The sequence below is a fragment of the Arachis hypogaea genome, chromosome 17 (assembly GCF_003086295.3).
Source record: "Arachis hypogaea cultivar Tifrunner chromosome 17, arahy.Tifrunner.gnm2.J5K5, whole genome shotgun sequence".
NCBI lineage: Eukaryota > Viridiplantae > Streptophyta > Magnoliopsida > Fabales > Fabaceae > Arachis > Arachis hypogaea.
The window spans coordinates 73,165,590-73,228,184 of record NC_092052.1 but is presented as its reverse complement, the minus strand read 5'-3'; the positions used below and the strand labels follow the sequence as shown (position 1 = coordinate 73,228,184).

Here is a 62,595-nt window from a genome sequence, read left to right as displayed (position 1 = left end):
CCAAGTTTTTCTCTTCCTTCCTTCCTTCCTCTCACACTCCTATGCTCCTCCTTGCTACCCAAATCCACTGCCTCTCCTCCTCCTCCCTCCTCCATCTCTTCACAGATTTGCATCGTGTCCCCTCTCCTTCCTCCTCAACCATCCTCCTCGTCACCTTCTTCTTCGTGCTCCTCTGCGTTCTTAGCCTGCCATCATTGCCCCTGCCACCTCTTCCCCCTGCTCATCGTGTCTGGATCTGCTCGTTTCTGGATCTTCTCTGTCTTTGTCGCACTGCATATCTGCATCTGAGTCTGCTTTGTTTTAGTCGTCTCCACTATCCGCCACTGCTTGATCTCCTCCAGCTTCCCTCTGCCTCTTTTACTGCTGCATTACTTCCCCTATCTTTCTCTCGACTTCTTGTTTCTGTTTTTATTTATTGTTTAATTAAACAAATTGCATTTTATTTTGATAATCATCGTTAGTTTGGTTTAATTGAATTTGTTTGAATAGGAGTGGTTGAAAATGGTGATTTAAGATGAGATCGGAAGGAGATGAAAAATCAGGGATGGCAGTTTTGGTGGTAGTTGAATCAAGGTAATATAGTCTTTTGGAATATGTGTGCCTTGTTCATTAGTTTAACCAAACCACTAAGTAGACACAAATATTTTGTTTCTATGTCCTGTGTCTCTATGACAATGTCTATGTCCAAGGTATACATTAACCAAACGGAGCCCTAAGGCAGCAAATTGCACGAACAACGCTTAAGAAAATTAGAGAACAAGTGAATAAATAATTGAGAATGTGAAATATATTTTGAGTACCTTGAGTGAGGTAGTTATGCGCACAATTTGAGATGTCAAATAATCTGCAAAGACACAGGGAAACACGATCAGAAAGAGGATTCACTAGCTGCGAAATGTTAGATCTTTACATAGCATCGTGGTTTTCATGTTGACCGGTATGAGATTAAAGTCAAACGATAAATAAAAGCAGAGCGACATTTATAGATGAGTAGAACAGGAAAAACGCAATAGTGTAGATGGAGGAAATGAAACAACAATCGGAATCATGAAATGGAAATAGAAACCCTAAAAAGGGGAAGGGAGAGAGAAAGACTTACGCGACGGTCAACCTTGGCGAGGATTAGATCGGAGAAGACCGGGGAGGAGGATAGAACGCCGAATGCAAGCGTAAACAAAAGAAGAGTCAAAGCGAACCTCAGCATTTTCTTCAGCTCATACACCTAAACCAAATTTACGTTTGCTCACTTTAAGAAAAACCACCAACCGGACACCACTCTACTCACTGCTCATTGATACTACTAACTGCTCAGCCGACCATCCTCCTAAAATATAATATGAGAAATAAGAGAGTACGAGACCAGCAAATTTATTGATTTATAGTATACTGATCATTTTTTTTTTTTTTACCAAAAAACTTGAATTCACAACTTCTTAATTTAGTATGAGAGATTATACCATTTTAAATTATAATTTATTGACATTTATAATGATCAATTAATTATTATTAATATTTTTAATAGTATAAAAATTTTTTATTTTTTTACTAATTAAGTGTCATTTTAATAAAAGTACGGACTCTAAATTTTATCGTATAATATCCATTTGCTCGTTTCTAAAGAAAAAAGTGTCTATATTTTCCTAATAATACAATAATACCGAATGATTTACTTATTTTTTGTTAATTTTGTAAAGAAAACATGTTTTAATCTTTATTATTAGATGAAAATTTAATAATATTTAGGATTTAGCAATTTTTTAAAGAAAACATGTTTTAATCTTTATTATTAGATGAAAATTTAATAATTTTAAGATTTAGCTATGTGATAGGACACAGGTTAAATATTAAGGTTATTATTAATAAATTTTTTAAATATTTTATTTTAATAAATATATTAAAAAATTAACTTTATTTTTTTATTAAAAAAATTTTAATCGATAATTTTAACTTGTGTATTGTACGAGATGTCTCTGGTACGGGTTGAAGGGTGGATCGGGAACCTGCGGGTCGAGGCGAAGACGGATCGCTTGACTGGAGGCAATGGGGGGAGGTACCTGCAAAGACACTCCGACGCTTAAGTCAAAATGGATCTGAGAGGTGTTAGGCGTGTGGAATGAATCATACCTGGAGGGACTGGGTCTCTATTTATAGGTGATGGGAGTCGTTTTATCTTATCTTGTTTGGCTAAGATAAGGGAGGTGTTTGAATTCGAAAGTCGGTTAGGAGCTCTAGAGGGCTGGTTTCGGGCTTCCGGAAGAGGAGATGGGTCGGACCCGAGGAACCGGGTTCGGGTTAGCCTTGGGTCCGGGATCCGTGGGCCGGATCCGTAACAGTTGCCCCCGCAGCGGGAGAACGAGCAAGGTCGGTCTGTCGCTGGGAGGTGTGGTGTTTGACCGCGAGCTGGGTCTTTAGTTTTTCTCGGTGTTCGTTTGGTTCTTTGACGTGAGATCGGTGTCTCGGCCTCGGCTTTTGCTGAAAGGTTCGTCTGATCGTTTTGGTTTGACGTGACTCTTCCGAGCCTACTGCGTCTGTTGCATTCTTCGAGGCGTGCTTTATTAGCTTCTATTTTCGAGGGGGGCATTTAATGCGAGGGGGCATTTCCTCTTTTGCCCCTACGAGCCTTACTTGTCTAGGGTTATTTGTGTATTTTCGCCCCCTCCCTTTTGTAACCGTTTTGCCTTTTGCTTTAATTCCCTCGTTCGTTTTATTTTCCTTTTTCGTTCTTTCTTGAAAATCTTCTCTTCTCTCTGTGTTACTGCTCTCTGGTGCTTGTTTTGCCGCTTCTGTTTCTCAAGCTTTCCAGGATCATTTTCTGCGTTTCCAGGTAAGGTATGCTTCGCTTTTTTCTTCTTTTTTTGTTTTGTGCTATGCCTGTCATTTTGTATTTGCCATGCGTTGCTTTGTCATTTCCTTGCTGCATTTGTGTTTTGGGCGGTGGTATTTGAGTTTTGAGGGGGCTGAGTGTGGTTGTGTTTGGTTAGTAGTGGCGGTGCATCACGTGTTGGTTTGGCAGTAGCGGTAGTTTCTGTTCTTGCTTCTGCGTAGGGTTGGTAGGCTGATGGTGGTGCTCCTCCCTGTTTTAGGTATGCATCGCGGAGAAATGAGGGTGTTGGTGCTCCCGTAGCTCCCTCCAGGGGCCGTCCCCGCTCGCTACACTTGGGGACTAGCGACGTGTGGGGCGTTCCGTCACGGATGACGGAGGCCGATCTTCAACGCCTCCGTGATAGGGGGGATTGTGGTGTGGTGAGTGGAGCCAGTATGAGCTTGCCCTTTCAGATGCCGACGAGGTGTTTGTTATTTAAATCTTCATTCGCCCACTGTTCCGGATTGGATGTGGGTCTACGAGTCGATGTTTCACTCGACTGGCGGTTTCCCCTTTCTCGCGTTTGTTCAGATTTACTGAGTCGGTGTTCCGTGGCGCCGTCTCAGCTTCATCCGAATAGTTGGGCTGCCGTGCGGTTTTGAATTGGTGTGCGGTTCTGGACCTTCCGGCTTCTGTCCGTTTTTCTTTTCTCTTCTTGTGCACCTTCCCGACAAGGAGGGAAGCATAAGAAGGTATGTCTTTTGCTCAGCCTCATCGCCGTTTGGGTATTGAGGATTCCTTTCATGGTTTAAAGGGAGTATTTTAAGGTGCGCCCCGTCCAGGGGCATCATCCGTTTTGGCTGTCGACGGAGGGCGTACGCCGGTTTCCACTACTGGAATTTTCCGGCTGGCCGTCGGTTTTCTGACTAAGTTCACCTATGATGGTTTGTCCCAGGAGGATAAGGATGTGCCAACGTTTTGTGGCATTTGTTTGGCGAGCGTCCGTTGAATCCTCGGGATGTGATGGGGATCTGGTTGCTTGTCGGGCGTATATTGGTGTGTGTTGTCTCTTTCTGATTTTTTATGTTTTGTTTTCCCGTTTGTAACTTGATTTTTTTTTTTCTTTCAGTTGAGATGGCTGGTGAGCTGACTTCTTGGCCGGCTGAAGGCGGCGATGGGTCGGGAGAGGGATCTTCGTCTCCTTCTACCCCTGTCTCCAATCCGCCGTGGTCTCAGCGGCTTCTCAAGAGGTAGTTTCTCGGGTGCGCAGCCGACGCTCAAGTTTCTCCTGGTCCTGCGAACTCTCCTGAGTCGTCGTGGTGACGGCTGCTGAGGCTTCTCGGAAGAGAAAAAGGCCTGGGACCGAGCAGCGAGACTTTTGAGGAGAGGGTTTGTGCCTAGTGTGATGGATCGACGTTTCGATGCCCCGGGTTTATTGATCAACACTTGATGCCTGGTACGGAGTTTTTTTATGGTTGCGATGTTTCGTTCCAGGCCAAGTCGGTGTATCGTGCTTCGGTCTTGTCGTTGTTCGGAAAGCTGAGCCCGTGATGGCTCAGGTTCAGTTTGTTGATAAAACTCCGTCACTCTCAAGCTGAGGTTAAGCTGAAGGAGAAGCTTGAGGCTGCCGAAGTTGCGAGGGAGAGGCGGTGAAGTCCTTCTGAGGAAGCGGGGCGGAGATTCTCCGACTTTCGAGGTGAGACTTCTTCTTTTCTCAACTGGGTGAGGAGCGGCAAAAGGCTTCTGATGCGGGTTCCAGGCTGCCGTGCTTCTCAGTGAGAGGCTTTGAAGGCCGAGGTTGCTGCCTTGAAGGGAGAAAACGGAGTTACTGGCTGATGCAAGGATGCGATTGCTGCTACTGAGGAGACTATGAGGCTCAGGCTAGTGTTGGCTCCGGGGATGTGGATGTGTCCGTGATGGGAGCAAGACGTTCGTGATGGCCTGATTGTCGATCTCGAGTAGCTTTATCTCTTGTTTTTGTATTTTTTTTGATTGTTGTTTTTTTGGGTATTTTGGTTTTGGCCGTGGGCCGTGTAACGGACTTCGTGATTTCGGTTTTCGTTTAAGTATTTTGGCCGTTCGGGCCTTTGGTATGTTCGTTTAAAGCTATTTTGGTTTTTTATTCCCTGTTTGGATGAGCGCCGTCGTTGGTCGGTTTTTCTTGGATATCCGTGTTTGGGCTGGGGGGTGATCAGTCCCCGGTTATGGCCGTGACTTTGTTCCGTATTTGGGACACTTTAGAAAGTAGATAGCTTTTAATGGAATTTTATTGATGGTTGGGCCTCGTTAAAACCTCCGTTTGGGGAAAGAGTACCCGGGATTGATACTTAAGCGAAAATTAAAATTCAGAGTCGTAAAAATGGGAAGAAAAAATAAAAAAGGAAGGGGGTGACCTAGCGAGGTCGGCCTAAGTGTAGTATCGCCGTAAATTGGCGGCATTCCAAGTCCTTGGGACTTCATCGCCGTTAAGTCGTTCGAGTTTATATGCTCCCTTTCCGATTACCGCCTTGATTCTGTATGGTCCTTCCCAGTTGGGAGTGAGTTTCCCTTCTCCTGGGGTCGGGGGACCGATATCGTTTCGTCGTAGGACGAGGTCGTTAGTTGCGAATTCTCGTCGGACAACGCCATGGTTGTATCTTAAGCTGATTTTCTGTTTTAGGCTAGCTCATTGATATAAGCTATGCTTCTTTCTTCGTCGATGAGATCTCGTTCTGCTTCCTCGTCGTAACCGCCGACCGTTTTTCTGGGGCTTGGGTCTCCGATTCTACCGGGATGATCGCCTCCACCCGTATGTTAATCGGAAAGGTATTTCTCCCGTGGTCGTTTGAGGTGTGGTTCGGTATGACCATAGGACCGATCCGAGTTCATCGGCCCATAGTCCTTTGGCTTCGTCGAGCCGCTTTTTGAGTCCTTTGACGATTATTTTGTTGCGGATTCCACCTGTCCGTTTGTTTGGGGGTGTTCTACGAGCTGAAACGGTGAGTACACGTAGCCCTTCAAAAATTTTTGAAACTTTTTGTCACAATTGGTTCGTTGTCGAGATAATGATCTCGGGATCCCGAATCGGGTGATGACTGTGCAGAGGAATTTGGCATTGGGTTGCCTTATGGAGGCCAGGGTTCGGCTTCGATCCATTTTGGTTATAGTCTATGGCGACATGAGGTACCAGATGACGGTGTGTAGAAGGGTCCGACGAGTCGATCCCCAGGTGCCGATGCCTTCTGCCGATATGATGCTGAGCTGGTGGGGCGGCTGTGATATTGGGTGCCTTTGCATTTTTCGCAGCTTTTACTATTGTATGGAATCCCGGATACCATGGGCAGAAGTAGCCTGCCTGATGACTTTTTTGGGCTAATGTTTTGCCTCCGACGTAGTGGCCCAGCAGCCTTCGTGGATTTTCACGGAGTATGTACTCCGTGTTCTCAGGTTCGACACATTTGAGCAGGGTTGCGAGAGTCCACGTTTGTTATAGCTGTCCTGTGACAACGGATATAGTTGGCGTTCCCTTTTTTTCGTTTTCCCTCTTGGACCGCGGCAGTGTTCGTCAAGAGTACTTGATAGGGTAGGTCAAAATTCCTGTTCGAGATGTCAGATGAGCGTTTGGTCGTCGTGACACGGGGTGATTACAACTTCCTGAATTAGCTTTGTTACTGTTCTGGTTTGGTACGCATTTGGAAAGTACTTGCCTGGGTTTCGTTCCCCAGGAACTGCTTTAGGTAATGTCCGAATCCTTCTTTTAGTTGTTACCTTGCGAGGATTGTTGGAGTAGGGATCTCGTTGGTATCTCCGTAAATTGGGAGTACTACCTGGAATCGGATTCTTCTAAGACCTTCCCAACTTTCCCGGCTTAGGGCGAGCTCCAAGAGGCCTCGTATTCTGCCTGGTTGTTTGAGACTGGGAATTCGTATCGTACTGACTGTTCGATCACGACTCCGTTTTGGCTTTCGAGAATGACTCTGGCGCCTCCGGAAGTGATGTTCGAGGAGTCGTCAACGTGTAGCTTCCATGATTCGGGGATGGAGTCTCCTGGTGTCATTTTGGTGATAAAGTCGGCCATAGCTTGTGCTTTAATTGCGTATCGGGGTTCGAACTTGATATCGAACTGGGATAGTTCTATGGACCATGCTAGCATTCTGCCCGCTAGGTCGGGTTTTTGTAGTACCTGTTTGACCGCTTGGTCGGTTCGGACCGTCACAGAATGAGCCTGGAAGTATTGTCGTAGGCGCCGGGAGGCTGTGAGGAGTGCGAAAGCTAGTTTTTCTAAGCATGAGTAGCGAGCTTCCGCATCCTGTAAGACTCTGCTTATGAAGTGTACGGGTTTTTGTTCTTTTTCTCGTTTTCACGGATGAGCGCTGCTGCGAGTGCCTCCTCCGTTATGGAGAGGTACAGGTAGAGTGTTTTCCCAGTCTGGGGTTTGGCGAGGATTGGTGGTTCCGCTAAGATTCTCTTGAAATGTTGGAACGCTTCTTCGCATTCCGTCTCCCACTTGAAAGGGGCCCCTTTTTTCATTAGTTTGAAGAAAGGGATCGCTTTTTGAGCCGATGCCCCGAGAAAGCATGATAACGCCGTCAATCGGCCGGTGAGCTTTTGGATGTCTTTAAGGTTTTTTGGGCTCGTCATTTCGAGGACGGCGCGACATTTCTCTGGGTTTGCGTCAACTCCGCGTTGCGTGATCATAAAGCCGAGGAACTTCCCTGCCTCCATCCCGAAGGCACATTTTGCCGGGTTGAGTCGCATTTGGTGTTTTCATAGAGTGTTCATTATGACCTTGAGGTCGTTGGTGAGTTGCTCGCCGGATTCGGTCTTGATGAGCATGTCGTCTATGTAGACTTCTAGTTTGCTTCCGGATAGGTTTTGAAATATCTTGTTGACAAGTCTTTGATAGGTGGCTCCAGCGTTTTTCAGGCCGAAGGGCATCACTGTGTAGCAGTATGTCCCGTCTGGGGTGATGAACGCTGTTTTTTTCTTCGTCTGGTCGGTGCATCGGGATCTAGTTGTAGCCGGAATATGCGTCCATAAAGCTGAGGTATCGGTGGCCGGATGCGGCATCTACTAATCCGTCGATGTTTGGTAAGGGAAAGGCGTCCTTCGGGCAGGCTTTGTTGAGGTCCATGTAGTCGACGCACATTCGTCATTTCCCATTAGATTTTTTCACTAGTACGACGTTGGCTAGCCATGTCGTGTAGGGGAGTTCCCTGATGAAGTTGGCTTCGAGTAGGGCTTTAACTTGCTTTTTGACCTTGGCGGCTCGGTCTGATGACATTTTTTCGTCTCCTTTGTGCCACTGGTTTAGCTTTGGGGTCCACGGCTAGCCGGTGGGACATAAGGTCATGGTTTATTCCCGGCATGTCGGCTGGTGTAAATGCGAACAAGTCTCTATTTTCTTCAGGAGTTGGGAGAGTTCTTCTTTAAGATCGTATGGGAGGTTCCTATTAATGAAGGTGTATTCCTCCTTGGTTGGCCCTATCTATAGCTTTTCCATGTCTCCTTCTGGTTCTGGCCTGGGTTGGTCGTCTTGGCGGGCATCTAGGTTGGCCAGGAATACCCCGGCCGCATCTCGGGATTTCTTCCTTAGAGCTAGGCTGGTGTTATCGCATTCGGCTGCGACTTCTCGGTCCCGTGGATGGTACCGACGGAGCCGTTGTCGGTTCTAAACTTCATGAGGAGGTATTTGGTAAAGATGACTGCGGAGAAGTCGTTGATTGTTTTTCTTCCGAGAATCACGTTATAGGCTGTGGAGTCTTTTAGGACTACAAATTCAGATAGGACTGTCTTCTTTTGGTTGCTTGTTCCTATGGTGATGGGAAGGGTGATTGAGCCATCTGGTTTGAGAAAGTTGTCTCCGAGTCCCGTGACGCCGTTGCGGTTGTTGGGAGGTTGTCGTTTGTGAGCCCGAGCTTGTCGAAGGCTCCTCGGAAGAGATGTTCGAGTCCACCCCGGTGTCCACCAGTATCCTTCGTACTAGTCCTGTTCCGATTCTAGCCGAGATGACGAAGGGGCATCTTCGGCGAGGTGCCGTGCTGAAAATCTCTCTGGTAAGAAGGTTATCGTGTTGTCGGCTTTGCAATGGTTGGAGTCTTGGTTTCTGACCGCCATTACTTTGAGATCTTTTTCATCGTTAGTTTGATTTTTTCTTCCGTTAGTTTCGATGTTGTCTGATATTGTCCTTGCCCGTGATGCACGGGTTACTATGATTACGGCGTCTTCTTGGGGCTTCCCTGGGGGTTGCTCTGGGTTCTTGGTCGCGCCTCTTTTTTTTCGCGCGACACCTGTCCTCTTTCCGCACGTCTTGGTTCTCTGGATGATTTTGGGCAAATTCTGGGAGTTTGCCGTCTCGTATGGCTTGTCTGAGGGCGTCTTTAAGGTCGAAACAACTCTTGTGTTCTTTGACCTAACCTCTGGGGTAGTCGCAGTAGAGGGTTTTGTTGCCTCCCGTCCTTTCTTTGAGTTGTCGGGCTTTCGGAATGATGCCTCGATCTGCATTTGGTGGTATATTTCTGGTAATGGTGCTGTCAGGAGCGTGTAATTAGAGAATTTGCCGATTCTCGGTGGTCGGTTTGTATTAGTCAGTTTGGGGTGGTCCCTTTGATTCTCTCTGGGTGGTGATATTTTGGCGAGAAGCCCAAGTTGCCGTGTTTGGTGTTGCCGTGCTGCTGTTTGTTGGGCGGCGACAACTTGGCTGACTTCTTCATCATGATGTAATCTTTGGCAACATATGGATCTTGTGCATGGCCCATACTGGTTTGGTGGTGAGGTGTTTGCGAAATCTTCTGTTCATGAGTCCGTTTGTTAAGCAAGGCTTGCGACGGAATCTGTGAGTCCGTCGACCATTAGCATTCGTCGTTGAAGCGGTCGACGGTGATTTCCTTGTGGATCTTCTTGTTTTTGCGTACCCCTAGCAACTGATGGGGTGCTTGGCTTGGTGATTCTAGTTGAATTGGCCATGAACTTTCGTGTTATATCGTGGAAACTGGCTAGGATGTTTGGAGGGCATTGAACCATTTGATGCCGGTCCTGCAAGGGTTACCGGGAAGCTATGCATCGGACCGCGTCGCCGCTTCTTCTGGTTATCCTGGCCTCGAAGGCGTTAATGTTCTGGGGTCCTTGTCCATCGACTTCATGTCGGTAGGTTTGTCGAACCTTTGGGAGTTTCGCTCTTAGGATTCTTTCTGTGAAGGGTGTAGTCCCATTTGTGTGGTCGTTCTTGTCGCTTGGTTTCTACCTCCGATCTTCGTCTGAGTCACGTTGACGACTTAGATCTCGGAAGCGTTGCGGTTGTGTTTCTTGTTGTACCGCCGTTCCGGCGATTTCTCGTGACCGTGTCGCGTGAGGCGCTGCGACCGTCTCTCCTATCGGGGCCGTCGGTTGGGACCTGCCGCGCGAAACTCGATCTGGAAGTTGCCTGGCTTCCGTGTTCGTGTTGTGTTTCTCTATGTCATTGCCTTCGAGCTCCTGGACCCGAGGCAGAGGTCCTGGAGATCTGCGCCGCTTGTCCCTAGCTTTCTCAGATTCGTTGGTCCGTGACGACGTGGTCGTCGTGTGGGGACAGTACTTCTATTCTGCTTGGTTCGTGACCTCCGGTGTTCTGGGGTTGGGTGAAGCGGTTGGAGTCATCCTGGCTTGAAGGGTTTCCTCCAGGGCGTCCCCCATCTGGCTCGGCTGGCGCAAGTCCCCACAGACGGCGCCAATGTACGTGATGTCTCTGGTACGGGTTTGAAAGGTAGATCGGGAACCTGCGGTCAAGGCTGAGCCGGGGTCGCTTGACTGGAGCAATGGGGGGAGGTACCTGCGAAGACACTCCGACGCTCAAGTCAGAATGGATCTGAGAGGTATAAGGTGTGTGGAATTTGATTACCTGGAGGGGCTTGGTCCCCTATTTATAGTGGTGATGAGTATCTATCTTATCTTATCTGGTTAAGATAAGATGGACGAGTGAATTCAAAAGTTGGTTAGGACTCTTTGGAAGGCCGGTTTTTGGCCTTTTGAGCGAGGTGGGGTCGGACCCGGTAGCCGGGGTCGGGTGCAGTCCCGAGTCCGGGATCTGTGGTTCAGATCCATAACATATTTTAAACATGTAAGCTGCACATGTTGACAATAAAGACCAATTTGTAATTTTAGTGAAAGTATGGAGACTAAATCGTGTAGTTAACAATTCAAAAATGAACAAAAACTCCCTAAACTATCTGAACCCACCCCGCTCCTCCCCATCTCTCTCGCTCTCACTTTCTTACTTTCTCACTTTTCAAAACGACACCCTAATCCCAGCACTCACTGTCTTTCACCTCGATTCACCGTCGCCCGCGCTGGATCCACCGCATTTGTGCTCACGAGGGATGGTGAGCCGAGGTGAGAGACAGAGAGCCCTGGAGTTGGAGTGCCATTTTAAAAAGTGAGAAAGTGAGAGTGAAAGAGCTGCGAAAGGGCGGGATGTGTTCAGATAGCGTAGGAAGTTTTTGGTCATTTTCAATGTTTAATTACACGGTTAGTCCTTATACTTTCACTAAATTATAAATTGGTCCCTATTGTCAAACATGTACAACTCACATGTTTAAAATAGAGAATATACTAAGAATATACTGTTAAATCAAACACTTTTGAATGGCGGTGGCTAAATTACAAATTTTTAATTCTCTTTAGAGTCCCAATTATAAACTTTAAAGTGTAGAGACCAATTTATAATTTTACTAAAGTATAGGAATCAACTGTATAATTTAATCTTAATTTATTTTTAATATATATTTTATATTTCAATTCAAATATGTATTTTATATTAACAAATTGATTTTGATAGCTGATTTTGATGTATAAATATATTAGTTTCTATTAATTTCTAATTAGCTTCTTAAAGTTGAATTAGATTACTAATTTCATAAGCTTTCTAATGATGAGACCAAAAAGGTCAAGTTATTCAATCAACAATATTAGTCCTAATATAAAAGGTTTTGATTTTCATGACAAAACTCAGGACAATTGGGTAATTATGCGCTAACTGTTTTAATTAAAATTGATATGGCACTAAAGTACCATCAATTAGAGGAGACATTTGAGTTAGATTGCGTAACACGTGTTAACAAACGCTCCTTTAATTGAGGAACACTACCATATCATGCACGCAAAGAAGACGCTATGCCACTCTCTTTTGTCATGTTTTGCATGGCATCAAATTATTCACGTCTTCAGTTCTTGGATTTTTTTGTATGCTCGTATATCATTGAATATGAAATTTAATATACATCAGAAATAATTCATTGCATCTTAAATTATGGTTATATTTCGAATACACACTCTCACGCAACAGTCTCTTTTAAAGTTACATAAAATTCTTGTATTTTTTTCTCGTTTTATTATCTTAAACCGTTTTTTTTTCTTCTTTTAAAAGAATAATATACATGAGTTGAATTTGATCTAAATCTTTTAATCACAAAGAATCTAATACTATATTATAATATCACTTCTCTTAAAAAAAATACAAAATAATTATATCTCAAACAATCAAAACTAAAGAAACTCGAAACGATCAGAGTGCGGAGCAGTAAAGAATCATTGCAAAAGGCATAGAAAATGATAAAGAAAATTTTTTACCATGTTAACAAATAACCTTTAACAAATAACCTTTAACAAATTTCCTAATACCCCTCTCTCTCTCTGTGCAAAACCCTCCTCCCTATGTATCGGTGGAGGGTTGGTGCCACCGCCATCCATTAAGGCAATTGTGACTCTCCCTTCTCCTTTCTTCCCTTTTTTCTATTCTCTAGTTACTATTTCTATATTTCTATTTTTATTTTCTGTTCTTGGTTTTCTATTTTGTTTTTGTTTTTATTTTATTTTTATTTTTTTTTTGAAATCTCAATCTCAAATAATTCTTTTGTGATTCTCTTTTTGTGATGTATTGATTCTGTTATAGGTGTTTTAATTTTGATATTACAGATTTAGGAAGAAAATACGATAAAGAGAGTTTCTTATTTATAGAAATATTTTTTTATTTGGAAGGCTTTTAAACCTACTCTAAAAGGGAGAAACGGTATCTTTTCATATTGCAGTATTTTTTATGTAGACATAGAAACTAAAGAGATTCAGATTTATTTTGTTTCTGCTATTTAAGATTTTCTATCATCAAATAAATATTGTATCTTCTCTTAGTTTATAGTTTAATACAACGAATAATTTTTTTTAATTAACTTGAGTTAGTCAAGTAATTAGCTCATTTATCTATTTAAGTAAGATACACTACAAGATTTATATTTAATTATGGGAGTTTTTTAGTAGAGATTTTAAAAACCTCCAAAATACACTTTATTTATGACAATTTATAAAACTCCCCCCAATAGTTAATTTATAACATTTAAACTCTCACCCCAAAAAACCCCTCTTCTACTATTGAGTTTCCAAAACTCACCTAGGCAGAGAGAAGAGAAGAGAATGGCGATTGAGAAAACCCTAAGCTATCTACCGTTGGTGTAGCTGTCATTGCAGTCGCTGGTTCTACCGTTGTTGCCGTCGCCGTTACAATCGCCAGTTCCACCGCCGTTGCCGCTACAGTTGTCACAGGAAGCTTCTCAATTGAGCCACTTCCGCATCAACACAATGGTTTCAGATGTTTGCTCTGTAGCTATGCTTGTCGCTGAAGTTTCTGTCACCGTTGCCGCTGTAATTTCTGCCATCGTTGCCGCTGTAGTTTCCGTGGTCGAAGGCTTCTGAATCGAGCCACTATTTCAGATCTGTTTTCTCCTTCGAGCTACCGCTGGTATTCTTCTGTTTCTCCATATTTCATTTGTCTTTGTTTCTCTGCTTCTTTGAAGTTCCACTTGATCAACCAGCGCGGCGACTTTTCCTTCGTGCTATTTTACCGTACTGATCAACTAGCTTAGGGTAATCATTTTAATGTGTTAAATCGGTACCTAATATGTACTTGTTTCGACAATGAAGCAATTGCCATTTGGTTATTATGTTAACTAGACTCATGATTATGGAATTTTACCATTGTGCGGCGTCCTGCAAATTGAAATGGAATTTGAAATGGAAATGACTTGTCTGAATATGCTTGCATGCTTTTACTTGTTCATTCTTGCCACAATTTCATGTTTCACTGGGATATTCTGCATTTCTATGTTGTTCAATTGCTTTGTGATTTATGTGATAATATTTTGTTTTCTCGCTCTTTAATTTTTTTTTTTTGAGATATTATGATTGCAACATATTATAAATTGATGGCAGTGTAGTTTTCCAAGTTCAACTTGGACTAAGATCTTGAGAATAGTAAAGGTTTCACATAATATAAGAGTGGTGCATTGTCTTTATTGTTGTTTTGGTTCCCAATTTTGTTCTTTATTACTTCTCTTGCAATTATTCTTAGCTGCTCAAGAATGCTTAGCCAATTTTTCAATTAACAATTTATTTTGATGTTACTGTTTGAAGCATCTTTTAGAAATGGAGAGCTTGTGATCCATACAAATCACAAACTGAACTTTTTGTCATTTCTTCTACCACCTTAGTTAGATCCTCATTTCTCATTACTTATTACAGATGATGCTGATGTTTCATTTTAAAAGGAACATTCTTAATTTTTTTTTCAGGGAGTTTTCCCCTTTTGATAAAATATTTGATAGCTACTGATTAGTATATGTAGTGATTTATCCAATGGATAGTCATTTCCTTTTTCAGCATTAGTTTATAGAAATTGGTTTCAGCATTATCATTATGCATTTGAGTCATTTATGCTGATATTTGTGTAATTTTTAGGTTTTGTAATTAGCAACTCTCTCTGCTTTCAGTTTCAACATCCGCTTCCTCTACGCCAATTACAAAATGAGTGAGTACTTTAAGCAAGCCTTTATCTTTTTTATTGGTCAAAATTAATTTCTTTGCTTTAATTTTTTTTTCAGTTGCATAATCCAGTTTGGTCTTGGTCAATCAAAAATGGCTCCCGCGTCTGCATAGTCTATAAAGGCCAGAGGTCAGCCTCTATTTAACTTATATATTGATTGATTGATAAAGGTTCCTATCATCAAAGCAGCTAATGGTGACGCCAAGGGTTTGTAGGATGGAATCAGAGAGTGCTCTCAAAAGATGAACAAGATTGGCTCCAAGGATCCCGATCTTGAATTCCTTTCCTCGTTGGCGCTCCCAAAATGGTACAATTCAATTTCTTTTACCTGAAGTCTATAGATTTTGCTATGAACACAAGGGGGATTAAAATCTAGTTCTGTGTATTGGTTCAAGTTGAATGCCTTGTTTGCGATCATTTAGTGTGCCCAGGGGAGGAGCTATCTTGTTCTGTTCGTGGCTGTGGAGGAATCTACCATATTAATTATGCAAAGAAGCTATGGAACTCTCAAATCTAAAAAAATCAAGTGCTCATGACATGTAAGTATTTGGCGAATCGCAGCTTACAATTAGCGTTCATATCTGCTTTTGTATGTGGAATTTTTATGTGGAATTGTTAATGTGTATTCTTAATATTAGATTGTCTGTTACTTTCAAGGGAATGAAATGTTAGGGGCTGCTGAAGGGAGATTTTCTTTAGCCAGGTGAATGAGGGGTAAAAACTTTGCAACTCTGCTGAAATGGGAGTTACGTCTCTCACTAAATGATGTTGGGTCACTGCTGCTTCGACATTATTAATCAGGTTAATGATAGTCCAATTTCATGTTATGCTTTGTGAATTATGGATGTTGCAAATCTATACGTTTTGTAGTTAAAAATTTCATTAAGTGCCTATGCACAACCGAATTTTCTAGATAGTCTGTACTCTTATTACTGTCTTTGTCGTGATGAATTCTATATCATACATTTCCCAAGCATTGGTTCGAGACTTTAGTATTCATTTACTAGAAACGAATGAACTCTGAATTATTGATGTCTTTCTTGTGCGCTGTTTATTTTTCTATAAATATCTCACTGGTGTTTATCAAGTATTTTGACCTTGCATTCCTTGTGTTTCTGTGTTTTCTTGTGGGCCTTTCTCTTATTACTGCTGTAAACACTGCCCTTTTTCCATCTACCAATTTGATTATTTGCTATGATCATGATTCTCTATCTCTCTTTCTAATTGTGAATTATAATTACTTGATTAATTAACTGTTTCCTTTGCTACCTGCTCTTATCAGCTGTCTCTTAACTAGAGTTTTGAGTTACTTCTATTTACTTATGGTTATTTGTTGTTAAGGCTGAGATTTACTCTAGATTGGAAGCATTTGTATTGGTGCACCCACATTTTTTAGCTAATACTCACCTTGAGAGATATTATGCCAAAGCAAAAACTGAGGTACAAAGAGCTTGAGATAGTGTAGATATACTGTTTGATCATGATCTTTTTCTTTTTGTTTGTGTAGATATACTGAGGTACAAAAAACTGGAGCATGACTATCATGATCAGCCACCGTGCCCAAAACTGTTTGTGTAGATATACTGGTGCTACTTCTATGCTACTGTTTTTATTTTGAGATTTTTATGTAATTAGATGATATTAAATATTGAAGTTGTTGTTTATTTTACTTTTTAAAGAAAAACAGTAATAGTTATATAGAGCAATACCATATGGAATTATGTTTGGAACTATTGACGTTGAGAATTTTTATATATATATAGTTATGTCTTATATTATTGAGGAATTGTGTTATAAAAGATTTAGTTTTTAAATTTTGATATTAAAAAATAAATTATTAATTTGAGAATATGTAAATGAGATGAGATTAATGAATGATTTGAAATTAAAAATAAATAAATAATTATAGGATTTGTGGAGGTTTGAAAATCTCACAAAATAGTTAATTTTTGTTAAATTAAAAATTTAATTTGTGGGGGTTTTAAACCATCACAAAAGTGATTTAAAATTGCCACAAAAGTATAATATAAAACCCCCACTAAACACACACAAAACCCCCACTGAATAGATTGTGGAGGTTTTTAAAAACCCCCACAAAAGACCTCGTGGCACCTCAAATTTTGGGGGTTTTGGAAACCTCCACAAACCATTTGGTGGGGTTATAAACCTCCACAAATAGGAGAAAAACCTCCACAAATAAATAAAAATCTTGTAGTGGTATAAGTGAAAAAACTAAAATATTTCCTATTATATATATACTATATATGAGATTGTTTGAAAATTATAGCCGTCACTCTCAAAATTCAAAATTCAAAATTCAGTCACTCAAACCCTTTCTTCTTGGTCTCTCACAAACGCACAGCCCAACCCCTCACCATTCACCACCACCGACCGCCACTACCACCTCCCACCCCCTTAGTCCCTTACTGCTACTTCCCACCCGGCCCCCTCAGTCCCTCATTGCCACCTTTCACGGACTCTCACTACAAGAAAACAGCTCTATTGCCACGCTTTTAAAGCGTGGCGAAAAGCTGAAAAAAGTGTGGCGATAGCTTTTCGCCACGCTTTTTGAGCTACCGCCACGCTTTTGAAAGGGTAGCGTATGCAAGCGTGGCGGTTGCTCTATCGCCACGCTTTGGTGACCTATCGCCACGCTTTTTCTTTTGCCACGCTTTTTACAAATGGCCACCCTTTAAAGCATGGCCGTATTTGGAAGATGTGGCCACACTTTAAAAGCGTGGCCATATGGGAGATATGGCCACGCTTTTGAAGCGTGGCAATAGAGAGATATGGCCACACTTTTGAAGCGTGGCGATAGAGAGAGATATGGCCACGCTTTCAAAGCGTGGCGATAGAGAGAGATATGGCCACGCTTTTAAAGCGTAGCCATAGCCAGAGATACAGCCACGCTTTAAAAGCGTGGCAATAGCCTTATAAAATTTTAAAAAAAAAATCCTTTTTCTAATTTTTACCTTCAGCGATACAAAATATAAATTTTTCAGTTCTTTTTTATTACCAAACTTATAAATATAGTATGCAATTTTTATTACAAGACAAATCAAATAATAATTAGTGACATATAATTTTTGCTATAACTGTTTTATACATTAAAAAACTAATACTCAAATACAAAATAAATCTCGAGTTCAAATTCCAAAACTAAAAACTGAAGAAAAATACAGAAACAATACAACTTAAATCCTACAAGCTATAATGCCACTGCAATTTACACTAACTACACTAAATTGAGAACTCAGGTAAAGCCTAATCATCTTGATTGGAGAGAAAACTATAGCTTTTCAGTCCACCTGTTACATCATCTACCACTTCAACAGGTCCTGCATATTAATATATATCAAAATCAGATTAAATCAAACACTATATTTTGAGCTGTTTATATAATTTGGGGGGGAGGGGGGGGAAGGGGATGAGAAACTGCTACTGGGCATGACAAGAGAGGGGGATAAAAAAAGAATGATAATTAGAGGAGACCATTACCAAGAATTGCCATCACAGTTCTGAAATCTAGAAGAAGAAAAATGGGAACAGTAAATTAACGCAGATATCATAAAAAGTAGAAAATGGAACAAATGAATAAAGAAAATCCAGATAAATTTAGCTATGCATTCTATCTGATATTGAGCATGAAGATAGAGTTACAGATAGTCCAAAGGATTGGATTGAGCATCTCTTCTGCTAGAATGTACGCATGATCGTGCAATTTCAAGCATGAATTAAACTCCAAGATAATAGCTAAGCGAAAAAGGGGGCAATAAGTACACTAACTACACTAAATTGTTCAAAAACACAAACTACACTAACTCTACAATCAATACACACAAATTCTGCCAAAAATAAAACAGTAAAAACAAATTGAAAATTTGTTTGTCAGGACTTAAATTAGAATTTTGCCTTCTAGCTGAAAAGAACTTTATTCATTTTGGGTCATTTCAGTGGATCTACCTACCAATCTGTATTTAATTCAGCAACAAGGTAACAATTTGAGGGAAAATCTTTACGTTCACAACATACCAGCAAAATCAGTGACCTTTGGAGCAGAGAAGACTGACCAGTCATAAACCAACACGGAAGAAGTGGGAAGGAACATAGGAGCAAAGCAGCACAGGTTGTTTCTAGTTTCCCCAAATTATGGAAAATCAATAAGCTATTCCTATAAGATAAATTATGGAAAATGCTTATGCTTGTTACTTCCTATCCAAGCAGTTGCTTACAATCTTCGATTGATTATTTACTGAAAACACAGATCTGCAAAAAACTACAGCATAATATTATGATACAATCCTAGTATACTTCATAAAAACCTTCGAAAAATTGAGTTCAATAATTAACAGCATCTGTGGATCAATGTATCTCTGGTACTAACATTACTTAATAAACTAAACAAAAAGCTAATTTTCCCCTGATTCAATGCTGGTGGTAACTTCCTTCAGCAGCAGAAATTGAATAAAACCAAGGACAAACAAATACGCAAACCATATCATAGTTGATTAGTATTTTCCTTATCACAATCCAAATGGTTGAAAAAATAACCTGGAATTCGAGAGGCATAACCTAACATCTCAACAGCACTAGGGAACTTGCTTCAAAGTTCAAACTTGAAGATATGCTCATTGACAACAAGCACCTCCCAATTCAATCCATCGAGATGCGAGGTAGCTGGCCCTTTCTTTCTACTTTGCTGAACCCAACTGTCATCAAGGATTTCATCTTCCTTGTGCCAACCACTCTCTGCCTTACAATAAGCACTAGCATTAGTCAAAGATTTCAAGTCCTTGTCTAGTACCAATAATATAATAGCATCAATTTGAAGCAAAATATATTTTAATATAATAAATATCTCAAAAAGACTAAAGTTCTTTCTGGCTTCTTGTATTTGTGTCTGATTACATACCACTTCATTTGATTTACATACAGGTAGTTTATCAAGCAACACTGAAGGAACTCGCCACGTTCTCAACGAATCTTCTAGCTCCCTTGAACCACCTCTTGTCTCCGGCTTGAGCCTTACAGATGTATAGTTTTCCATCTTTAACGGTTGCTCTGATCAGTTGATGCTTGCCGCCTTCGTCTCCATCAGCAGTCCTTGTCAAGACAGATAGAAAGTAGTACTGTTTCCCATCAATCACTGCTGTTGAACTCTCTAAGATGTTAGCTGTGGCTACAACATTTGCATCGAAACCACCCTGCTCAATCAAAGTCCATACTCACTTAATTTGCATTCTAAGAACATTAATTCGCAGCAGACTAAATGTGTTACAAGAACATACAAGTGTTTATTGTCACTTACCTCAGCTTGAGTCTCCCCAAAGAAAGCTTGTTTCCCAAGCAAGTAATCCACCTGCAAAGAACAAAAAAGACTTTGTCTTTTAGAATCCAAAGTCATCATTCATTTAATTAGAACTAGTTTTGATTTTTGAACAAGTTTACCTGAGAAAGGAACTCCTCAGGGGAACCATAGTCAGTGATGGACTTCTTATCAGTTGGAGTAACTGTGACAACCAAATTGCTGGTTGAATCAAAGTTGTCCTCATATCTAAGAATTTGACCCGGGTACTCGACCTCTTTGCTCGGGTTCCACTTTGAAGGGATCAAAATTTTGAATCCATCGCCATTGTATACTAGGAAGTCTGTGTTAGTCTTTGGCTTTCCAAACACATTGGCTGCAAGCAAGCAAGCAAAACAATCAAAATTGATGCAAAACTGCCAGATAAAAAGGTACCATTTTAGCAGGGGACAAAACAAAACAGTCATATTCCCCCGCCTTCATGAGAATTCATTGCCATTCTTAGGAGTGATTAGTGAAACAAATTACTTAAATGCTAGTCACATACATAATTTGAATTTAAAACATGCTTTAATCTTAGTCATTTAAATCAATCAAATAATTATAATAAAATGCATTTTCATGTTTCAAATAAAAATTCAATTTTCTTGTATATATATATATATATATATATATAGCCAATCAACACACACCAAACCACATGCATCTGTTGTATATGTATATAGTATGTACTCTTTCTCATGCTACAAGACTTTAACTGAGTATCTAATTAATAAGATCCATCCATCTAAGTCGTTGAAAAATAGATACAGCTATACTTGTTAGATAAACTGTAACAACAGTGATGAATTAAGATCAGCCTCCATGATCGATCGAGTGTCAATGTTAAAAAATTGAGACAATCCCTAGGCAGTAGTAGTAGGAAAGTTTAATCTCTGAAAAGGACGTAATGGATGTGACTCATTCGACTCAAAGGGTATCGTGTAGTTAGAGACGTGGAGCACAATTTGGTGCATCCAACACCAAAATCCACACCAATTTTATTGTAATTAACCTTGTCATTCTCTGCACGTTTTACCTTTAATTCTTCAATGCCAACTTGTTAGTAATAGATAGATTGTCCCCATGTCCGTTGTTAGCTTGCACAATAATATAATTTCGACATGAGAAAGTCTCGGCCAGTACTTTTATTAAAATTTGATCAATACTTAATCAACAAAAGAAAAATAAGTAATTTTATATTATTAGATATAATCTTACAATATTAAAAATACTAATGATAACTAATTAATGATTATAAATTATAAAACTTGGTACCTCCTAACACTCCTCTTTTGATATTTGTCGTATATGTTTAGTATATGTTTATTCGTGCAGCTTTTATAGTGATAGCTTTACTAGTTAATTAATAATCCAAGTGTTTTGAAAAAAATCACAACGTCTGAGTATACTTTCAATTATTTGTTTTTCTGAATGCACATATGCATTTAATTTACAGTAAAGTTTTGTTAAAAAATTACAATCATGTCAATATCAGTCGAGTATATATATAATGTTTTCCGATGAATGGCGTCTCTTTTGTTTTATTTTTTGGCCTATATCTTTGAATTTAAGTCATTCATATACCTAGTGAAAAAAAAAAAAAGACTATATATTTTAAGAAATTGATTAGTTGTTCTATCTTGAATTTAAGTCATTCATATACGAATAAGTATAAAGATCGAACCAAATTTTTATTGTAAAATTATTTTTTAATCTTTTTTAAAAAAGATTTAGTGTTTAGAATTAAGATTTATGATTAGAATTAGGATTTTGGAGTTTAAAATTTAGGATTTATATACAGAATTTAAAATTTACAATAAAAAATAATTTTAAGAAATTATTTAATATTAGTTAAAATAAGTTAGCTCCTTAGTTAAATTCTTCGCATATTTATTGAAAAAGGGATAAAAAATTACTATATAGTTAAAGAAACTGATTAAAGAAGTTTGCATGTGATCACAAGACATATGCTGCCCCCTGTTTGCTTCACATACAAGATTGACATTTTTCAAACCTAATTCTTATTCAATTTCCATATTTAAAAGTCAACATCGAAATGTAACAATAAAAGGAGTTAATTAACTTGAGAATACGCTGTATCTTTATTTTTGTTTTCATTTTGTCCTCTTATATATCTTCAACGAATCTTCCTACGTACCCAGTGTCATGTTCATGTCAAATAAAACTCCATTATTAGTAAATTATCTTCTCCTTCCTTCTAGTTGCACTTTGTTATATCAAAAGCTTGTTTTTTCATAAAATTTTTATTTTTTAAAAGTTATAATATTTATGTTTAGTAATTTAAATTAAAATAATTTTCAATCAGCACAAATAACAATAATAGTATTTATAAAAATGATTTTTAAAATTTAAAAACAGTATAATGGACATAAATATAAAAATAAAATTTTAAAATAATAATATATAAAATGATATTTATTTTTTTAATTTTAATAAAGATAAACTAATTTTAAAAAAAATTACCCTAGGTACTTTTAAAAATATTTCAATTTTTTAAAAATTGTAAATACAAACACATATTTTTTTTATTTATTAAATATAAAATAAAAAATTTAAAAACAAATAATTTTTCTAAAATTTTACCAAATCGAAGTTGCTAAACGAGTTCAAACTTCATACACATAATAAAGGTTGGTGCTTCAGCCAAGGCATCTTGTCGGGGACTATTGTGTTTTATTAAATGTGACAAATTAAAATATGTGATGATGAAATAAGATCAACTTTATAATTCCAATATATAATAATATAACCTTTGAATTCAGTGTGTCAGCTAAACAACTGATTTGCTTGCTGTAATGGATTTCCAACCAATACATCTTCAAAAGCATACTTCGAGGTCACCTACTTAACCTTAATGTATAAAATATATTCATTCACATAGACTATAGAGGAACACACATACATGTGTCTCATTCATTACTATCTTCGTCGCTCCTGCCTCTTAAAAGGGTTATGTTCCCTTGCTTGAAGGATAGTAGTACAGCATACTCGAATAAACAATATACCTCATCTAGTCTTCTAACTAAAAAATGTCAACTTTATCATACAAACTCCAACACACACACACACACATATTCTTTCGTGGGAACATCAATTTCGCTTTTTTTTTTTCGGCAAATTATCAGCATTTTAATTTTTTATAATAAAAAATAATTATTTACTCGAAATTTTTCATACGAACGAGAAAGATGACCTATTGTAAAAAACGAGAACCTTCAATCATAGTATCGTTGAATTAAAATCAATAATGACAAACATTAAACAACAATAATTGAATATTATTTAATGCATTTTAGTACTCTTTTATCATAATAATTATTAATTACTATATAATTTAATTTTGTTATTATAAAAATAGAGTCAGGATCCTTTAGAGTAAAAACCTTGGTTGACTTCTATTGTATCCCAAATATTTTTTATAAAAATAATAGACTAATGATAAAGCTTACAAAATATAAAACAATATTATGTGATATTGAATTAGGTTTAATAATATTCTTCGTTAATATTAATGTATGTGTAATGTATAAAACTGAGAGCGTTATATATGAACACTAAATCTCACCTAAATTTTCTATTAGTTAAAATTTCAAAAAAAAAAAAAAGGAAAAATGAAACAAATAGGAGATATAATATATAAAGATAGTCGTATGTTCAATAGGTAATAAAAATAATTAATTTCTCCTAAAGTTAAAACTTCTTCAAACTGTTAGTACTTATTTGTTTATTTTCCCCAACTTTTTTGTCAGATAATATTCACCATTCTCAATTTTTCTAAATTTATTGTTGGATTGATAGTAGTTATACTTTAATATTCTCCATATACAATTACAGCAGGTAGCAACACTACAAGAAATTATCGAAATATCGGTCGCTAAAATCTTGGTCGCTAATTAAAAAATAGCGACCAATTTCGGTCGCTAACTGTTAGTGACCGATTTTAGTGACTGATTTTTGAACAAGGTCACTAAATTCCTCACCAAAGAGTATCGGTCACTAACATAATCGGTTGCTAAATGGTGACCAAATTTTCTGTCACTAAATTAGTCGCTGAGTAAATCGATCGCTAAATGGCGATCAACTTTTCGGTTGCAGAATCAGTCACGATGAAATCGGTCGTTAAATCGGTCGTCGATGCCTAATTTAAAAATCTAAAATCGGTCGCTAATTCCTTAACTAAAAAACTAAATTGGTCACTAAAGCAGTCAATGTTATAATTATAGATTTTTACTAGTTTCATATTTACCACTATTAAAACTTAATTTCATAAATAATTATATTTCCACAAAATATAAAAAGAATCAAACATAGATCAATTTTTAAAAGAAATACCAAAAACATTCACAATGTCTACATAAAAATATAGAATTTAAATTATTGAAAATTTCTAAATACACTAAATTTATGATCCACAATCTAGACTAAAAGTAAAAATAATTTATGAATAACATAACTCTACTCTATTCATGAACAATTAGTATGGTTCAATAATTTCTACACTAGTTTTGTCTTTTTGATTTTTCCATCGCTCTTGGAGCTGCAACCAATACAAACCACAACAGGCACAACTTTGTTCTTCACCAAGGTTGCCAAAACACTGTAATAAGAAAGAAAATAGAAAATGAATGAAACTCACTTAAACCAATTCAATTCAAGTCTCAAATTATGTTCAAAAGTCAAAGTTCACTACAACATTTTGGGTCTATGATCACAATTTTTTTGGTCTTTGGTCACGATAAACCGTGACAAAAAAAGCTTTGGTCACAGTTTTTTAAAAAAGGGTGACCATAGAGTACCTATGGTCACGGTTTTTAAAAAAAGGGTGGCCTAAAAGGGTCTATGGTCATGGTTTATAGGGGTGACCTAAAGGAGTCTATGGTCACGATTTGTTGGGGTGACCAAAAGGGTCTATGATCACGGTTTTTTGGGGTGACCTAAAGGGGTCTGTGGTCACGGTTTTAGGGGTGAACTAAAATAGTCTATGGTCACGGTTTTTCACCGTGACCAAAAGACATCTATGGTCACAAATTTTTGGGGAGACCAAAAAGGGTCTATGGTAACGGTTTTTTAAAAAAGGGTGACCTAAAGGAGTCTATGGTCACGGTTTTTGGAGTTACCTAAAAGGGTCTATGGTCACGATTTTGGGAGTGACCTAAAATAGTCAATGGTCACAATTTTTCACCATGACCAAAAGATGTCTATGGTCACAGTTTTGAGGGATGACCAAAAAATGTCTATGGTCACAGTTTTACGAAAGGGTGACCTAAAGGGATCTATTGTCACAATTTAGGGTAACCTAAAGGAGTTTATGATCACGATTTTAAAGAGTGACCTTAAATGGTCTATGGTCACGGTTTTTTGGAGTGACCATAGAATATGGTTTTTGAAATTATTTTGTTTCACCCCCCAACACCCCCCCCCAAAAAAAAACTAAAAACGTCGTCGTTTACCCCCTCTCTTCCCAAAATCCCCCTTCCCTCCCAAAATCCCCATTCCCTCGTATTAGCTAGGTCTTAACTTAGGAAAAAATAGTGGAAAAAGATAACCCTAGCCAAGCCCTCTTTCATTCTTGCTCCCTTGCCTATTCGTCGGGCAAAACCCTCGTCGTCTTGCTTCAACCGTCTCAGTGTCCGTCAGCGTCGCCGTCGCCACTCCATCTTCTCAGACGCAGAACCAGAACCAGTTGCCAGTTGCCAGTTATGCAGAACCGGTTGCACGAAGTTGCCACGCCTTCACCGGTCACCAATTCGTCGCCACTCTGCCACTCCTTTGTCGCCTCTTTGCTGTGCTTCGTTTCCATCTTCGCCGCCGTTCCGGTAAGTCCTTTTTTTTGTGTGATTTTGAACTCTGAAAAATAGAGTTCATGTGAAATGTGTGTTACTTTTTTCTGTTTTATATATATCATAATATGTTGTTTTGTTCTAATTAAAAATTTAATAAAATTATAAGATTAAATTGTTGGTTGCAACTTAGACAGGCCAAAAATGATGATGTTCATTTCCATTTCTATTTTTGAATCCTAAACAGGTTGTTGTTCCTAAAGATAGCGAATGAGGAGTGTATTTTAGAATGATTGGTAGCTTTATTTGTGCAATGATGATTGGTATGTATGGTACTTTCTTATTGCTAATGGCAATGGCCTTTTAAAATCAGAATTCTCAAGTGTATTTCAAGTCATTTTGCATCTTTGGATTAGGTTAGAACTTGAGAAGAGGATTAAGGAGCGAGCAAAAAGGGAGTTGCTGCAAGCTACTGGTTAGGAATATGCTAAGGTTGTTGTTTAAATCTTATTTTATCACTTATTTTTAGTTTCTTTGAAGGAAATGTTTTTTCTCCTTTACTTGTTATAATTCTTAATGTCTAGGATTGAAAACAAGAGAAAAACACAAGGGTGAAGAGTTAGCTGTTAAAACTTAAAAGTAGGGGTAAAGTTTCATGGATGAGCTTTATGTCTTAAATTGTGGGGTTAGACACAAATAGTTCCCTTAACTGGTTAACCATGTTATTTAAGTCTTCTGTTTGTTGTTCTTTTGTATAGAAAGTAATTAGATGAAAGCAAATGATTTTCAATCTACGGGTTTTCTTTTTCCTTAAATTCCTATTCTATAATGCTTGTCAATCTAGAGGTTTTCTTTTTCCTTAAATTCCCATTCTATGGTTTCATAATAACATTGCCTATTAATATCATACAGAACTCAAATGCACCCATTTTTATGCATGGATCATCTTTTCTTTGATTTTAAGGCTTGGATTTCTCATGAGTTGCATGTTGAATGGAAATATCTTTGTTATTTTCTGTGGTTAATCTATTTATCTTTTATTTGCTTAACATTCACTTCTCACCAAAGTGTCCAATATTCAGTTAGTTGTAGAATGTGGGCTATATCATGATTTCATTCATTTGTTTTTTCTTGCTTCCTATCTTTATTAATTTTTTTTGGTTATCTTAGATTTCTATAATTTACTATGCAAGTGTTTGTGAAAAATTTTCCTATTATACTATAATACTGATATTGGTGAAAGAGTTTTAGCCATGCTAAGGAATATTTTTTATTATGATGCACCTATAATGCTTGGCACCAAAATAGTAATTCTTTACTGATTAATCATCATTGGACTAAGACAAGCCAAAGATGCCAAATGACAAATATATATCATGTGTATATTTAATATAAAAAGATTATTTGTAATATAAAAATAAATAACATGTGTATATGTATAGAGAAAAAACACAAAAAGTTAATTAGTGGTGATGATGATAGATGGAGCCAAATTTTTGTGTGTTAGTACTTCTCATAATGCATATCCGCTCTTAATTAATATCATATCATCAACTTTATATATATTAGTAAATAATAATTACATTCACATGTACATCATATGCGTTCGCAATTCTTTTATAGGAGTGGTTAGTTTTCATGGTAGAAAATAAAAAACATTTAATTTGTTCATGTTCATATCCTGGGTCGTGCTGTTCGACCCGGGCTCTGTCGACCGACCTCTTCAAGGCAGAACTACCCGATCTCTTCTCAAAGAGTTTGGCCAAATCACCAGAAAAGCCCAGAAAAGGGCCCAAACAGAGGAACATAACCCAATTCCAAAGACAGCTCAAGCCTAGAGAGATAAGGGCGGTTCCCTTAAAGATAAAGATAACCCCACTCAAAGATAAGATAAGATAACTATCTTATCTCCAGGAAAGATCATTCTACAACATTATAAATACACTGGAGCACCCAAGTATAACTCATACTCTGATTCTACTAAAATACCTGCTTAAAGCCCATGCTAACTTAAGCATCGGAGTCTCTTGCAGGTACCACCACCCTCCGGTGACGAAGGATCAGCACCACCACTAAGCCCAACAAGTCAGACACAACAGCTCCGACCAGTACAAAAGATCTCGTCCGAGATCGACCTACAGTTTCAGGTAACCCTCGGAACATTGGCGCCGTTCCTGGGGACCTGGAAGTCATCCCATCACCATGGCGGACAACCTTGACAACGACCACGACTCCGAATTGGAGGAGAGAACCCCGCATAAGAACGCGGACAACACACCAAAGGATACGCCTCAACCAAACAAAGACAAAAATTTGCCAAACACGGAAATCATGGAGGCCCTACAAGCTCAACAAGATAACCTCAAACAGCTTGAAAAAGAGGCCGAACATCAACGGGAAGCTGAAAGAAACCTCCAGAGAGAAACTAGGCGACGCCAAGAGTTAGAGGATAAACTCCTAAAACTCGAAGCCGACCTAAAAACCAAGACTACACAATCCAGTCATGAAGATAATCCCCGCAAAAATCAAGACCCGTTCACTAAAGAGATCATGAAAGCCAAAGTCCCAAAGGACTTCAAAGCCCCCGACATGACCCCATACGATGGCACATAAAATCCAAGCCATCATCTTAGTAATTTCAGAAGCAGAATGTACCTCATCAATGCATCGGACGCTATTCGATGCAAAGCCTTTCCAACAACCCTAACAAAAATAGTAATTAAGTGGTTCGACAGTCTGCCTCCGAGATCCATCACAAGTTTTGATGACCTAGCCAAGAAATTTCTTGCCAGATTCTCCGTCCAAAAGGACAAAAACAAGCACGCCCCAAGCTTATTGGGAATCAAGCAAGGAGATCGGGAAAGTCTTCGCAACTATATGGAAAGATTCAACAAAGCACGTTTGGACATACAAAGTCTGCCAACAGAAGCAACCATTATGGGCCTCATCAATGGCCTACAAGAGGGACCTTTTAGTCACTCCATATCAAAAAAACATCTCACATCTCTAAATGAAGTGCAAGAACGAGTAGAGAAGTACATCAACATGGAGAAAAACTCTCGATTAGGAGAGACATCAAAATCCGGATTCTTCTACTGCTCCCGAGATAAGGAAAAAGTGTCCAAGAAAAAAGAAGACCAACACGGAGAGAAGATTAAGAAATACCACAATTACACCCCCCTTCGGGTATCTCTTGTGGAAGTTTACCGAGAAGTATGCCACACTGAAAAGATTCCACCACCTCGAGGAATTAAAAGCAAAAAAGGAGGCAGAAATTGGACAGAATATTGTGAATACCGTCGAATCTATGGACATCCCACCAACCAGTGCTTTGACTTGAAGAATGTCATAGAAAAATTGGTAAGAGAGGGGAGACTAGATCGGTACTTAGCCAGCAAAACAGATGAGCCCAGAAAAAGAAGAAGAGACGAAGAAGTCGGACGAACGGAACGGCCACTTCGTACCCTAGAGAGACATGTCCACATGATACATGGAGGATTTGCAGGAGGAGAAATCTCCAAATCATCTCGCAAAAGACACCTTAAAGAAGTATATCACATCGAGGGAGGAGAAGAAGCACCCGACCTCCCTACTATTACTTTCACTAAAGAGGACGCGGCTGGCATCATCTCGGGACATGATGATCCCATGGTCATCACTATCATATTGGCCAACGCTAACCTCCATCACGCACTGGTGGACCAAAGAAGCTCGGCTGATATATTGTTTAAAACCGCCTTTGACAAACTCGGCCTAGAGGAAAAAGAGCTTAGAGCATACCTGAACAACTTATTTGGACTAGGAGACACTCCAATCCAACCACTTGGATATATCTCACCACACATAACTTTTGGAAAAGGAAACCGGTCAAGGACACTCAACATATACTACATCGTGGTCGACGTGAGTTCAGCTTACAATGCTCTAATAGGTCGGACAACGTTAAATCAGCTCGCCGCAGTAGTCTCAACTCCACATCTATGCATGAAGTTCCCAACTACAGAAGGGATCGCTACTATAAAAGGAGACCAGAAAACAGCGGGCCGCTATTACAACGAAAGTCTGAACCTCATAGGCAAAGGAGAAGAAATCCACACCATCGAACTCAGGGGAATTCGAGGTCGGGAAGAACTTCATCCACAACCTGAAGGCGAGATAGAAAAAGTCCAGATCGGAGATGTCCCAGATAAAATGACCAATATTGGCGCAATACTAAAAAGAGATGTAAAGGAGTCCCTGATACAGTTCTTAAAAGATAACGTCAACCTCTTCGCATGGAAGGCCGCAGACATGCCGGGCATAAACCCCAAACTAATGTGCCACAAACTGGCAGTATATCCAGGATCTCGGCCAGTACAGCAGAGGCGTAGAAAGCTCGGACCGGAAAGATCCCAAACTGTAGAAGAACAGGTACAACCTCTATTAGAGGTAGGATTCATAAGAGAAGTCAAGTACCCACAATGGATAGCCAATGTCATCCTGGTAAAGAAATCAAATGGGAAGTGGCGGATGTGCACCGACTACACCGATCTCAACAAAGCTTGCCCAGAAGATCCATATCCACTCCCAAGTATCGACGCCCTAGTGGATGCCTCCTCCGGATACAAATACCTCTCGTTTATGGACACTTATTCAGGATACAATCAAATCCCGATGTATCCACCTGATCAAGAAAAAACCTCATTCTTAACCCCAAAAGTAAACTACTGCTACATCGTCATGCCATTCGGACTCAAAAACGCAGGAGTCACGTATCAAAGATTAATGAATAAGGTCTTCGTAGACCATATAGGGAAACTTATGGAGATATATGTGGACGACATGTTAGTAAAAACACAATGCGAGGAGTCATTACTGTTCGACCTTGCCCAAGTGTTCAATATCATAAGAAAGTATGGCATGCAACTTAACCCAGCGAAATGCACCTTCGCAGTAGATGGCAAATTCCTGGGTTTCATTCTCACACAAAGAGGAATAGAAGCAAACCCGGACAAGTGCCGGGCCATACTCAACATGAAAAGCCCGAACTGTGTCAAAGAGGTGCAACAACTCAATGGGCGACTGGCAGCCTTGTCCAGATTTCTAGCCAGATCAGTCATAAGATCTCTCTCCTTCTACGCCACACTAAGGAAGGGAAAAAAGTTCGAATGGACACCTGAGTGCGAACAAGCCTTCCAGGAGTTTAAAAAATTTCTAGGACAACCACCCATTCTCACCCGACCACGGGAAGGAGAAGCACTCATACTATACCTTGCAGTAGGAAGTCGGACAGTAGCTTCAGCACTAGTCAGGGAGACAACAACCTGTATACTTCATCAACAAAGCACTATAAAGATCTGAGCTGAACTATCAAAAGATAGAGAAGTTCGCCTACGCTCTCATACTAACTTCTCAACGACTTCGCCCATACTTTCAAGCTCACACCATCAAGGTTCGGACCAACTAACCCATAAGAAGCATTCTACAGAAAACAGATTTAGCAGGAAAAATCCTACAATGGGCAGTCGAGTTGTCTGAATTCGACCTCCAATATGAATTTCGGACAGCCATCAAATCCCAATATCTGGCCGATTTCATCGCAGAGTGGACTGACACCCCAGAAATCCTTACAAATTGGAATATTTACGTGGACGGCTCTTCAAATAAAACTGGGAGTGGAGCAGGTGTGATAATAGAAAGCAATCAGAGAACCCAAATCGAACTCCCCCTGAAATTCGAGTTCTCTGCTTCTAATAACCAGGCTGAGTACGAGGCGTTATTGGCTAGTTTGAAGCTGGCTAAAGAAGTGGTAGCCCAAAAACTTGTCATCTTCAGTGACTCACAGGTCGTCACCTCGCAAATAGCAGGAACCTACCAAGCTAAAGACCCTGCCATGAAAAAGTACCTGGACAAAACCAGAGAATAACTCGGACAATTCAAGGAATATGAGATCCGACATATACCTTGGGAACAAAATGCCCGAGCTGACGCACTCTCAAAATTAGCCAGCACCACACCAGGGGGCAATAATAGAAGTCTCATCCAGGAAAAACTGCAGAACCCATCAATCTTGGAAGAAGAAAAAGTCCTAGCCATATCAGGACAGGATCAAGGATGGATGACTCCCATAATCAGCTACCTCAAACCAGAGATACTCCCTACAGATAAAAAGGAGGCAAAGAGGTTAAAGCAGGAGGCACAATATTGCACTATCATAAACAACATCCTATACAAGAGAAGGATTTTGACGCCCCTACTAAAATGTGTACCAACCTCTAACACAAAAGAGGTCTTGGAAGAGATACACAGTGGAACATGTGGCAATCATCTCGGAGCTCGAGCTCTTGCCAAGAAAGTACTCCGAGTCGGATTCTTTTGGTCAACTTTGCAAAAAGAAGCCACCGAGTTCGTCAAGACATGTCCACCATGTCAAAAACATGCTAACTTCCACATCGCCCCACCAGAGGAGCTCATTAGCATAACATCACCTTGGTCATTTGCAAAGTGGGGACTCGACCTCCTCGGGCCCTTCCCTCAAGGATCGGGACAAGTCAAGTTCCTCATCATAGAGGTAGATTATTTTACAAAATGGATTGAAGCAGAGCCCCTAGCCAATGCCACTTCCCAAAGAAGTCGAAAATTCTTATATAAAAACATTGCCACAAGGTTTGGAGTTCCTTACTCCATTACCACAGACAATGGCACTCAATTTACAGACACAGGCTTTAGAAAGTTGGTAGCCGACTTAAAAATAAAGCATCAATTCACATCCGTAGAACACCCACAAGCTAATGAACTAGCAGAAGCAGCTAACAAAGACATCTATGGTTACAAATTTTTGGACCAAAAAGGGTCTATGGTAACGGTTTTTTAAAAAAAGGTGACCTAAAGGAGTCTATGGTCATAGTTTTTTGGGGTTACCTAAAAGGGTTTACGGTCACGATTTTGGGGGTGACCTAAAATAGTCTATGGTCACGATTTTTCATCATGACCAAAAGATGTCTATGGTCATGGTTTTGAGGGATGACCAAAAAAAGTCTATGGTCACGGTTTTACGAAAGGGTGACCTAAAGGGATCTATGGTCACGATTTTTTAGGGTAACCTAAAGGAGTTTATGATCACGATTTTAAAGAGTGACCTTAAATGGTCTATGATCACGATTTTTTGGAGTGACCATAGAATATGGTTTTTGAAATTATTTTGTTTAACCCCCCAACACACCCCCCCCCCAAAAAAAACCAAAAACGTCGTCGTTTACCCCCTCTCTTCCCAAAATCTCCCTTCCCTTCTAAAATCCCCATTCCCTCGTATTAGCTAGGTCTTAACTTAGGAAAAAATAGTGGAAAAAGATAACCCTAGCCAAGCCCTCTTTCATTCTTGCTCCCTTGCCTATTCGTTGTGCAAAACCCTCGTCGTCTTGCTTCAACCGTATCAGTGTCCGTCACCGTCGCCGTTGCCACTCCATCTTTTCAGACGCAGATCCAGAACCAGTTGCCAGTTGCTAGTTATGCAGAACCGGTTGCACGAAGTTGCCATGCCTTCACCGGTCACCAATTCGTCGCCACTCTGCCACTCCTTTGTCGCCTCTTTGCTGTGCTTCGTTTCTATCTTCGCCGCCGTTCCTGGTAAGTCCTTTTTTTTTGTGTGATTTTGAACTCTAATAAAACAGAGTTCATGTGAAATGTGTATTACTTTTTCCTGTTTTATATATATCATAATATGTTGTTTTGTTCTAATTAAAAATTTAATAAAATTATAAGATTAAATTGTTGGTTGCAACTTAGACAGGCCAAAAATGATGATGTTCATTTCTATTTCTATTTTTGAATCCTAAACAGGTTGTTGTTCCCAAAGATAGCGAATGAGGAGTGCATTTCAGAATGATTGGTAGCTTTATTTGTGCAATGATGATTGGTATGTATGGTACTTTCTTATTGCTAATGGCAATGGCCTTTTAAAATCGGAATTCTCAAGTGTATTTCAAGTCATTTTGCATCTTTGGATTAGGTTAGAACTTGAGAAGAGGATTAAGGAGCGAGCAAAAAGGGAGTTGCTGCAAGCTACTGGTTAGGAATATGCTAAGGTTGTTGCTTAAATCTTATTTTATCACTTATTTTTAGTTTCTTTGAAGGAAATGTTTTCTCTCCTTTACTTGTTATAATTCTTAATGTCTAGGATTGAAAACAAGAGAAAAACACAAGGGTGAAGAGTTAGCTGTTAAAACTTAAAAGTAGGGGTAAAGTTTCATGGATGAGCTTTATGTCTTAAATTGTGGGGTTAGACACAAATAGTTCCATTAACTGGTTAACCATGTTATTTAAGTCTTCTGTTTGTTGTTCTTCTGTATGGAAAGTAATTAGATGAAAGTAAATGATTGTCAATCTATGGTTTTCTTTTTTCTTAAATTCCTATTCTATAATGCTTGTCAATCTAGAGGTTTTCTTTTTCCTTAAATTCCCATTCTATGGTTTCATAATAACACTGCCTATTAATATCATACAGAACTCAAATGCACCCATTTTTATGCATGGATCATCTTTTCTTTGATTTCAAGGCTTGGATTTCTCATGGGTTGCATGTTGAATGGAAATATCTTTGTTATTTTCTGTGGTTAATCTATTTATCTTTTATTTGCTTAACATTCACTTCTCACGAAAGTGTCCAATATTCAGTTAGTTGTAGAATGTAGGCTATATCATGATTTCATTCATTTGTTTTTTCTTGCTTCCTATCTTTATTAATTTTTTTTGGTTATCTTAGATTTCTATAATTTACTATGCAAGTGTTTGTGAAAAATTTTCCTATTATACTATAATACTGACATTGGTGAAAGAGTTTTAGCCATGCTAAGGAATATTTTTTATTATGATGCACCTATAATGCTTGGCACCAAAATAGTAATTCTTTACTGATTAATCATCATTGGACTAAGACAATCCAAAGATGCCAAATGACAAATATATATCATGTGTATATTTAATATAAAAAGATTATTTGTAATATAAAAATAAATAACATGTGTATATGTACAGAGAAAAAACACAAAAATTTATTTAGTGGTGATGATGATAGATGGAGCCAAACTTTTGTGTGTTAGTACTTCTCATAATGCATATCCGCTCTTAATTAATATCATATCATCAACTTTATATATATTAGTAAAAAATAATTACATTCACATGTACATCATATGCGTTCGCAATTCTTTTATAGGAGTGGTTAGTTTTCATGGTAGAAAATAAAAAACATTTAATTTGTTCATGTTCATACCCTAGGTCGTGCTATTTGACCCGGGCTGAGTTGACCGACCTCTTCAAGACAGAACTACCCGATCTTTTCTCAAAGAGTTCAGCCAAATCACCAGGAAAGTCCAGAAAAGGGCTCAAACAGAGGAACACAACCCAAGTCCAAAGGCAGCTCAAGCCTAGAGAGATAAGGGCGGTTCCCTTAAAGATAAAGATAACCCCACTCAAAGATAAGATAAGATAACTATCTTATCTCCAGGAAAGATCATTCTACAACATTATAAATACACTGGAGCACCCAGGTATAACTCATACTCTGATTCTACTAAAATACCTGCTTAAAGCCCATGCTAACTTAAGCATCGGAGTCTCTTGCAAGTACCACCACCCTCCGGTGACGAAGGATCAGCACCACCACTAAGCCCAACAAGTCGAACACAACAGCTCCGACCAGTAAAAGAGATCTCGTCCGAGATCGACCTACAGTTTCAGGTAACCCTCGGAACATTGGCGCCGTTGCTGGGGACCTGGAAGTCATCCCATCACCATGGCGGACAACCTTGACAACGACCATGACTCCGGATTGGAGGAGAGAACCCCGCAAAAGAACGCGGGCAACACACCAAAGGATATGCCTTAACCAAACAAAGACAAAAATTTGCCAAACACAAAAATCATGAAGGCCCTACAAGCTCAACAAGATCACCTCAAACAGCTCGAAAAAGAGGCCGAACATCAACGGGAAGCTGAAAGAAACCTCCAGAGAGAAACTAAGCGACGCCGAGAGTTGGAGGATAAACTCCTAAAACTCGAAGTCGACCTAAAAAACCAAGACTACACAATCCAGTCATGAAGATAATCCCCGCAAAGATCAAGACCCGTTCACTAAAGAGATCATGAAATCCAAAGTCCCAAAGGACTTCAAAGCCCCCGACATGACCCCATACGACGGCACATCAGATCCAAGCCATCATATCAGTAATTTTAAAAGCAGAATGTACCTCACCAACGCATCAGACGCTATTCGATGCAAAGCCTTCCAAACAACCCTAACAAAAACAGCAATTAAGTGGTTCGACAGTCTGCCCCCGAGATCCATCACAAGTTTCAATGACCTACCCAAGAAATTTCTTGCCAGATTCTCCGTCCAGAAGGACAAAACCAAGCACGCCCCAAGCTTATTGGGGATCAAGCAAGGAGATCAGAAAAGTCTTCATAACTATCTGGAAAAATTCAACAAAGAATGTTTGGACATACAAAGTCTGCCAACAGAAGCAGCCATTATGGGCCTCATCAATGGCCTACGAGAGGGACCTTTTAGTCACTCCATATCAAATAAACATCCCACATCTCTAAATGAAGTGCAAGAACGACAAGAGAAGTACATCAACATGGAGGAAAACTCTCGATTAGGAGAGACATCAAAATCTGGATTCTCCTACTCCTCCCGAGATAAGAAAAAAGAGTCCAAGAAAAAAGAAGACCAACACGAAGAGAAGATTAAGAAATACCACAATTACACCCCCCTTCTGGTATCTCTTGGGGAAGTTTACCGAGAAGTATGCCACACTGAAAAGATTCCACCACCTCGAGGAATTAAAAGCAAAAAAGGAGGTGAAAATTGGACAGAATATTATGAATACCATCGAATCTATGGACATCCCACCAATGGGTGCTTCGACTTGAAGAATCTCATAGAAAAATTGGTAAGAGAGGGGAGACTAGATCGGTACTTAGCCAGCAAAACAGATGAGCCTAGAAAAAGAAGAAGAGACGAAGAAGTCGGACGAACATAACGGCCACTTCATACCCCAGAGAGACATGTCCACATGATACATGGAGGATTTGCGGGAGGAGGAATCTCCAAATCATCTCGCAAAAGACACCTTAAAGAAGTATATCACATCGAGGGAGAAGAAGAAGCACCCGGCCTCCCTACTATTACTTTCACTAAAGAGGACGCGGCTGGCATCTTCTCGGGACATGATGATCCCATGGTCATCACTATCATATTGGCCAACGCTAACCTCCATCACACATTGGTGGACCAAAGAAGCTCGGCTGATATATTGTTTAAAACCGCCTTTGACAAACTCGGCCTAGAGGAAAAAGAGCTTAGAGCATACCCGAACAACTTATTTGGACTAGGAGACACTCCAATCCAACAACTTACCCGGTCAAGGACACTCAACATAGACTACATCGTGGTCGACGTGAGTTCAGCTTACAATGCCCTAATAAGTCGGACAACGTTAAATCAGCTCGCCGCAGTAGTCTCAACTCCACATCTATGCATGAATTTCCCAACTACAGAAGGGATCGCTACTATAAAAGGAGACGAGAAAACAGCGCACCGCTATTACAACGAAAGTCTGAACCTCATAGGAAAAGGAGAAGAAATCCACACCATCGAACTCAGGGGAATTCGAAGTCGGGAAGAACTTCGTCCACAACCTGAAGGCGAGATAGAAAAGTCCAGATCGGAGATGTCCCAGATAAAATGACCAATATTGACGCAATACTAAAAAGAGATGTAAAAGAGTCCCTGATACAGTTCTTAAAAGATAACATCAACCTCTTCGCATGGAAGGTCGCAGACATGCTGAGGCATAAACCCCAAACTAATGTGCCACAAACTGGCAGTATATCTAGGATCTCGGCCAGTACAGCAGAGGCGTAGAAAGCTCAGACCGGAAAGATCCCAAACTATGGAAGAACAGGTACAAGCTCTACTAGAGGCAGGATTCATAAGAGAAGTCAAGTACCCACAATGGCTAGCCAACTTCGTCCTGGTAAAGAAATCAAATGGGAAGTGGTGGATGTGCACCGACTACACCGATCTCAACAAAGCTTGCCCAGAAGATCCCTACCCACTCCCAAGTATCGACGCCCTAGTGGATGCCTCCTTCGAATACAAATACCTCTCGTTTATGGACGCTTATTCGGGATACAATCAAATCCCGATGTATCCACCTGATCAAGAAAAAACCTCATTCTTAACCCCAAAAGTAAACTACTGCTACATCGTCATGCCATTCGTACTCAAAAACGCAGGAGTCACGAATCAAATATTAATGAATAAGGTCTTCGTAAACCATATAGGGAAACTTATGGAGATATATTTGGCGACATGTTAGTAAAAACACAATGCGAGGAGTCATTACTGTTCGACCTTGCCCAAGTGTTCAATATCATAAGAAAGTATGGCATGCGACTTAACCTTGCAAAATGCACCTTCGCAGTAGAAGATGGCAAATTCCTGGGTTTCATTCTCACACAAAGAGGAATAGAAGCAAACCCGGACAAGTGCCAGGCCATACTTAACATGAAAAGCCCGAACTGTGTCAAAGAGGTGCAACAACTCAATGGGCGACTGGCAGCCTTGTCCAGATTTCTAGCCGAATCAGCCATAAGATCTCTCCCCTTCTACGCCACACTAAGGAAGGGAAAGAAGTTCGAATGGACACCTGAGTGCGAACAAGCCTTCCAGGAGTTTAAAAAATTCCTAGGACAACCACCCATTCTCACCCGACCACGGGAAAGAGAAGCACTCATACTATACCTTGCAGTAGGAAGTCGGGCAGGAGCTTCAGCACTAGTCAGGAGGGATGAAACTGGACAACAACCTGTATACTTCATCAGCAAAGCACTATAAGGATCCGAGCTGAACTATCAAAAGATAGAGAAGTTCGCCTACGCTCTCATACTAACTTCTCGACGACTTCGCCCATACTTTCAAGCTCACACTATCAAGGTTCGGGCCAACCAACCCATAAGAAGCATTCTACAGAAAACAGATTTAGCAGGAAGAATCCTACAATGGGCAGTCGAGTTGTCTGAATTCGACCTCCAATATGAAGTTCGGACAGCCATCAAATCCCAATATCTGGCCGATTTCATCGCAGAGTGGACTGACACCCCAGAAATCCTTACAAATTAGAATATTTACGTGGACGGCTCTTCAAATAAAACTGGGAGTAGAGCAGGTGTGATAATAGAAAGCAATCAGGGAACCCAAATCAAACTCCCCCTGAAATTCGAGTTCTCTGCTTCTAATAACCAGGCTGAGTACGAGGCGTTATTGGCTAGTTTGAAGCTGGCTAAAGAAGTGGGAGCATAAAAACTTGTCATCTTCAGTGACTCACAGGTCGTCACCTCACAAATAGCAGGGACCTACCAAGCTAAAGATCCTGCCATGAAAAAGTACCTGGACAAAACCAGAGAACAACTCGGACAATTCAAGGAATATGAGATCCGACATATACCTCGGGAACAAAATGCCCAAGCTGACGCACTCTCAAAATTAGCCAGCACCAAACCAGGGAACAATAATAGAAGCCTCATCCAGGAAAAACTGTAGAACCCGTCAATCTTGGAAGAAGAAAAAGTCCTAGCCATATCAGGACAAGATCAAGGATGGATGACTCTCATAATCAGCTACCTTAAATCAGAGATACTCCCTACAGATAAAAAGGAGGCAAAGAGGTTAAAGCAGGAGGCACAATATTACACCATCATAAACAACATCCTATACAAGAGAAGGATTTCGACGCCCCTACTAAAATGTGTACCAATCTCTAACACAAAAGAGGTCTTGGAAGAGATACACAGTGGCACATGTGGCAATCATCTCGGAGCTCGAGCTCTTGCCAAGAAAGTACTCCGAGTCGGATTCTTTTGGTCAACTTTGCAAAAAGAAGCCACCGAGTTCGTCAAGACATGTCCACCATGTCAAAAACATGCTAACTTCCACGTCGCCCCACCAGAGGAGCTCATCAGCATAACATCACCTTGGCCATTTGCAAAGTGTGGACTCGACCTCCTCGGGCCCTTCCCTCAAGGATCGGGACAGGTCAAGTTCCTCATCATAGGGGTAGATTATTTTACAAAATGGATTGAAGCAGAGCCCCTAGCCAATGCCACTGCCCAAAGAAGTCAAAAATTCTTATAAAGAAACATTGCCACAAGGTTTGGGGTTCCTTACTCCATTACCACAGACAATGGCACTCAATTTACAGACACAGGCTTTAGAAAGTTGGTAGCCAACTTGAAAATAAAGCACCAATTCACATTCGTAGAACACCCACAAGCTAATGGACAAGCAGAAGCAGCTAACAAAGTCATATTGGCTGGGTTAAAATGGAGATTACAGGATGCAAAGGGAGCCTGGGCTGAAGAGCTCCCACAAGTCCTATGGGCATATCGGACAACTCCACATTCCACCACAAAGGAATCACCTTTTCGATTGGCTTACGGAATGGAGGCAATGATCCCATTAGAAATTGAAGAAGAATCCCCCAGAACGATCTACTACAATGAAAAGGCTAACTCTGAACTCCAGAGGGAGGAGCTCGACCTACTTCCAGAAATCCGAGAAAGAGCTCAGATCAAGGAGGAGGCATTAAAATGTCGAATGGCCTCAAGATACAATCGGAAGGTAGTATAGCGAAGCTTTGACAACAACGACCTCATCCTAATCCGAAATGATATCAGAACAAGTCGAGCAGGAGAGGGAAAGCTAGCAGCTAACTGGAAACGACCCTACCGAGTCACAGAGGTACTGGGAAAAGGCTACTACAAAGTGTCCAAACTCGAAGGGCGAGAACTACCAAGGTCATGGCACGCCTGCAACCTAAGAAGGTATTACAGTTAGGAAGTAATAAAAGATCTTAGGACAAGGCGCACTCTTTTTCCTGAAAATGTTTTTAAACAAGGCGCAAAGACTAGATCTGTAAAATTACCTGACTAAGAAGGGTAAGTACCCACATGTATATATACTTGGGCCTACATGTCTATTGTTCTACTTGAATAAAGCTTTTCAGATTCTCTACAAAATCTCGCTATCAAGACACATTAATCTGAACACAAAAAATTCATCGCCCAGCTACAGGTCGGCAAGGTGAAACCCAAATTCACTGCCCGATCACGATGAAAAACGAATTCATCATCCGATTTCGACAAAGGTTGGCAAGGCAAGCACGCCACCCGATTTCTACAAAATCGACAAGATGAAAATGCGATAAAAACAGATTAATGCCAAAAGTTATAAAAAGTAACCCGTAAAAAGGGATTACTAAAAATAACTCGGACCGAGCCGACGTGAAGAAGTCGAATGAATCAATCAAAATCACAAAAGTTATTAAAAAGTAATCCATAGAAAGAGGCCTGACAAGGTCTTAGAAAAGTGGATTGCTAAAAATAACTTAGGATGGACCGACATAAAGAAGTCGGACCAGCCTGATCAAAGCGACCAAAAGTTATAAAGTAAGCCATAGAAAAGAGGCCTGGCCAGCCCTGAAAATGGATTACTAGAAATAACTTAGAAGAGACTTACATGAAGAAGTCAGCCCAAGCCAACTAAAGCTACAAGGTTATAAAAAGTAATCCATAAAAAGAGACCTGGCAAGGTCCAACTAAAAATGGATTACTAGAAATAACTTAGAAGGGACCGACATGATAAAGTTATATCTTTTTATTTATAATAAAATTTGAAAATTAATGTTAATGATATTAGTACCTTTTAGTTTAATATAATTAAAATAAAACACTAAAATAAACATAAAAGCTAAAAAAAAGGCCTCTTGAAAAGAATAATGTTAAATTTTATGTCATTATGCATGAGAACAGTATGATTTATTACATTATATTTTTATCGTACCACATAACAAAAAAATTAAACTTTATATCTGTTTTTTATTACTTGTTTATGGTTTTTAAATTAAACTTTGGTGTTATTGAGTCATATTTTTGTTAGACACAAAAAATATGTATCAAGTCTTTTTTTTATATAGGAGTACATCCATTACATCATAATTTTAATAATTAATGTAAATTCTAAAAAATTAAATAAGTTCATATTTATTTCGGTTACATTCAAAAGTAATGTAAGTATTGATACAATAAAAAAGTACTTACAGAAGACTATGACGTGAGAGGATTAATTAAAAGAAAGATAGGGAGAGAGTACTATTTGTATTCAGTACAATAAAAAAAAATAATAAGTAGAAGTTATGTGTAAAATAAGAAGATAACCGCAATAGAAATAAAGAAAAATTAATTGATAATTATATATTTGACCGATTTTTAAGATGACAGTTATTTTAATGATTATTTATCAATTTCACTAGGTAGACAACTGAGATTGTTAACAACGTAAACAATAAGCTGCATTTTTGGCCCATAGAAGGGACAAAAAAATAGTTCATGTATTATTAATCTCTTAAATTATTCTTTTTTTTTTTGTGTCTGAATCGACACAGTGAGTGCTCTTAATTTGGGTCAAAGAGTGTGGCATCTTCTGGCTTCCAGCTCCCTAAAACAAACCTTTGGAAACCGCTCCACCGGCACTAGATTCTTCTTCTTCGTTACTTCCACAACGAATTCATGGCTCCATCGATGGTTCACTCTCTAGCGAATTTTATCGAGAATTACGGCGCCTCAGAATGACAAATCGGCACGACGCAGCAACAACTCTATGAGAGAATGGCGCGACACTGCAGCAACGCCGTCAGAGAAGAGTGAAGCAAAAACAGTGATAGTAGTGGATGGACGGGTGGGTGGGAGGCGCGTTGGACTGAGCGCCGAAGGGAGAGTCACGTCGGGCTGAGCAGCGGAGGTGGAGGCGTGTCGGGTGTAAGACCCTGAATTTTGAAAAGTTATTAATAAAATATTTATCTTCCATTATATTTATTTAAAATAATATTTTTGGAGATTTTTACATATAAGTTGAGTAATTTTTCATTTATTATTTAGAGTTCTTATAATTGAAAAATAATGAGTATTTTATATGCCTCAATTTTAACATATAGATTTTTAACCTTATTTTATAAATAAAGGAGAATTAATTTACTTATCTCCAAGTTTTATTAAATTAGTATTTAACTGAAAATAATTTACAGATTGGCAATTAAAAGATATTTTTTTTAAAGATAGATACTTTATATTTAATTTGGTTTATAATTATTATTCTATCTTTTTATTTATTTAATAAAATTATATTTTTACCCCTATTTTATTAAAATTTTCTAATCTACCCCAAATCCTACTTTTCTACCCTAACTCACCCTCACTCTTCTCCCAGCACTGCAGCCTTTCCCCATACCCTAACACTCATCAACTTCAGCTTCAGACAAAAAGAAAAGAAAGAAAGAAGAAAAGAAAGGAAGAGGGAAAGAAGGAAAGGGGGAGGAAGAGAGGGAGCCCCGTGAGAGAGGGAGAGTGCCAAGGGAGGAGGAGCTGTTCGGACAACCACTGTCGTGTCACCTGCGTCGTCGCCACTGTCAGTCGTGCCACCACCCAGCCCGCTGTCGCCACTGGTCTGCCATGGAGCCGCCATCGAGACACAGAACCGCGCAAGGAGAAGGAGGCGAAACCGTTGCGCCACCGTTACTGTCTTTGTCACGTGTGGAGTCATCGTCGCTGACGAGCCTGGTCGCCGCCCAGTTGCGTCGCCGTCATGAAGTCCTCGCCGCCGTCTTTCCCTTTGCAAATCGTTGCCATCATTGGAGCAGAAGGCGAGAGAGAGAGCTCGCGGTAGGGGAAAGGGGAGGTGCCGCCGTTCTGCACAAAGCTACCGCTGCCGTCGCGCGCTTCGTTGCCTCTGTTGCTAGGAGCTGCCGCCGAGAAAATGCCTTTACAACCGCTTTATTCCGGCATCCTTCCTGAGCACGGTAACTTTCCTTTTTCAGAACTCTCAGTGTTAATGTTCTGTTAAAGTTTGTTAACGAGGTTGAGATCTTGATTACCGTAGGGTCGAGCTCTGAGGTTTGCATGTCGAATTTTAGGTTGCCATTGAACCAACGGAGTTTCTAGACACTGTCGAAGCTACCGCCGAGTCAGTTTGGGATTGCGGGTGCTCAGTTTTGCTGTTACCATAGGTGTACTCTATTTCGAACCCTCATCGTTAGTTTTCCGTTATGTGTTTTAATATTTTCGTGATATTAATGTTTTTAGGAATTAAAAATTGAGTTTTCATGTTGCGATTGAGGTTGTTCTGCTATTGGAAAAGCAAGCAGGGCTGAGATTTTGGTTGCTATTGATTTCGGGCTAAGAGAAAAGAGTTCAGTTGACACGTTTGGGTTATGGTTTCGTTTATCGAGATAGAAATTTTTCAGAAAACTAAACTTTATAATTCGAAGTTGCTATATATAGATATTCATGTGAGTAATGTTCTTCTAGTGATTGTATAAGTCTTATGTATTGTTTGGTTGTCTTGGATGGATATGAATGCTTGTTTGGCTGGATTATTGTTTGGTTTTATGAAACGAACGGTTTTTGAAGCGTTTCGTTAAAGTTGTTTCTTTAAAGGTTTGAAATTGAGTTTAATCCATTGAAAATGAAGTTGTTTCTTGAAATATGAATTTTTGAAATTAGTTTGATTTTAAACTAATTTGGTTTTGAAAAGTGGAAGGGGCTGCAGAATGGTTTGGTTGGAACTCGAAAAGGGTGGCAAAGTCCAAATTTTAGGGGAGATGTTGTCGAATTTTTATGAGATTTAAGATTTTGTTTTAAAATGTTATTTAGAAAAGGAATGAATTTAGAGGTTCTATTATTTGGTTTTTGGTTTATTAAGAAATAGGTGTTTAAAGTTTAATTTGTTTAAGGAAAGTTCATGTTTAAAGATTGATTTAAATATGAAAGAACCTATGTTTTGAAGTTTGATTAAAGAAGTACCTTTGGAGAAATTTTAGTGGATTTTAAAAGAAATTGAACTTTGATTAATTAAATTCGTTTTGCTTTTGAAGTATTCTTTAAATTTTGACTTAGCAAGACTAAACAATTCCGAGCCTTGGAAAGGTTTTCGATTTAAGAATGAAATGAAATTGGTTTTTAAGCTCAAATAATTTTGGTTTTGAAAGTGGTTCGGAACTTTTAGCTTACATGCCTTGGTTTTGGTTTTAAATCTTTATTTTGATCGATTTCAATTCAAGTAACTATGATTTCGAGGATTTCTAAAAATATTTAAGAAATGAGGTAGGTTATTCTTCCCTAGAGTCTTGAGTCTTTGCCAAGGTTGTTAATTAATGACTCTGATTTAAAATAGTCAAACGAAAGATTTAAAAGTGAAGAATTGAGTCTTTTCAAAGAAAATCCCCTTTTGATATGATATTTCTGAAAGTCTTTTGGAAGTTTTGGAAAATGTCACATAAAGTGGCTAAGTTTTAAAAGAGAATTAATTTTGAGAAAAAGTGAATTATAAACTTGGAATAATTTGAGGTATGAAGAATTTTGAATTTTGAGCAAAGATGAGCTTGATTTTGGTTTCTAAAGAAAAGTGATTTGAGGAGAAAGTGATATATGTTAGGAATGATGATTTGACTTGGTATGAATTATTAATGAAGTACAAAAATGATGATGAATGAATCTGTGGCTTTGCACTTCTTTTATCTGAAATACGATTTTTCCTGGGTAAAGTACTGTGGCTAGCCACCACGTGTTCCAGGTTGAGACTCGATTCTCTGTTGACCCTACGACGTAAGGGTGACCGGGCACTAATTAATTCCTGGGAAGGTTGACCCCCATTGAGAAATTTTATATATATATGAGAAAAAGCTATGCATAGACTCTTGGGGATGCGCGTCGGGGGACAGTCCAGGGTTTAGCAGCCGGACTTGTCGGGTTGGCTTGATAACCGACAGATGAGATTCATCAACCATAGGGCATGCATGCATCATATGCATCTAAGTGACATTGTTTCGGTGTGCATATTGTAATTGGTTTGCCTATGTGAATAATTATGTTTAATTGTTAATTGCTCAACTTGATGTAACTGCTTGATTGTTCTTGAACCTTCTACTTGTGTTTGTGACTGAAATTGGTTGAATTTGTGGTGAATTGGCTGTGGTTGATTATGAGATGGGCCGAAGGCCATGCTTGATTTGAGTTTTTGTTTTAGAAAAATATGAAAAACTAAACCGGTTCAGCATAAACTTAATAAACGTATGCGTGGAACAGCTTGGTCATTCATGTTGTCTAGGAAAAACTTTTAAAAAGGCTTTTGGATTTTTAAGAAATTAACAGCTTTCCCTTTCAGAAAGGATTTCGGATTTTGAATATTAAATATTTGGCTTTGAAAAGATGCATAAGGTGGTTATTAATCACTGTATTTTAAAAATTGTTTTATTTCATGTATCATATTATAGTAATTCTCTAACCCCATAGTGAGAACCAGCGAGGACGATGTTCTCACTCCCCTACATGTCTTTTCTTTTCAGGTTATGGACGACAAAATTTGGAAGAGCCTATTTTATTTCTTTTCTGTTCAAACGATGTTTTACGTTGTATTAGTTACTTTTTCCCTCACCTTTATCAGTACAAGTTTTTATAAGAGGGATAAGAATTTGATTATGTAATGCTTGTCAATTAATAATATGTATATATATGTATTCTTTATGAGTATTGTAATTTGTATTTTAAGTATGGATGTATGTTTTGAAAAATTTGGTTTAAGTTTTAAATAGGCTCATGTTTCAGTATTAAATATTGTAAAAGTCATCGTAATACCCGAGCTATCAGAGTGGCACATCCGGAAGCGTGACATTTTGATAGTTAGGGTATTACATTATGGTATCAGAGCGGTGCTTCTTGTAGAGCCTGAGGAATGGACCAATTATGTTTCAATTGCATACTCTGAGCATCTGTCATGTAGTAGGTCGTGTTCGGATAACGAGAATTAGAGCTTTATGCACATGACGGTCTATTGATTAATGCCATTAGTCTTGCATTGTATAATTCTTGGTATTAGGTTTGGCCGGCTTAAAACTAGTGGATTATGTATATGTAAGCACTAATGGGTTATCATAGATGATATACGAGTTAAGGATAACATGAGTCGCGGGTTTTTGGGAACGTTAGAATCTATTCCTCGAGGCTACTCGGTTAGGTGTCTTGAACTCTATGAATGTCATGTGACTTGTTCTCTCGTAAGTTTACTTTGGAGTCCTCAATTGCTATTTCTTTTGGGAAGTAAATTGATGTTTCCCCAACCTTATTCTTCTGTTCATATACTTTCTCGTTTGATTCTAACCGCATATGCCTGCTTAACGTCCTTGGTGTGTTTGTCTTTCTTTGTTTAAACTCTTTTCTTGATCTATGTATTTTTTTGGTACAACTTTGAATTTGTTTTGATGCAGTGTATTCCTTTAAGCTCCTATTCCGAGTTCTTTTTAAAGAAGTTGTGATTTAATTTTTCTCTTACTTGACTATATTTACAACCATTATTCTTGAAGCCTTATAAAATCGTTTTTTATTTGATATAACCTTCTCCATATAAAACTTTGAAAATTCTTTAAGCAATTTAGAAACTATTTACTCCCAATACCTCACCAGTTCTTTTACTGATTTATGAAAATATACTTATTTTAAAAATACAACTTGATTTTCTAACAAATATATTATAGTTTTTACGAATATCTTTATTGTATTATGTATTTAGATATTCTTCAAAGAAAGGATTTTTGTTTTTATTCTCATTGATCTTCGTTTGACAAAATTTCATCTAGATTGTTTAAAAAAATAATAAGAATAATAATAAAATATATTTAAATTTGATTTAGCATAACACACTATTTATGCATTTGTTGCTCTTTTGAAAATGTTGGACTCATATTTTTCTTTTTATGAATGGATCAATTCCCTTCTTAAGCTTTTCATTTCTATGGAGGTTATATTTGATTCTGTTTTTAATTACTCTCTTACTTTTATGAACGTCACCATTAGTCTTAGTTTTCCTTCTCTTATGAATCTCATACTCATCCAAGTCAACTTGAATTTGTTTTCATCTAATGCACTGTTTATCCTCTTATTTGTTTTTCTTTAGTCAAAGGTTCTTTCTTGAGAATTTTCTATTGATTGAGTTGTCTCTCCTTATGCGTCTTGTATTCCTTTGGATCAATTGATAACTTGTTTGATATTCCAAGCCTAGTGAATTTTTGTTTGAATTTCATTGATTTAAAGATCCTTTCTTGTAGATTTCCTTTTAAGTGCATTTTAATCTCTTGAATATTCCTGTGAAGGTGGTAATTTCAAGTATACTTCCGGAGTTTTGTTTTGAACTATTTTTAAAGAAGTTTTGAACTCTCTTTGAAGGAGTTTCAAATTAAATTTTCTTACTTGATTGTAATTGAAAATCATTTATTAAATTTTGATAAGGTTGTTTTGACTTAGCATACACTTCTTTACGTGATGTTCTAAAGACCTTATTGTGCGTACGCGGCTCTGGCGCGCATACGCTAAGGTGAAAATTTTCAGGCACTCGCGTATGCAGCAGTTGGCATGCGACGCGGACCAGCCCTTCTATTTCGCATACTCGCGTATGCGAAAAGGTGTTCGCGTTCGCGGAACCTGCTTTTGATAAAAGTGTGTTTACGAAAATTTTTACCTCGGATTTCTCTTTTCTAAATAGATTTTGACTTCTTCTATCTTTGGTATAACTTTCATACACATTTAATTGAATATTAACTTTGAGAAATTTTTGAACAAACCTTTGATTTCCTTCCCAGTTTTATGCATACTTTTGGTTAAGTTGTGCACCTAACTACCTTTCTAAATATTTGAGGAAATAATTTGCTTTTAGCCAAACTAGTGTTCATTTGTTTTAAAACTCTACATAATCCATTTCAACATAAAATTGTATTAAAGTAACGCCACATTTATATGCTTGTTATTCTTTTACAAAATGTTTGTTGCGCATCTTTTCTTTGAGAATGTGAAATGGTTTTTGAAAAAGTTTCCATTCTTTATGAGCAATTCATTCGAAAGTATTCTTAATTCTACTCGAGTCTTATGAGCTTTGTCTTTGTTCTTAGACATTCTTTTTCTGTAAACCTCATATTCCTTGACTCGACTTGATTTTGTTTCAAACTACTGCACTACTTTTTCTTTTGTTATTTCTATTGGATTTTGTTAATTTGGGAGTCATTTTTGAGATTTCCAAACTAATTTTCTTTCTGGCACTCTTCATTCCCTGTGCATCCCTGATTACTTATGATCTCAACAATCCTTTCAAGCTCTTGCGGATTTCGTCCTTGTCGCTTGTCCTTTTCCAAGGTCTTGTATTCTTCTGAATAAACTCGAGGATTGCTTTAGAGTCACGTATGACCTTTAGGCGTAGCAAACGAAACTTTAAAATGTTGTTCGTGAACGTGAAAGGTGGATCGGTAAGTGTACAATGTTATGAGAAGTTGTGGGAGTTTCGGTTCTCGCGAATGAGTTTGCAGATGTTAGGCTTGTGACTGGTTATGGGGTTGTGAAGTGACTGATGGAGTTGAAAAGTTGAAGTTTTGAAGTTGGTACGAGGTTTGTGCACCAACGTTATCCTGTTTATTTACATCAACATGTTTTCAAACTTTTGCCACCTAGATACCCCCTTTGTTTTTGCAAACACCTAACTAGAACACTTGTACCTTCTTGTGCTTCAAGTTTTGGTAAAATAGTAGCCCCATGGGATATCTTTGTTTTGAACCATCTTGTAACTGTTGCTTTAGACCACACTTTTCCCTTACACCTAGGTTTTACGAGTTATCCGGTATTTGGAAAATTATATTTATATATATGCCAAGACCTTTGCTTTTCTAAAGAATACAAAAATAAGGTAATCGAAACTATTTTAGTATTTTGTGTATTAAGTTAATTTTCGAGGACGAAAATTTTTATAAATGGGATAGGATGTAAGACCCCGAATTTTGAAAAGTTATTAATAAATTATTTATATTTCATTATATTTATTTAAGATCATATTTTTGGAGATTTTTATATATAAGTTGAGTAAATTTTTATTTATTATTTATAGTTCTTATAAATGATAAATAATGAGTATTTTATATGCCTTAATTTTAACATATAGATTTTTAACCTTATCTTATAAATAAATAATTTACTTATCTCCAATTTTTATTAAATTGGTATTTAACTGAAAATAATTTACATATTGGTAATTAAAATGTATTTTTTTAAAGATAGATACTTTATATTTAATTTAACTTTTAATTATTATTCTATCTTTTTATTTATTTTATAAAATTATATTTTTACCCCTATTTTATTAAAATTTCCTAATCTACCTCAAACCCTAATTTTCTACCCTAACTCACCCTCACTCTTCTCCCAGTGCCACAAACTTTCTCCATACCCTAACACTCATCAGCTTCAGCTTCAGACAAGAAGAAACGAAAGAAAGAAGAACGAAAAGGAAGAGGGAAAGAAGGAAAGGGGGAGGAAGAGAGGGAAACCCGTGAGGGAGGGAGAGCGCCAGGGGAGGAGATGTCCGCACCGCCACCATTGCGTCACCTACGCCGTCGCCACCGTCAGTCGCACCACCACCCAGCATGTTATCACCGCTGGTCTGCCAAGGAGCCGCCATCAAGACACAAAACTGCGTGAGGAGAAGGAGGTAAAACCGTTATGCAACCGTCGCTGTCTTCGTCGCGTGTGGAGTTGCCGTCGTTGACGAGCCCGGCCACCGCCCAGTTGCATCACCGTCATGAAGTCCTTGCCACCGTCTTTCCCTTTGCAAATCGTTTCCATGATTGGAGCAGAGGACGAGAGAGAAAGCTCGCGGTGGGGGAAAGGGGAGGCGCCGCCGTTCTGCGCAAAGCTATGAACCCCGTCGCGCGCTCCGTCATTTCTGTTTCTGGGAGCTGCCGCCAAGAAAATGCCTTTACCACCGCTTTATTCCGGCATCCTTCTTGGGCACGGTAACTTTCTTTTTTTCGGAACTCTTAGTGTTAATGTTCTGTTGAAGTTTGTTGACGATGTTGAGATCTTGATTACCGTAGGGTCAAGCCCCGAGGTTTACATGTCGAATTTTAGGTTGTCGTTGAACCACCGATGTTTCTGGCCACTGTCGAAGCTGCCGCCGAGTCAGTTTGGGATTGCGGCTACTCAGTTTTGCTGTTACCGTAAGTGTACTCTATTTCGAACCCTCATCGTTAGTTTTCCGTTATGTGGTTTAAGATTTCTGCGATATTAATGTTTTTAGGAATTAGAAATCGGGTTTGCATGTTGTGATTGAGGCTGTTCTGCTATTGGGAAAGCAAGCAGAGCTGAGGTTTTGGTTGCTGTTGATTCTGGGCTGAGAGAAAAGAGTTCAGTTGACACGTTTGGGTTATGGTTTCACTTATCGAGGTAGGGGCTTTTTCAGAAAACTAAACTTTATAATTCGGAGTTGCTATATGTGGATATTGATGTGAGTAATATACTCCTAGTGATTGTATAAGTCTTATGTATTGTTTGGTTGTCTTGGATGGATACAAATGTTTGTTTGACTGGATTATTATTTGGTTTTGTGAAACAGACGTTTCATGAAGCGTTTCTTTAAAGTTGTTTCTTTAAAATTTTGAAATTGTGTTTAATCCGTTGCAAATGAGGTTGTTTCTTGAAATATGAATTTTCGGAATTAGTATGATTTTAAACTAATTTGATTTTGAACCATGGAAAGGGCTGCGGAATAGTTTGGTTGGGAATCGAAAAGGGTGGCAAAGTCCAAGTTTTAGGGGAGATGTTGCCAAATTTTTATGAGATTTAAGATTCTGTTTTAAAATGTGATTTAGAAAAGGAATGAATTTGAGAGGTTCTATTATTTGGTTTTTGATTTATTAAGAAATAGATGTTTCGAGTTAAATTTATTTAAGAAAATTTTATGTTTTAAGATTGATTTAAATATGAAAGAACCTATGTTTTGAAGTTTGATTAAAGAAGTACCTTTGGAGAAGTTTTAGTGGATTTTAAAAGAAATTGAACTTTGATTAATTAAATTCGGTTTGCTTTTGAAGTATTCTTTAAATTTTGACTTAACAAGACTAAACAATTCTGAGCCTCGGAAAGGTTTTCGATTTAAGAATGAAATGAAATTGGTTTTTGGGCTTAAATAATTTTGCTTTTGAAAGTGGTTTGGAATGTTTAGCTTACATGCCTTGGTTTTGGCTTTAAATATTTATTTTGATCAATTTCAATTCAAGTAACTATGATTTCGAGTATTTCTAAAAATATTTAAAAAATGTGTAGGTTATTCTTCCCTAGAGTCTTGAGTCTTTGCCAAGGTTGTTAATTAATGACTCTGATTTAAAATAGTCAAACAAATTATTTTAAAGTGAAAGATTGAGTCTTTTCAAAGAAAATCTCCTTTTGATATGATATTTCTGAAAGTCTTTTGGAAGTTTTGAAAAATATCACATAAAGTGGCTATGTTTTGAAAGAGAATCGATTTTGAGGAAAAAGTGAATTATGAACTTGGAATAATTTGAAGTATGAGGAATTTTGAATTTTGAAATAAAGATGAGCATGATTTTGGATTTTAAAGAAAAGTGATTTGAGGAGAAAGTGATATATGGCAAGAATGATGATTTGACTTGGTATGAATTATTAACGAAGAGCGAAAATGATAATGAATGAATATGTGGCTTTGCACTTCTTTTATTTGAGATACGAATTTTCCTGGGTAAAGTATCGTAGCTAGCCACCACATGTTCCATGTTGAGACTCGATACTCTGTTAACCCTACGACATAAGGGTGACCGGGCACTTATAAATTCCTAGGAAGGTTGACCCCCATTGAGCAATTTTATGTATATTAGAAAAAGTTATGCATAGACTCTAGGGGATGCGCGTCAGGGGACAGTCCAGGGTTTAGCAGCCGGACTTGCCGAGTTGGCTTGATAATCGACAGATGAGACTCATTAGGCATAGGGCAGGCATGCATCATATGCATCTAAGTGACATTGTTTGGGTGTGCATATTGTAATTGGTTTGCCTATATGAATAATTATGTTTAATTGTTAATTGCTCAACTTGATGTAACTGCTTGATTGTGCTTGAACCTTCTACTTGTGTTTGTGACTGAAATTGGTTGAATTTGTGGTGAATTGGCTGTGATTGATTATGAGATGGGCCAAAGGCCGTGTTTGATTTAAATTTTTGTTTTAGAAAAATATGAAAAACTAAACTGGTTCAGCATAGACTTAATAAACCTATGCGTGGAACAGCTTGGTCATTCATGCTGTCTAGGGAAAACTTTTAAAAAGGCTTCTGGATTTTTAAGAAATTAACAGCTTTCCCTTTCAGAAAGGATTTCGGATTTTGAATATTAAATCTTTGGTTTTGAAAAGATGCATAAGGCGGTTATTAATCACTGTATTTTAAAAATAGTTTTATTTCACATATCCTATTATAGTAATTCTCTAACCCAATAGTGAGAACCAGCGAGGACGATGTTCTCACTCCCCTACAGGTCTTTTCTTTGCAGGTTATGGACGATGAAGTTCGGAAGAGCCTATTTTATTTCTTTTCTGTTTAAACGATGTTTTATGTTGTATTAGTTACTTTTTCCCTCACCTTTATCTGTACATGTTTTTATAAGAGGGATAGGAATTTGATTATGTAATGCTTGTCAATTAATAATATGTAAATATATGTATTCTTTATGAGTATTGTAATTTATATTTTAAGTATGGATCTATGTTTTGAAAAATTCTGAAGCCCTTTTTGGCCCAAATCCAAGTCCAGAAGGCATAGACCAGAGGTTATAAAGTGGGGGAATGCATCCATTCAGGGAGAGCTCGCCAATTCTCACTTTCCATGATTTAGATTTAGTTTGAGAGAGGTTCTCTCCTCTCTCTCTTAGGATTAGGATTTAGGACTTCTCTTAGTTTTTAAGAGTAACTCTCGATCCAGAATTAATATTTACTTTAATTTATGTTTTTATGCCACTTTTACTTTAATGCTTTTATTCGTATCTATAAATGTTGCCAAATTGGCTTATGAACCCTTTCTATGTTATGAATTGAATTAATGATTATTTGAGGTATTTCAGTTATTGATTGCTTTCTCTTTAATTTGTGTTACCATTGCTTTCCATCTAAGGACACTTTTATTCCAGCAATTTTACTTTTTCCCCTTTTGGTCTTGGTTAAGAAATCAGTAACTCAATAGTTATTAAACTCAGCATAAGTGATAATCGTTATCTTGCTAATTGAACTGAACTTCAATAATCCCAACTTTTTCTTAGGAAATAAATAGGATTGGAAGGTCAAACTAATTAGTCCCTTGACTTTCCTTTGCTTTAGTAAAGGTTAACTAAGTGGAATTAAGATTCAACTTTCACTATTGTTGAGAGGAATAACTAAGTTGGACTTCCAATTTCTCTTACCTTGCCAAAAGTTTGCTTTACAGTATTTATTTATTTTAATTGCCACTTAAATTAATTGTCATATTTATTCCTCCTTCTTGAAACCCCGAATTTACAATCTCCATAGCCAATAATAAGAACATACCTCCTTGCAGTTCCTTGAGAAGACGACCCGAGGTTTGAATACTCGGTTAACAATTTTTAAGGGGTTTGTTACTTGTGACAACCAAAAACATTTGTGTGAAAGGACTTTTGAAGGTTTAGAAACTATACTTGCAACGAGGATTTATCCGCAAATTTCTAGACTACGCAAAAGTCTTCTCATCAAAATGGCGCCGTTGCCGGGGAACTGCTAACGTGTGCCTTATTATTGGTTATTGTAAATATTTTTCTTTTGCTTGTATATTTATTTTTATTTTTTTTCCTTTTTAATTTTATCTGCTACCATGAACTCTCACCCCTCTCGCTTTGAGTTTGGTTCTAACTTGGTTGAAGAAAAATAGAAGTTACAGCAGGAATATGCATCAAGATCAGGCCAATCAAGGATGGATGGAGCCAAGAGGATATAATCAACCCTTTAGGCAACAATACCCTCCGAGATATCATGGACAAGGACCATTCTACCGTGCATACCCAGCTGAAGGATATGGTGGACAACCTTGTAACTACCAACAAGCCCCACCCCGTGCCTATAGACCATCCGTTCAACATAACCTCGAACCACCACACTCACAAGCTTCTCTTCACTATTCGCCACCGTATGATCCTTCCTTACCCCAGTACCAATCCAATCACTCCCAATCACCACCACTTTCCTATGTATCATGTCCAAATCCAGCACCCTGAGAATCAGAGGTTCGCCTGAAAGAAACAGTAAATAAACTTCAAACAACCATTCGACAACTGGAGCAAGCAGTAATCCAATGGGTTTCTAGACGCTCAAACATTCAAGGACCAACCACAGCCCCATGTGGACAATTTCATGAAGAGCGTAGCATGAAGGAGATACTAGAGACTCCAGTGGACAAGACAGAGCATGAATTCATACTAGAACAAGTAGAAGAAGCTGTCATTGTTCAAGAAGAAGAGTTGGTTGAAGATCTAGAAGATGCTGAACCTCCATGGGAATCCAGAGCTGAAGAGAACTCCGTCAAGGACGTTATAGTTGATGCTAAGGAGGATAGTGCACAACCCCCAAGGCAAGTCGTTTATGAAGAATCAGACAGAATAATCCAAGAAGCAAATTCCCTTGATAGTGATAGTCACAAGTCTAGCTCTCTTAGTAATGAACTTGCATCCGCAAGTGAATTCTCTGAGATTGAAGAATCTTCCCCAGACGAATACGAAGATGATGCAGAGGTAGATTTCTCTTAACCTCCAATCTATGACTCGAGTGATGAGGAAGACATAGAAGACTTTGACCAGGGTGATACTACATTTGAAGACTCTTGCAAGGAAGTGGAGAAATTCACAGAAGAACCCAAGGGAGAAGAACTTACAGAACCACCAGAAACACCTACCCCAAGGCCATTGCCACCCAATACAAGCTTCAAGTGGGTACAATCCTTAACCTATAACTTTACTTATTCACTTGAATATGGTTTGCTTGAAACAGATGGCTAGCTTAGAGCTCTTTGCGGCTCTAAGAGTAAGAGGGAAATGGCTCGTACTCAGAGCTGGTGCACAAGGTTCAATAAGGTTCCGCGCTTCAACTCGAAGTGCACGGATTGGTATCATGTTCAATCGAATGGATCACGGAGAATGTTTGGTCACCATGGTGAAAATCTACTTTTTAAACCGCCCAGATGGAAACATGTAGATCAAGACGGAGGCGGATTTAAAAGCAAGGCTTGGAATCATGGACTCTATCCTGACATTCATCATCCCGAGAGTCTGAAAATCTGTTTGAAGCTGCTCAGAAGCTTTACATGCCTAGTTTGGGACCCCGGAGGCTATTGGCATTCCAAGCATTGGTGGAGATTTCTGGATGAATTTAAACACAAGCCACCATAACAAGAAGCTCAACCAATGTCCAACTTACGGACTGTAACTAAAAGTGCTAGGTGGGAGACAACCCATCATGGTATTGTCGCTTCTTTTTCAGTTTATTTCATGTTATTTGTTTTTATTTTTACTTCCTTTTTATTTTACTTTATTGAACCTGGAATCATGCATAACACTCCTATTAATCATTGCATTCTGCATAAAAAAAGGGTGTACGACGCGACGGCATGCCCCATGCGATCGCGTCATAATGCGAAAACATAACCCACGCGACCGCAACAACCACGCGGCCGCGTGACCTGAAGATCGGCGTAAAGATCCAACGTCCAGAAAGTTAGGCTGGAATCGTGCGGCCCTTGTGCGATTTGCACAAATTGACCCACGCGATCGCATGCCCCATGCAATCGCGTCACTTGCACAATACCAATCCCACGCGACCGCGTGAGCGACGCGATTGCGTCGCATGGATTGCACAACACCCTAGAAGGAAACAAAGAGTTGCGCTGAAACAACGCTAGAATCGTGCGTCTAGCATAAATTCCAGCGACGCGATCGCGCGTCCCACGCGATCGCGTTTTCCCCTCTTCCACCCCTTCCATGCGATCGCGCGACCCACGCGATCGCGTCATCCCTATTTCACCCCCACCACACGACCGCGTGCCCCACGCGGCCGCATGGATTTCAAAATATAACCCCTCCAGGCCACGCGAACCCTATTCTCGCGCCCCACCCCTGAACCCCAACCCCTTCCCTCTCTTCTCCCCCAACCCTCAAACACCCCCTCCAGCCATCATCGCCGCCAACCCCCAGACGTCACCGCCGACCACCCCCCTTCCTTTTTCCCCTGCCCTTTCCTCCTTTTTTCTTCTTTCCCCCCATCTCCGCCACTGCTCCCATCCGCGCCACCACCCACCGCCGCCAACTGCCCCCATCTGCCACCCACCCGCAACCACATTAGAACCCCCAACCCCATTACCCCCTCCCTTCCCCCCTGCCCGAACTGCCACACAAGCAGCACCGCACCGCCGTGCCCACCGCCGCCAACAGCCGTGCCGGACATCACCGCCACCACCCCCAGCCACCCCTGTACCCCAACCTCCTTCTTTCGCCTTCCAGGTTCTGCAACACATGATCCCTTTTATCCGTTCGTATTTTTTCTTTTTTTTTTTCGTTTATGTTCATGTTTAGGATAACTATATGTGCATGTTGTAGTGGATTTTAGGTTGTTAGGTAGCCTAGGATGTGGTTAGTGGATTTAGGTCTGTTTACTTGCATTGTTCCTGTTTCTGCTTTATCATATTTGCAATTCTGCTGTTGCTGTGACTCTGTTCATATGCTGTCATTTCTTGCATTTGCTGCTTATTACTCTGAATTTTCATGTTTCTATTCATTATCTGTAACTGCAGCTTGATTTTTAATTCATATGAACTGCTTTGGTTATTGTTTATTTTCCGGGATAATCCAATTTTAGCCGGAATACTGCCCAAATTTCTATAAAAATGTTTTCACTCATGTTTCAGTTTGGCAATTTGAACTTTGTTTTCCTCTGCTTTAACCAAACCATTTCATGAATGCCTGGGCATGCATTCTTATCCTTTTTGATTTTCTGGTTTATAAACTGCATTTGTGATGTTTTGATTCCAATTTTTACTTTCTTTATATCTATTTGAATCAGCATCAACTTGCTTTCTTGTTTGGTTGTGAGTTACTTATAGTTCCTACCTGTGAATCCTTGTTACATGGAATATTTTCTTTATGCCACTTACCTTAACCCACTTTTTACTGACTCCCTGATTTTAAATTACTAACTTCTTTTTCAAATTCTAACCAAGCTAACCTTTTAAAATCTCTTTTCTGGTTTTTCACTTTCCTTTAACTTTCTAACCATGGCATAATGATAATTTTTTCTGTTTAACATGAATTCAATTACATTTTGGATTGTGAAATTTTCCTTTTGAACTTTTCATTCCTATACAATCCTGAATGCACATTTACTTAACTCATTTACCTCATTCTAATTCTCCTGTGCCACTCTGTGTTTTCATTGATTCTTTGCCTATTTGCTTTCCTATTTTTATATATCCTGGTTTTCCATTTTTCAGGATTTCTGCCAGTCAGAGGAAAGGTAAAGGCAAAGCTACAACTGGCAAGCGTAAAAGAGGAGAATCAGCCGTGTCCATCATTGATCTCATGCACGATTCCTCCTGGCAGGAGAAGAACTTTACCCAGCAGGAAAAAGCTGACCAGCTGCTCCCTGCAAATGATTCCGTAAAATTTGCAAACCGATACTGTGAGCTGAAGTATCCGGCATTTGCAAACTCCAGGAACCTATACCTGGAGAGAACTCTGAAGATTCCAGAAGCACTCAAGCAATACACCACTGAGCAAATCAAGCAAAGAGGCTGGTTCTTTCTGGAGAGAGCACCGACAGAGGTCAATGCATCTTGGGTTAGGGAATTCTACTGCAACTACTACATCACCACCCTAGATGCAGTGAACCTGAGAGGAAAGTAGATTCTGGTCACTGAGGAGGCCATTGAGGACATCCTACAGCTTCCACCTAAGTCTGATCAGCCTGATGGTTACAAAAAGGCTGAGGAGGACATGCGCTATATGCGATTTGATTGGGATGCTGTTAAGTCACGGATAGCCCTCGACCCGACTGTTTCTTGGGAGATGGGTCAGGACACCACTATGCCTAGAGGGATCAAGAGGGCATATTTGAATGATGAGGCTCGGTTATGGCATCAGATCCTGAGTAATTTTGTGATGCCAAGTACTCATGAGACGGAGATCCTGGCTGCTATGATCACTCTCCTATAGTGTGTGATGGAGGGTAAGGACCTGTACTTGCCACGCTTTATCTGGCATTATATGGCCAGGGTCCACGTCCGTGGCACCCTCCCCTTTCCTTATCTGGTTACACAGCTAGGCCGTCGAGCTGACGTGCCATGGGAGGATGCCGATGAGAGACCACCAGCGGCGGACTGCAGGAAGATCATTCCTCACAGCAGGAACTTCCTGGCCTTGGGCTACAGACCACCACCCTTCACTGCTACTGCTGAGCCAGCCCCACCGTTTGTTGGACCCTCTTCCACCACAGTTGCCCCTGCCACCACCACTGCACCTCCACCTGCCTCAGAGCCAGTGTACCACCTCGTGCACCGCTTATTCCGACAGATTGATCAGATGGAGCGCCGTAACTGGCGGCGGTATGAGAGATCGGAGCGTCGCAGCAAGCGACGCTATGCGCATCTGAAGCTGATGATCCGACAAGGCAGTGACATCCCCTCCGAGCCTGACACACCATCAGAGCCATCAGAGGAGGAGGAGGATGAGCACGAGGAGGAGATTCATTCCCAGGAGGAGACCCATCCGCAGGCAGGGACAGAGCAGGCTGCCCCACATCAGGAGGTTCCCCATCAGATTGAGGCTGCAGATCCGGAGATCCTGATCCAGTCAGCACCTCCTCTGCAGCAACCAGATCCTCAGCCAGTCACCACCACTGAGACACCAGCCACCATCCCTACCAGTGATGACACCCCTTCACACCCGGCTTGACTGAGCATCAGGGACGATGCTTCACTTTAAGTGTGGGGAAGTCGCCATCTCTGGCGTTTTATTTTGGTGAACCACTACATCTCTTTTTCTTTTATTTTGGGATATTTTTCTATATTTTTCTCTTTATTTTTATTTTCTGAGTACTTATACACTGCCACTCTTATGTATTTTTACTCTATTTTCTGCATTTTGTATTTTTAGTTCATATTTTAGTTATTTAGTTTAGTCTGCAATTCTAACTTATTAGTGGATCAATTAGTATAGTTTACCCTTTTTAACATAAGATAGCTTAGTTATAGCTTAGTTTAATTTAATAAATATAAAAAGGAAGTAAGCTAGGAACTTGAACATAATAGATTAAAATCCATAAACCCTGTATATATAGCATTACATCATGTAGTTAAGTTAACAACATTTCATCAAGGAGTAACACTAAAACTTTAAAGCCATTCAATATAAGTTTTACATTGAGAATAATGAGAATTTTTAACTAAACCTGTATGACATACATAACTGATAAATGATTTTTGAGCTAGAGAACACATAGCCTGTGAGTTTTGAGCTTAATTGTATGGTTACATTTAAACCATAATTTTTATTCCTGTGTGTTCCACCCTTCTTTTATATTCTGATATTCTTTACTTTGTTTTAATCTATATGTCCAAATATAGAATATAGATATAGATACATACCAAAAGAATGATTGAGGCCATCAATTGATTTTAAGCTCACTTATCCCAAAATAACCTACCTTTCACATCACCCTTGTTAGCCCCCTTGAGCCTTTAAATTCTCTTTTATTCTATTAACCACACTACTAGCCTTAAGCTGAAAAACAAACAAAAAATCCCAAGTTGAATCCTTGGTTAGCTTAAGATAGAAAATTATGAATAGTTTAATTGTGGGAAACCTATTGGGAATATGGATGATAAAAACAAAAGGTAGAAGAGTTGAAAAGAATAAAATAATTCAACTAAGAAATTTTTGGGAAGCATTCTCATGAGAAATCAAAGTGATTAAATTACTATGTGTATTAAAAAACATTTCAAAAATAAAGGGGTAAAGAATTCCCCAAATGCAAAAATAAAAGCAATGCACATGGAATAAGAATAAAAAAAAATTGAAACATGAGCATGTAACAACAAGTAGGAAAATATGGGAAAATAGGTAAAAAAGTTTTGTCTTACTAAATATGTATGTTAGGTGAGATTTTAGTCTAATTAAGGATTCACTTATTAGCTCACTTAGCCTTATACATATATCCTTACCTTTACCTTGGCCCCATTATAACCTTAATTAAAGACCTCATGATTTTTGGTATGACTGTATTCTATAATTGTTGATTGGTTAGATGAAGAACAAAGTTATAGAAAGGAAGAATAAAAAGAGGAATAGAGTGATTAACCCAATAAACATTGAGTAACTAGAGAGTAAACACAAATCCAGTGAGGGTTCAATAGCTCATTAACATTTATCTCTGTTTGAATTATCTAATTGTCTTGCAAATGTTTCTTCTCCCATCTCAATTGTAAAAGTGCTTATTGATTATCTAAGGCTTGGCTATATATACATATATGACTCTTTGAGAATGTGAATTAATTTAACTACCTGTAAGCTTTATATATGAGTGAATAAATTAGAATTGCATGATGCATCATTCATTTAGGTAGTTGCATTTAGAATAGGTTGCATTGCATAACATTCCACCACTTTAACCTTACCTTATTCTTTACCTTGGATTTAGCATGAGGACATGCTATAGTTTAAGTGTGGGGAGGTTGATAAACCCATATTTCATGAGTTATTTTGTGCTTAATTTGAGTGATTTATTCAATCCTTCACCCACTTATTCATATTAATTGCATGGTTTTACTTTCCCTTCCTCATTATGTGATATATGTGAAAAACATGTTTTCTAAGCTTTAAAATTAATTATTTTTAATTACCTTTATTTCCATTCGATGCCGTGATTAGTGTATTGACTAGTTTCAGATTTTCTAAGGCAGAATGACTTAAAGGATGGAAAGGAAACATACAACATTGGAAGGAAAGCACAAAACGGAGCTTCTGAGGAAATTGGCATCCACGCAATCGCATGGGCGACGCGGACGCGTGCCAAGCGCAAAGAAGCAGCGACGCGGTTGCATGATAAACGTGACCGCGTGGCAAGCAAAAGCTCTGAACGACGCGACCACGTGACCCACGCGGACGCGTGACAGAGGCCACGCACCAAAAATTGCAGAAAACGCTCAGAGCGAATTCTGAAGCCCTTTTTGGCCCAAATCCAAGTCCAGAAGGCATAGACCAGAGGTTATAAAGTGGGGGAATGCATCCATTCAGGGAGAGCTCGCCAATTCTCACTTTCCATGATTTAGATTTAGTTTGAGAGAGGTTCTCTCCTCTCTCTTAGGATTAGGATTTAGGACTTCTCTTAATTTTTAAGAGTAACTCTCGATCCAGGTTTAATATTTACTTTAATTTATGTTTCTATGCCACTTTTACTTTTAATGCTTTTATTCGTATCTATAAATGTTGCCAAATTGGCTTATGAACCCTTTCTATGTTACGAATTGAATTAATGATTATTTGAGGTATTTCAGTTATTGATTGCTTTCTCTTTAATTTGTGTTACCATTGCTTTCCATCTAAGGACACTTTTATTCTAGCAATTTTACTTTTTCCCCTTTTGGTCTTGGTTAAGAAATCAGTAACTCAACAGTTATTAAACTCAGCATAAGTGATAATCGTTATCTTGCTAATTGAACTGAACTTCAATAATCCCAACTTTTTCTTAGGAAATAAATAGGATTGGAAGGTCAAACTAATTAGTTCCTTGACTTTCCTTTGCTTTAGTAAAGGTTAACTAAGTGGAATTAAGATTCAACTTTCACTATTGTTGAGAGGAATAAC

At 38.9% G+C, this 62,595-nt stretch overlaps 1 protein-coding gene and 1 long non-coding RNA gene across 2 annotated transcripts; both read right to left on the bottom strand.

The window, feature by feature from the left end:
• Positions 1–17,710: 17,710 nt before the first annotated feature.
• On the bottom strand, positions 17,711–19,417 carry LOC140180811 (uncharacterized). Its single transcript, XR_011874793.1, has 2 exons — positions 18,126–19,417; positions 17,711–17,965 (listed from the first exon to the last, which is right to left on the bottom strand). It is a non-coding gene; the product is annotated as an uncharacterized lncRNA (long non-coding RNA).
• Positions 19,418–19,569: 152 nt separating this feature from the next.
• Positions 19,570–25,795, bottom strand: LOC112763418 (putative oxygen-evolving enhancer protein 2-2). Its single transcript, XM_025809097.2, has 4 exons — positions 25,663–25,795; positions 20,076–20,308; positions 19,936–19,986; positions 19,570–19,831 (listed from the first exon to the last, which is right to left on the bottom strand). The coding sequence occupies exons 1-4, from the start codon at positions 25,793–25,795 to the stop codon at positions 19,571–19,573; spliced, it is 678 nt and encodes a 225-aa protein (XP_025664882.2). The 3' UTR covers position 19,570.
• Between the last annotated feature and the right edge of the window lie 36,800 nt (positions 25,796–62,595).

What these genes read in the sequence shown, in the direction of transcription:
- LOC112763418 (XM_025809097.2), bottom strand. Translation starts at nt 25,795, where the DNA reads ATGGAAACGAAGCACAGCAAAGAGGCGACAAAGGAGTGGCAGAGTGGC. An exon ending in GCAACTGGTTCTGGTTCTGC is followed by an intron (nt 20,309 to 25,662) that starts GTCTGAGAAGAT and finishes GCTTGCTTGCAG; the next exon opens with CCAATGTGTTTGGAAAGCCA. An exon ending in TTGGGGAGACTCAAGCTGAG is followed by an intron (nt 19,832 to 19,935) that starts GTAAGTGACAAT and finishes TTGATTGAGCAG; the next exon opens with GGTGGTTTCGATGCAAATGT.